The 72089-nt window shown below is 38.2% G+C and overlaps 3 protein-coding genes and 1 long non-coding RNA gene across 4 annotated transcripts in view; 2 read left to right on the top strand and 2 right to left on the bottom strand.

Moving 5' to 3' along the window:
* LOC129432013 (uncharacterized) overlaps positions 1-3590 on the top strand; it is a 3932-nt gene extending 342 nt beyond the window's left edge. The window contains exons 1-3 of the mRNA XM_073863908.1: positions 1-2014; positions 2147-2906; positions 3202-3590. The exon at positions 1-2014 is cut by the window's left edge and continues 342 nt beyond it. Of these exons, the coding sequence (XP_073720009.1) occupies positions 1466-2014; positions 2147-2906; positions 3202-3221 (1329 nt within the window). The 5' untranslated portion in view covers positions 1-1465 and the 3' untranslated portion in view covers positions 3222-3590. The remainder of the gene's footprint in view (positions 2015-2146; positions 2907-3201) is intronic.
* Positions 3591-22796: 19206 nt separating this feature from the next.
* Positions 22797-25172, top strand: LOC129426231 (uncharacterized). The gene is made up of 3 exons (XR_008638352.2): positions 22797-22876; positions 24603-24829; positions 25035-25172. It is a non-coding gene; the product is annotated as an uncharacterized lncRNA (long non-coding RNA).
* A 10214-nt stretch (positions 25173-35386) lies between these two features.
* Positions 35387-42028, bottom strand: cpb1 (carboxypeptidase B1 (tissue)). The gene is made up of 11 exons (XM_055182444.2): positions 41877-42028; positions 41698-41773; positions 39143-39267; positions 38908-39007; positions 38722-38823; positions 38421-38525; positions 38230-38340; positions 38052-38142; positions 37469-37671; positions 36949-37033; positions 35387-35633 (listed from the first exon to the last, which is right to left on the bottom strand). The coding sequence occupies exons 1-11, from the start codon at positions 41939-41941 to the stop codon at positions 35449-35451; spliced, it is 1248 nt and encodes a 415-aa protein (XP_055038419.2). The 5' UTR covers positions 41942-42028; the 3' UTR covers positions 35387-35448.
* Positions 42029-45288: 3260 nt separating this feature from the next.
* On the bottom strand, positions 45289-61990 carry agtr1b (angiotensin II receptor, type 1b). The gene is made up of 2 exons (XM_073864024.1): positions 61694-61990; positions 45289-47092 (listed from the first exon to the last, which is right to left on the bottom strand). Exon 2 carries the CDS (start codon positions 47014-47016, stop codon positions 46045-46047), a length of 972 nt encoding a protein of 323 aa, XP_073720125.1. The 5' UTR covers positions 47017-47092; positions 61694-61990; the 3' UTR covers positions 45289-46044.
* Positions 61991-72089: the final 10099 nt, after the last annotated feature.

Here is a 72089-nt window from a genome sequence, read left to right as displayed (position 1 = left end):
TAACTCTGCGGCACCGCCATCATCAAATAAAAAGAGAAGGTGTGGGTACAAGAAAGACTGGGAAAGTGAATATTTGTGGCTGAAAGGTGTTGAGGGGGATACAGAGAGGGCTTTTTGTGACCTTTGCAAAACGTCCTTCTCAATCGGACATGGAGGGGAATACGATGTCAAACGACACAGACTCACGGAGACTCACAAGAAACGCGTCCAACAGAAAGAGACATCCAAATCTATGGATGCTTTCCTCCGACCTAAAAACGACTTTCTAGCTGACAAAGTGACTGCTGCAGAGATGACGAGTGTGTATCACACTGTCCAGCACGCTACGTCATATCGAGCAGGAGATTGTGGCACAAAGCTAGCCCCAACGATTTATCCGGACTCGGACATTGCCAAGAGGATGGCCTGTGGTCGGACGAAGGCAGAAGCCATTGTCACGGATGTGCTTGCCCCTGCCTCCGTCGAAGATTGCTTGAAAGTCCTCAGAAGACCACTGAATGAGCAACGAGAGGCAACAACCAAAGGTAAAGTTAAAGTTGTTACTTCAGTTCACTGAAATTGCATCAGTAGCTAACGTTAGCTAACATAATAGTGCTCATCAGTGTTTTCGTGAAACCAAACCAGGCTCTGTGAATCCTTACATGATTCTGAGCAACATTTCACTATTCGTTATCTCCCAAACTAAACAAACAAAAGCAACTATATTTTTTGAAAAGGTATAAATATTTATATAGATAATATTTCTATTAAATCAATAATGATCAAAACAGTAAAGCAGTATCTTGTATTTTTTATAATAATCTGTTTTTAGAGAATGTCTTTTAAAGGGGTCATATTGTCAATTTTTTTTAAGATGTAAAATAAATCTTTGTTGTCCCCAGAGTGTGTATGTAAAGTTTTAGCTCAAAATACTCCACAGATACTTAATTATAGCATGTTAAAATTGCCACTTTGTAGGCCTGAGCAAAAGTGTGCTGTTTTTGGTTGTGTCCTTTAAAATGCAAATGAGCTGATGAAATGCAAACACTGATCCCAATGATGGTGGTTTGTTTAATTGAAACTCAATTGTGCTGTCAATTTTTTTTCTCTTTTTCTCTAAATGGCAGTGCTGTGGTTGGTAAGTGCATATTAAGGGGGCGGTATTATTGTATTTCACCTTGCTACCTACCTCACAAAACGGGGGAAATCTGAACAACCTAATTTTTCACATGCTTGCAGAAAATGGCTTACCCAAAAGTTACACATTTTCTAGGTTGATAGAAGCACTGGGGACCCAATTAGAGCACTTAAACATGGAAAAAGTCAGATTTTTATGTTAAGACCCCTTTAAGTTCATCCCATCTGTGTGTGTGTCTCCACAGCCCACACGCCATTCTTCTCAGTGGCTTCAGATGCCTCCAATCATGGGACCACCAAGCTCTTCCCACTGTCAGTGCGTTACTGGACACCAGACTTGGGAGTACAGATGAAGGTCCTTGATTTCTATGATGACAGTGATGAAACATCTGCTGCAATCCACAACCAGATAGTCACCAAGCTGGAGGAAAATGGACTGGGACTAGACATGATATCTGCGTATTCCGCTGACAATGCTAGTCTGAATTATGGGAGATACAACTCTGTCTTCCAGAAACTGAAAGAGAACAACAATTGCATTTTAAAGGCAAACTGTGTGGCCCACATCATTCACAACAGTGCAAAACACGCAGGAGATCGGCTAAATATTGACATTGAAAATGTTGTCAACAAGACCTTTAGCCACTTCTCCTCATCTGCCAAACGCATTGAGGAACTTAAGTCAATTCACAGCTTTGTGGAGATAGAGTACCAGTCCCTGCTTAGACATGTGCCCACAAGATGGCTGAGCTTGTGGCCTGCAGTGAAGAGGCTTCATGACAGCTGGGCTCCTATCAAGACCTACTTTCTCTCATTGGGAGAGGACAAGTGCCCAAAGTCACTATGGCGGCTGTTCAAGGATGACCAGGATGGTGAGGGCAACCCCCTTGATCTACAGGTAATTCATTTTGATTGCACTGAGCTTTTTTCGTCTAAATATTATTACATTAAAAAAACAGGTATTAGAGAAATGATGATAATGCAAACAGTGCAAGCACACAGAATAATTGACTCTCCTTTCTTCTTTTAGGTTTACCTGTCCTTCCTCAGCAATGCGCTGAAGATTTTCCATGACACTGTGCTGGTGCTAGAGCGAGAAGATGGGACTGTCTGTGAGCTCTACGATATGATGTTCACCCTAAAAACCAAGCTACAGCAACGACAGAGTGATGGGTTCTTTGGGGCCCAGACAGATGTGCTCCTCCAGCAGTTTCCAGACAGACAGGCAGCTGTGCTCAGAGAGGACATGTGCAACTTCTACCAGTCCTCTCTCACCTACCTGGAGCAGCGCTATGACTTCTCAGACTCCAACTACCAGAAGAAAGTGGCTAGCCTGGCACTAAAGAAGAGCCTATTCAACTTCTCCCATCTCTGTGAAGCTGTAGAGGTCCTGCAGCTAAGCAAGAAGTTGGACATGGATGCGCTATATGATGAGTATTGTGTCGTTCTGCCACGCCAACAGGCCATTGTGCAGTCTGGAGCTCCAGTCATGGAGAAGTGGGCCACCTTACTCAAGCACACACACACACCAAACATGACAGCATTTGCTTCTTTCCTCTTGAGTATACCAATCACCAATGCTTCAGTGGAGAGGGTCTTTTCACTGATGACAGGATGCTGGACAGACACAAGAAACAGATGTTCGGTAAACCTCATCAAGTCAGAAATTCAGGTGAAGAGCAACTTCACATTAAGTTGCAAGGACTTCTACACTTATGTACTGAAAGAGAAAGTTCTCCTCAATGCTGTACGCTCCAACAAGAAATACAAATTCAAGAAGAAACCTGAAGGTAAGAAACCTAGTTAAGTAAGACCCCATTTGTCTAAGATGAAGTATGATTGATTTTTAACATTGGTGGACTTTCCACAGGGGTGCAAATGTGTCACTTTTAGGAAACAGTAGCCTTTTAGGTCAAATATGTCATTGTTTTGCATAGGATTGTATCTTGGCACCTTTTTGTATTGTTGTAACCTTGTGATGGGTTTGCACCCCTCTGTCTATACTGGAAAACCATTTGGAAGCTTATCATAAAAATGAATGTTTCTTTAATTCTGTCTCTAACCATTTTTTCCTTTTTGATTCAGATGCTGGTGAAAAGGTTTGAGTCCTAAAGGTGTCCTCAAAGTTTTAAAGGTGTCCCCACCAGAACACTCAACAGTTTTTGTTCCTCCGCCTGCCTTTACTAATAATTAAGTTCACCATACTTCCTTCCCCCTTCTCGTTCCGTGAACCTCTGGAGTTGTGAGTTAAGTTTTTTATTTTTTACTGTTCCTGTGGTATTGAGCAACTACAATTCCTGTTAATTCTATAATTTTATATTATCATTTATTTAAAGTAAATAAATTGTAATGAAAAAGAAATAAAATTAAATAGCTAAAGTAAATCATAAGTGCATCTGTCATTTCATTGAATGTTCTGAATAAAATATTATGAATCTTTATTTAGAAAAATATACACATTAGTTGGCCTATTAATGAGCATACATCAGCAATTACAAATGTTTAGGGGAATAGGGCATTATTAATATACCATGTAAGGTGGTATGTGCTAGAAATGGGTAAACCACTATCAATGAGTCTGCCCGTGGGGTCGTGCACCGCCGCGCCAGGCAGTGTCCCACATTGTCCCTCAGAAACATACCCCTTGTCCCCCCTTGGGCTTGTTAGCAGGTGGTCACCCTAGATGGAGCCGCTAAGGGTTATTCGGGGATCCCCCCGTGGAGCGTGCGGTCGCGATGCAGTTGTGTCCGGCCACCGCTCCCTCCTGGAAGGACCGCCCAACCCTCCCCTCCTGTGCTTGCAGACAGTCCTCCGGTTTAACGGGTGCTGCCCACCAGGCATGTGGAGAGGCGGCTTCAGCCCTGCACGCAATGGCTTTGTTGCAGGTTCATCAAGCTAAGGCCTTGAGGGATCTGCACGAGGGAGGACACGACTCGCCTGTTTTATCGGCGCTCCGGGCCACTACGGATCTGGCTCTCCACGCTACCAAGGTTACAGCGCAGGCGATTGGTCGTGCTATGTCCACGATGGTGGTCCAGGAACGCCACTTATGGCTATGTTTGACGGACATGTCGGATGCGGAGAAGAACAAGTTCTTGGACGCTCCAGTGTCCCAGGCTGGCCTCTTCGGTGAGTCGGTGGAGTTTTTCGCCCAGCAGTTCTCCGCCGCCCAGCTGCAGACGGAGGCGATCGCTCAGATCATGCCCTGGCGCAAGCGACCTGCATCTCGCCCTCCAGCGCCGGCTGCCCCGTCTGCTCCTCGCCGAGGGCGCCCTCCGGCGGCTGCCTCCGCCCCCCCGCTAGAACATCTTCCAGGCCACGGAGGGGGAACAGCCGTCGGCAGCCCACCCCGCCCGTGGGTTTTACACACGATCCGCCTCGGTTACGAAATTCAATTCAACCGGCACACACCCAAATTCTCGGGCGTACGTTTCACCACGGTGAAAGCGTCCCATGCACATATACTGCGTGCAGAGGTCGAAGTCCTATTGGCGAAGGACCCGATCGAGCCGGTCCCTCTTACCGAGATGAGATCGGGGTTTTACAGCCCGTATTTCATAGTACCCAAGAAAAGCGGCGGGTTACGACCAATTTTGGATATGCGTGTCCTTAACAAATCTCTTCAGAAGAGGTCTTTAAGGATAATTACACCGAAACAAATATTCAGTTCAATATGCCCCCAAGATTGGTTTGCAGCAATAGACCTGAAAGACGCGTACTTTCATGTGTCCATTCTCCCTCGTCACAGACCGTTTCTCCGGTTTGCGTTTGAAGGTCGGGCATATCAGTACAAAGTTTTACCGTTCGGGCTGTCTGTCTCTCCCCGTGTGTTCACAAAAGTAGTGGAGGCAGCGTTAAAGCCCCTCAGAGAGAGCGGTGTTCGCATATTGGCTTACCTCGACGATTGGCTTATAGTAGCGCATTCTCGGCGGACGTTGTGCGAGCACAGAGATCTTGCCCGTTTGGGTCTTCGGGTCAACTGGGAAAAGAGCAAACTCTGCCTCACGCAGAGGATCTCTTTTCTAGGTATGGAACTGGACTCGATCGATTTATCGGCGCGTTTGACAGAAGAGCGCGTCCAGTCAATTCTGACTTGCCTTGGTTCATTCCGAGGGAAGAATGCGGTCCCGCTGAAACAATTTCAGAGACTCCTGGGGCGTATGGCAGCAGCAGCGGCCGTGACACCGCTCGGACTGCTCCATATGAGACCGCTTCAGCATTGGCTTCACGATCGAGTCCCGAGGAAAGCGTGGCGCGCTGGCATCCATCGTGTAACCATTACACCAGCGTGTCGCCTAACATTCCCCCCGTGGTCAGACCCCGCGTTTCTCAGGGCCGGCGTGTCCATGAGACAGGTCTCCCGGCATGCTGTTGTCCATACAGATGCCTCCGACACGGGCTGGGGAGCCACGTACGACGAGCTCACGGCTTCGGGAGTGTGGACAGCATCCCAGTTGCATTGGCATATCAATTGCCGTGAGTTATGGGCAGTATATCTGGGACTCATACGCTTCACTACGGAGCTGCGAGGGAAGGATGTACTAATACGCTCAGATAACACTGTGACTGTAGCGTATATCAACCGTCAAGGCAGTTTGCGCTCCCGTCACCTGTTGCATCTCGCTCGTCATCTCCTCCTTTGGAGTCAGAAGCATCTGAGGTCCCTTCGTGCCATGTACATCCCGGGCTCGCTCAATACAGCGGCAGACGCGCTTTCCCGAGCTGCGCGCCCCGGCGAATGGCGACTCCACCCCCAGACGGTCCAGCTGATTTGGAGGAAGTTCGGTTGTGCGCAGATAGACCTATTTGAGTCGCCGGACGATACCCACTGTCGCCTATTTTATTCACTAACCGAGGGCAGCCTCGGCGTGGAAGCATTGGCACACAGCTGGCCGCGGGGCATGCGCAAATACGCGTTCCCCCCAGTGAGCCTAATAGCACAGCCGCTGTGCAAAGTCAGGCAGGACGAGGAGAGCCTTTTAATGATCGCCCCATATTGGACGACCAGGAATTGGTTTCCGGAACTAATGCTCCTCGCGACAGCCCCTCCCTGGCGGATTCCCCTGAGGAAGGACCTTCTTTCTCAAGGAGGGGGCACATTATGGCACCCGCGCCCCGACCTGTGGAATCTCCACGTTTGGTTGTTGAGCGCGCACAAGGTTTAAGTGATTTACCCCAGGCGGTATCTAACACAATCGACGCGGCATGAGCTCCGTCTACGAGATGGGCTTACGCGTTTAAATGGAACCTTTTCGTCACTTGGTGCTCTTCGCAACGCGAGGACCCCAGAGAATGCCCTATTAACATCGTGCTTTTATATCTTCAACATAGGTTAGACGGTAGGCTGTCACCCTCCACTATTAAAGTTGATATCGCCGCTATATCTGCTCATCACTCACTTATTAACGGCAGATCAGTTGGCCAGCATGATTTGGTTATTAGATTCCTGTGAGGCGCTCGTAGGCTAAACCCCTCGCGCCCTCCTTCTATTCCTCCCTGAGACCTGTCCATGGTGCTGAAAGCACTCCAAGGACCGCCATTCGAGCCTTTGCAGTCTGCGAGTCTGAAGCTTTTATCAATGAAAGCTCTGACCCTGCTAGCATTAGCCTCAGTGAAAAGAGTAGGGGATTTACATGCATTCTCTGTTGACGATTCGTGCCTTCAGTTTGGTCCTGCTGTCTCGAGCGTAACATTGAGACCCAGACCAGGCTACATGCCCAAAGTTCCCACCACTCCCTTCAGAGATCAGGTGGTGAGCTTGCAAGCGCTGCCCTTGGAGGACGCAGACCCAACCATGGCTTTGTTGTGCCCCGTACGCGCACTGCGATTCTACGTGGACCGCACGCAAAGCCTCAGGACCTCAGACCAGCTCTTTGTTTGTTATGGTGGCCAGCAGAAAGGGAAAGCTGTCAATAAGCAGAGGATGTCTCATTGGATAGTTGATACTATTGCCCTGGCTTATTCCTTGCCCCTTTAATTTGAGAGCGCACTCCACACAGAGTGTTGCCTCATCTTGGGCTCTCGCTCGTGGTTCCTCGCTAACAGACATCTGTAGAGCTGCTGGTTGGGCAACACCTAATACATTCATTAGATTTTACAGTGTTCGTATCGAGCATGTATCCTCTCGTGTCCTTTCCTCTCCAGGGAGGGCACGGAGAGCACACTCGCAAGTCGGCTTGCAGCCTCCGACTGAGGCTCCAAATTGAGTTTTCAGTATGGAAGGTCATCAAAGCAAAAATGCGTAATGGTTTGAATTGCTCTTCCTCCACTGCCTTGGCAGCCTTTGTTGCGGAGCATTGGCTGTCAGCCTTTCACTAGCTGTATTCTTACGAACCTACGTGTTGGACCACGGCCCCACATTGTGTCCCATCGGGTTCCTTTGTGAGTATTAGTCCGTGGGGTTAATCCTACCAGCCCACGTTTCCCTTAGCAGAGCACTGCTTTGCGTACACAGCCACGGCTGTCCTTATTACTGTTTATTTAGTCCACCATCAGCCCTTAAGAGGGGCGGTGGCTTCCGCAGCGTTCCTATCCCGCTCTGGTAGGGCGCTTCCCAGTCGCTGGCACTACTGTGGGGTTAAAGGAACATCTAGTGCCCGGCCTTTCTGCCTTATCCTATACTCCATTCCATTAAGGGGATTTGGAGGGCTTTTTGCAGACACTGGAAGAGGTCAGCCCCTAGTGGCATTTTGGTAGGGATTCCCTGAAGGAGGGAACGGAGACGTCACGTCCCGTCGCCACAGGTGCTGCCACCTGCTGTTACGGCCGGTCACCTTTCCAGGCTTTCTCAGCGAACAGAAGCTGATTTCCCTATTTGCACGTGCTCCTTATATACACACCTGGCAGGGCGGCGCCAGCATTATGCAAATATCTCAATGCCAAGTTCATTGGCATTTTAGAAGTATTCGAAGCAGATTGGTCTCTCTAAGCGAGTTCCCAATTCGTCGGTCACGACGTGACGTCTCCGTTCCCTCCTTCAGGGAACGAGGGTTACATCCGTAACCGAGACGTTTTTTTTTACAGTGGTAAAATGGAAAAATAAAATATATCTATGAAATGAAATACATTTTATTTGTTATGCTTTTAGCTGTGAAGCAAATTTCAAAATGTGAATTGTTTTTCAGCAGTGTAAATAATTTATTGAGAATTGAAGATAGAAACAAGAAAGGGATTATGGATAAATGCGTCAGATTTGAACTCTGACCTCAAGACTTCAAAACTAGTGACATCAAGATTTCGCTCCTCGGAGTATCGGGAGAGTGACAGAAGAGGCTACTTGGGGAGTATAGCGAGTAACTTTTATCAAGTAACACTGTGGTAGTGTTACAGACCTACGACATGGGTGACCCGGGTTCGATTCCCCTTCAAGGCAATTAAAAAAAAACTAGGTTACAGTAAGGGTATAATACTGTAAAATGGAACTGCGGTAAAGGCGTCATACTGTAAAAAACATGTACAGTTATGGTACTGTAATGGGGCAGTTACAGTAACTCACTGGCAACACATTGCCAGTGAGTTACCGCATATACAATAAAAAAGTCTTATACAATAATATATACAGTAAAAAAACAGTGTACACTTTTTTTACCTAAAAGGTGAATATAGACCTTTTGCATGTTTGCAAACAGAGATGACGTTTTTTTGTGGGCGGAGCCCAACTGGTGGCAGAAAGTGACAGCCATGCAATAGCGGTGTGAAGTGTTTTAGCGTTAAACTGTGATTTTTATGGATCCGGTGTTCTGTTGAAGTCTGTTTCTCTTTAGTGTAATGTTTCTTATAGCTTTTTCATCACGTTAATTTTATTTTTAGATACATTTAAAATGTAAATGGCTTGGCTACTGATATGTGTGCATGTATGTAATGTATATGTATTTTCTTTATTGGTAAATCAATTATTTTTACAGTATGAATCGCTAAAGTACATAAACATCATAATTTTAGAACAAACAGAAAGAAGACATAGGCTAAGATATAAGGTAAAAAGAAGTAATAGAAAACGAAAAATAAAATAAAATATTGATATATATATTGATATTATTGATATTATGAACTCATTTAAATCTTTAATCCTTCTAAATAAATTATAAACTTACAAATTATAAACGCTATAAGAGACACATAAAAAGAACAGACTTCGACAGAACACCGGACATCATCTCTAATTATTTTTTTATTATAATCATTAAAAGATTTCCAAATGATTTCATCGCTCCAGTCTGTCCATTTAAGGGCTTATTGCAACCATAAACACCTACGTGTATCTTCAAATGGTGTCTTTGACGATGGTATTCTATAAAAAGAAGGCCATCTTTTTTTTGGCATTCCTATTCTGACACTCAACAGCACAAGAAGACATTTTCCAGTGAGTTATATTGTTCGTTTCACTTGTGTCTAATTCATTTCCACTGTTTTTCTGCCACCACATTGCACGCGCAGCTTACAGTGACGTAACTGTGAAGTCTACTCGCAAAAGGTCTATGGGTCCCTAAAAGGTACACATTGGTACCTTAGGGATACATACTGGCACCTTAAAGGTACATATCTGTACCAAATTTTTAAAAGGTACTGTCCCAGTAACAACTTTTGGACTTTTTTTCTGAGAGTGTATAACTTTATTTACACTCTGCAAGTAAGGAAGTCCTGAGAGGACCAATTGAACGTTAAGTAATTTTATTACCGTTATTTACCGTCCGCGTGCAGCCCAAAATTTGTGACCGCGCGGACAGTCCGCGTACAACAGCGCATGCGCATGAAAATATTTAGACAGGACAGCCCACTACAAACAATTATACAAAGGAAATAGAAAGCATTTGCACACATATCGTTTTTCTTCTTTAATTTTAACTTCTTTCAAGAACAGAAAGCTGTGGAGCAGGTTTGTTACTATAATGTTTGATTCCTGTTCTTTGTTGTCTTGTTGTTTGTTCTAAACTGTGTTTGCAATGTTGGATCGGTTACTTTTCTTCACCTATCCTAATGTTTTAAAGTACTGTAAATGTTGCCAAATCATGACGGCCTGTTAGACTAATAATTTGAATAAGAAATCATTTGTATTGGGTATAGTGGCGAATGTGGCCATCCGCGGGCACCATGTTGGAGACCACTGAATTAGATTATAAGACTTCAGCTTGGTTTTCACAGACAACGCCACAATTGGCAACATCTTAAAGTCGTTTCTATGGTCAGTTGTGATGAAATTAAAATGCCCTAATTTTTAAAAAATGTTGAGTTTAATATTTCAGCCAGTATAGTGACACACAGGAACGTGGAAATGCACTGGATAACATTAATGGCACTTCATGCTCTCCTCGCATGGCCAAATATCTGTCAGAGTGAATGCGTTTAGCGTATGGCGAGTCGAATGTTAAAAGTGGGAAAGGGAGAAAAATCCAAAAAATCAAAAGACAAAAAAGCGCAGTGTTGGGTACTAGTCAATCGGTTTCTCATGGAAAAGTTTCCTCCTGATGGATGGGTCTGGCGTGTTTCCAGAGAGGAAACAGTCACATTCTTCCTAAAGCTGAGCTAGCTGTGACTCTACCGGATGAACTTCTGAAATACAGCCCAATTGAGAGCCCCGCTTATAACTGAAAAACATTTACGAGACCCATCCGTCATGGTTTCAAACAGAAGCGTCGGCAGATGGAACCGGGAATGAGGGGGGTTTCTGTCTGCTGTGATGAAGTTGTTCTCTTGTCTCTTAGTTTTAAACAGGCCTCATGGCAGTACTATAATCCCTAATGCACCACATTTAAAGGTGATGTGTGTTGATTTTGTTAAAATGGTAAAATACTTTTCCTATCCTATAAAATACTTTTACTATCCTACAAGTAAGCCATACGAAAGTTAATTCCCCCTATTCAGCATGCTATCAAATCAGAGCCGCCGGTGTAGTGGGCACTCCAGGCATGTTTTTGGCACCCCAAGATTGAGTCCCGACTTAACATCATTTGCTGGTGCCATTCCCCTCTCTCCTACTTTTCTATCCTCTACTTATAATACTGTCTGTCAGTTAAAAGCCCCAAATTCAAATCTATATTAGCTAAACCAATTGCATGAGGTAGGAACAGACTACATCTGTTTAGCTGACTATTCCAATGTTTAAATGTTACTTATGTGTCTCTGCACTGAAAATAAAAGATTCATTCAATTTACTCATTTTTTTTAAGGTAAGTGGTTGGAATCAATTTATTTAAGCTACATTTAAAATAGTAAAATAAAATAAAATAAAAAAACTTTTGTTTAAATGTAGCTTAAATTAATTGCTTTGCAACCACTTACCTAAAAAAAAAATGTCTGTGTGTGTTTACTCTGGGTACTCTGGTTTCCTTCCACAATACAAAGACATGCAGATTAGGTAAATTGGAGATGCCAAATTGGCCTTCCCCTACTTGTGTGTAGATTAACCGGTTCTTGCCTTTAACTCTTTCCCCACCAGCATTTTTTTTTTAAGTTGCCAGCCAGTGCAAGCATTTTTCACAAAAGTTTAATGCGTTCCAGATAATGTTCTTCTTTAAATATGTAAACACACAATATATCAAATGAAAGAACAGACCCACTGCTTTCAAAAAAAAAAAAAAAAACTTTTTATCCTACCTTCATTAGTTATCTTTTTCTCACCTCTCAAATATTGGTAGGTTTCTTCAAAAACACCAAATTTTGAGCAAAAAGCTGATTTAATAAAAATTTTGCGAAGGACTTTTGATAGAGATCAGATGCAGAGCGATCTTTAAAACATACACAGAGTTCTCTCTCTTTCACGCTTGTGTTACTTCTGGGTTTTATAAGTTGCGGAAGTGTGACACCTGGTGGATAATAGCGTTATTGGCAGGGAAGCGTTTTCTCTTAATTGACGAGATAACTTGTCAATGGCGGGGAAAGAGTTAATAATGGGTTAGGGTAAATAAACAGTCATTATTTAGTTATTTTGCATATTTTCCTGTAAGTGTAGTTTGGTACAGTTAAATAGATATAATATAGGCCAGGTACTGCTAGTAGTAGCCTATTCTTTTTCCTACTATGGAAGTCAATGGGGCTCATGCCTGTTTTGGGTACAAACATTCCTCAATATATCTTATCTTGTGTTGATCAGAATAAAGAAATTTATAAATGTTTGTAACAACATGAAGGTGAGTAAATGATGACAGAATTTTAGTTTTTGGGTGAACTATCCCTTTAATTTAATCCATTATTATTGTGCCATCCCGTGAGTGGGACACCTGAGTTTACTTCAATATTTATCATGTACATTTTCATTTAATCATAACAAACTATATATCATTGGAAAGGTTTCAGAGTCCAGAATACTATTACTTTTTTTAACAGTGTGCCTCAAAACATTTATATTCTGACGTGAATTATTTTAATTTATATTTTATGTATACAATATGTACAGACACTTCAGTGAAAAACTTTAGGGACTGTTCATTATTTATTTGAGGGGCCGCCGGAGGACATTTGAGATCTGTTGACAAAAAAGACATGACCCTCCTTTAGCCTGCAATAAATTTTCCGTGACCCTTCAAAATGATTGTGAAAAAATGCATGAGCCTCCCCGACAATTTATTGATTTCTGTACTGGTTCGCACTTGGCAAAGATGTTTAGAAGCCATTGTTTTTTACAACTATAACAGACGACAAACCTCTGAGTACTTTATCACACTCCTATGGTGGCCATTTCAGTAACATTGTTGTGGAAACACAATATAAAGCCAAACTTCCTGCAGTTACTACTCATCTCACGTTAACTAGTGAGAATGAGACTATTCAACAAAGCACATTTAAAAAGTCTTTTGCAGCGCTGCGATTTAAACGCAGAATAGTGGACTAGTTCAGAAATTGCAGGTTTTCTTTCAGGCATCCTCGCATTTTGTGCTGCGCTTTAAAAAAAAATGCACAAGTGCTCTTACGTTTAAGACGTAAACACGCGGTCTTGCATCCACTCCTTCCTTCTCAAATGCCTTCCAAATGTTGTCGTTTGCAAAATTTCAAATCACCGGGACCGAAAAGATATTTAACCCTCTGGGGTCCGACCATTTTGGGACACTCTCAGAGGTTCTGACATGCTCTTACATTTGGTCTTTTTTCAGTTGCTTTAAAACATAATAATGGGAAGTGTCTCATACCACTGCGTTCAGCACAAACTGGGCTAAAATATTATATGAGCTACATGTATGTACATGTTTGTATTTTTGAGAGAAAAATGTTTATGCGTGGTTTTTAAAAAAGCAAACTTTTTAAGTCATTGATATAAGTCCACAAAACCCATACTAAACATGTTTTAACAAGACTTTCCTAAACATAATCTAGTAGTCTAGAGTTTTTTTCTTTAAAATGATGTGACAATCACCATGCCTACTTATTCACATAAAACAATGTATTCATTTAGAAATTGTAAGACACTTTTTGTTTAGACGGGCTGTATGCGAGAAGGATTGATTGACAGCAAGCAAACAAAGGCTTGCATAATGAGCTGCATAATAATGAGGCAGGAATGTGAGAATGAACTACAGTGAAGAATGTGAGGACAAATGTATACATGTTTGTTTGAGGTTTATTAAGTTAACAATATAATTAAAATAGAAATGATGGTTAGTAGGACATACCCTATTCCTAAAACTTTGTATAAACTAAGAAACTGATACACAACAGAGCTGTAAACTTCATGTGGCCCATGTTACCATATAACTTTGTCCAAAAAGTGTTTTTCCACTTCATAGTTTTGTACTGATGAGAGAGATGCATACCTCTAAGAGAGTTATAAACAGCTGTTAGCATAAATTGCCCACAGAAATACCCTTACTTATATAACTGATGGGTAAATGTCACTGATACTAAGTTACATTCATATACTATCTTGTACATAAACTTAATCTCAGATAAACATCTGCAGCAATAAATATAAAAAGCTGTTTTCAGATGACTGTTTTCAGATGCAAATCCCCTTATCGTCTAGCTTCTGTTTTAAACGCGTTTCTGTAAGCGAGTATGAACTTTAAAAACACATCGCAAATGGATGTGCGCGAGCTCGCGTCTCCGTGTAAACAACGCGGAGCTTATAATAAACGGTGTCGCGTGTAAAGCGCAATGTATGAAATTACCTTGCATGTAAACAATATGGAATCATTTTACAGCAAATCCCGCAGTGCAGCATTTACTCAAAGTTGCCATGACAGATACGAAAGTGAATAACTGTGTCTTAACACTGTACAACATGTAACAGATATCCGCCATTATGGGAGGTCACGCGGATTTGTTTGTAAATAAGCATGTAAACATGGAATCATATTACAGCACATACTTAAAAGATACAGCAGTTCAGGGTTACTGAAAGTTTCCATGAAGGATATAAGTGAATAACTGTGTTTAACACTGTTACAGCATGCAACAGTGAAATCCGCCATTACGCGAGATCGCGTCCGTTTGTAAACAATGCGAAACTTTTTCAATCCGAAGCGTGTAGTCTGCTAAGGTTAAGGTGACCAGATTTTTAAAATGAAAACCGGGGACATTTCCTAGTTAAATGGTCAAAATATCATTAAAATCTCATTTGTTGTTATCTATGAATTACAAAATGGGGACAAAATGTTTTTTGAAAGTTTTCTTCTTTTTATTGTTGTGGGTTCACCGCAAAAAATGACTTACTTCTTACTTAATAGTATTTTTGTCGTTTTTCAGCTCAAATATCTAAAAAATCTTAAATCAAGATGCATTTTCTTGATAAGCAAAATCCCCTATGAAAAATCTAGCTTTAAGAAAAAAAATTAAGTGAATTTGTGCTTAAAACATGCAAAAAAATAATTTCTTGAATTAAGTTGTGGCAGATTTTATTTTTTTAAGCACAAATTTGATATTTTGGTCTAAAAATTAGACTTATATTCTTAGGTCATTTTGCCCATCAAGAAAATGCATTTCATCTTAAGATTTTATTTATATTTGTACTGAAAACAAGAGAAAAATACTAATAAGAAAGGAATTTTTGCAGTGTTTCTAATTGAATAATTTCTGTATCCTAAAAATCTATTTTCCCCGTTTTTACAAGAGACATACCCCATCATCAAAAATGACTTCTAAGGTACTACTTCAGCTGATTTCATTACATTGTAAACGTGAAGAACAGAAGGAATAATGCAAAATGCAAACATATTTAGCCTACACAAAACAAATGCTCCGTAACATACTGTGATCAGTTCACTTCATTGGTTTATTATTTTAATTTAACATGAATAGTTAGTACCTTAAGCCCCCATAATTTAACTGTTTTCATATCTTATGATAACTTGATTGATGATAATGACGCTTTTTCATATGTCTCGTAGTAAATTCTTCATCGCAAAATCAGTGGCGTGCGCAACTAAGTAGCTCGCGGGCGCGGCCCCCTCTACTGGTGAAAATAATCATTACATGATTGCTCCGGTCTGGTACTACATGTTGATCGGGTTTTTCAGTGTATTTGCTGGTTGTTTTGGACATGCTGTAAAACGGGGACATTTCCGGGGACAGCTTCTGTCGGGGACAGAACACCAAAAAACGGGACTGTCCCCGGAAAACGGGGACGTCTGGTCACCTTAGCTAAGGTTGCTTAACGTTACTGTATGTAGGCTGAACTGCACAAGCCATGAGCATACTAAGTTACATGATAGCAAATATAAATGGTATAAATTAACTGTTAACGTTACTTACTTCTAATCCAGCAGTGCGTTCTCCATTGTTATTCTTAGGTAACGTTAAAGATAAATGCTTCTCTTCCTCAATGTCCAGACATAAATGAAGATATTCCTCACGTGTGTGAATAAAGTTTATAATCCAAACATGCGGTAAAGTTTTTAAATCTGATCAAACTTTACGCTTTGCTTGTTATGGTTGAACAGCTCGTGTCTTCATTACCATGTCAACAGCTGTGGGCGTGACCAAATTACAGATAATGAAGTCAGCCAGGAAAAACGGTACTCTCTTTACTTCAATGCAGATTACATAAACTGGCAATATTTGTTTTCGATTATATTTAGCTTGTTTAAAAGTAGAGATTTCAGGCTTTCTTTGGATGTGTGTATCATGCTTGTGTGACGAGTAATCGCGGAGTTTCAATTGATTTTTGTAACGTGTTTTGAGAGACAGCTGGCGGAGACAGAAATGTCTGGATGGACACCCTGTTTATTTTCTTTATTTGACAAAAACACAAAGATCTGTTGTTATTGTGAATGAACACATATTAAAGAAGACCCTTTACCGTTTCAAATTATGTCAAACACGTAAGTGTATGATTATTAATGATGGAGTATTTTAAGTTGATTCTGCCATGATAAGGAAAAAAACGTCAAAACGCGGCCCCGCGTTTTTGGACCCCAGGGGGTTAAAGAGTTGCCTACAAACATTTGCTATTTGTTGCTTCTCAATGGTTTTCAAACTTTTTCTAGAGCGACTTTTTTACTAGCTCATTCATTGTACGTGGGTCATGTGACATATGGAGTATTTATTTTGCATGTATTTAAAAGATTTTTCAGTGCATTTCTATTCAAAGATTAATAATTTTATCAATCATTTGTGCATCATGGGTTGGGGGATGGTGCGATTTTTGTTGGGTCAGACCCATTTGCTAGCGATGAAGGGGGGACTGAGGGAGCTACGTGGAGCTACATAGAAAATATGCACTGAACAAGCCACTTTGAAATTTTTATTTTTTATATAGACTAAAAAAAATGTTGGATGACCCTCCCCTCAGCAAAGAAAAAAAGACATGACCCTCCCCTATTTTCCTCCGGTGGCCCCTTTCATAAATACCGAATGGTCTCTTTGTTTCTTTTTAAAAAACAAGACCAAGATTAGGCTTCTAGACCAAAAATAATGCCAGAGTTGTATTTGAAGGTGAAGGTGTACATCACCCCCCACCCCAAACTCAAAAAGGGCTGCGCCAGGTAAGGGGTTAAAACAATTAATCCGGAAAATTCCTTTAACAAATGTCAAGTTAAATCTCAAGTTTTGTAAATCTAGGCATGTGTGCAGACTGTCAGCTGTTAACCGAAGGCAATTAGGTGCACTGTGTACAATATGATTTCATTAGGCTGTAACAGCTGTGCTGTTAGTGAGGCAAGTCTGGATTATCCGGCAAACAATGAAATGTTTGTGCCACTTCCGCCTGTTCAGAAACGTCAAGCACATCCAAACTGAGTTATTTCAATTGGAAATAACGCTCAGAAATGTCCTCTAAAAGTTGAAGCTTTGTGACAAATAAATAAGTGCATTAGGGAGTGTGAGAGAAAGTTATAAATAATAGACCGGAAAAGAATTTAAAATTTGTCAGGAGGGCGCATTTCCAAATGATGTTTTGGCCTCAGCAATGTTTTCCCCCAGCACCGGCTCCAAAATGTATGAAATCAACTTTCCTGTATGTTCTCATTAGCCAGGAGTAAGCCTGGCCCTCTGTTTGGAGCTCTGATGAAGTGGTGCTGGGAAGAGGTGAGCTTTTCTTCACCGTGTCTCTGGTCCTGACAGCTGGGGAGCTGACGCTGGCTTTGGCCCCCTCCTCTCAACCTCACTGCCACTGTAACAACACTAATGAGGCCCGTAATAGCTGTCATTGCCCTGAGCTGCTCGGGGAGCGGAGGAGAGAGTGGAGGGGGTCGGTAAAAGAGAAAGCGAGATCGAGCTAATCCTGGAACAGGAGTGTGTTGCTGTGCAAGAGAGCTTACTGATGGAAAGCCACAGCCAGGCCCACACGGAGCTCGGCAGATTTCGGCAGAATTGGATGTGTGTCATTCACAAAGTTCTTGCTCAATGCTTGTTCATTTATTAAAGTCACAATATGCAAGATTTTTTTCTCAGAGCCATGACTACATTTGCATTCCAAACTATGACAGCATCTTTAGCACGCAAACCCTGGACAGAGCTGATAAAATATTTTGTTACTTCGTCATTGTTTCACACGTGTAGGTCCAGAAAGCTGTTTTCGACAATGTAAAATTCCTAAAGCTGTTATATTTGTGTTGTGTTTCTGGTTTCAGGTGTTACAGTACTGATCCATCAACATGTCATTTAATGCTGTAACACATCCTGAAATTTGACTTCAAAATAAAACTAAATCGGGTTTAAATGTCAGGAGTTCCTGTTGGGACGAATGTAATCCTGCGTTTACACCAGCCGCGGTAGAGGCGGCAAGCACCGGTGATTTACATGTTAAGTCAATGTAAAGACTCGATTAGGTATCCTGCGGCGCCGTACACACGAATGGCGAATTGAGCGTTGCTGCGGGAAACGATCGAGTTGAAAAATCTGAACTTCGGTGGATTTCTGCTACGCGCTAACCTATCAGGACCTTGCTGTGGTAGTGACGTGATTATCACAAAGCAAGCGGAGTGAATGTCCCGAATGACTAGAATTTCACGCGCGGCCTTCACGCGCGAATGAAGTCAGTAAACTTAAATGTTCAAGCGTCCAACTACGCGCGAATAGCGCATTTTTGCCACCTCTACCGCGGATGGTATAAACGCAACACTTCTTGCTTTTGTCCCACTGCTAATACTGTTGCATTATGTTGATTATTTATACTAATCAACATTTGTGGATCAAAAACATTAATCAAAGTTGTCCTAAGACAAGAACGAGTATTGGGTGTTGGTTTAAAGGCAACTTTTAGGAAAAGGTTTGATCAACTAAACTTTGTTGACTAGTGTATATTATATTATTCTAATTTGATTTGATGTAATTTTATAGTGTTCATACTATTAAAATTTTATTTTATTTTCAACAATTCAGTGTTTGTTTTTGAAATATTTGATGAAACTTAAATTTAAAAAAAAAAGTAATTGCTTTTTGCAAAGATAAACTACAACATATGTTTGCAGTTACATATTAATAAGAATATTCATGTTTATTTACTAAAAACAAGTGTAACACAAAAATCTATCTTGTTCTGTTGCACTACTTATTTTAAAGTGAAATTATACTGAAGTCTTTTTACATTTGATTAAAATTCCACCTGCTATTGACCACACTTGTCACCACAGCAAAAATATATCTCTGTCTAAAAAATTATCTTTTAAAGTTACGTACTTTCGCCCCTGCTCTCCACTACTTATAGTGGTTATATTTAACAATCTGTGTTATTGTGTAATAGTGACCTCCAGTGGTGAAAATCTTACTTATTGTGCCTTTAAATATTTGGGTTAATTTTCTGGAGTTTCTATAGACGGTTTCAGCAGTAACAACATAAACACGCAGCTTTCGTGGTCATAATGTAACTTCCGGTAAACTCTGCGAACAATTAGTAACAACAAAGTCTTTTAAAGTAGTTTATTTATATAACAAGCAAAATAAACAACACATAGATTACATAGGAACCCGAAACATTTGTTATTTTCGACGAGGTATTTGTTTATGAGTTCTGTTTCAGCAACTAGTCAGACCATTAAACCAACAGAAACCGGAAGTTAGGTTCGGACCAGACGCTTGTTGCGTCACCGCACGTGCGCCCGATTAAACGGTCTATAGACGGATTCAGCTGTAACAACATAAACAAACGTAACTTTTGGAAAAATTCTGCAAAGAATCAATAACAACAGAGTCTTTTTAGAGTAGTTTTTTCTGATACCATAGCAGTGATCCATGTTCGCCTTCCCCCATCGTCTTTAGGAAGCCAAAACATTTGTTATTTTCGACAAGGTATTTGTTCGAAAATCTTACCTATTATATAATATATCCTCTATAGCAGGGGTCTCCAACCTTTTTGTGAACAAGGGCTACCACAATGAATAAAACAATCTGGAGGGCTACTTTTTGATATAGTCTACTCAAAACTTTCTGAAATGTTTTAGTATTGTTTAAAAATTTTAACATACGTAAACCAAACCAAGCCAAGCTACGCGGGCACCAGTTGGAGACCCTTGCTCTATAGAATCAGCTATGTCTGGCTCTCTCTCTCAAGGTTTTTTTTTGCACTCGACTTTTTTCTCCTGACTAAAAAAGTCAATTTTTTTCAACCCCTAGGGATTCAGCTGACATTGGCTTAACTTTGCACCCTCTTTTATACTCGCTAGTACGGTTTAATCTTAGCCGCTGTATTCTGCTGCTTATGTTGTCCATTGATTTTTCTGTGTTTTCTTCTGGATCTATTAATGTAAAGTTGTTTTGAAACAATTAAACAATTGTGAAAGTGCTATAAATAAAATTGAATTGTTTCAGAGTTTAGTTTAGCCACTAGTCAAACCAGTAAACAAACAAAGACCTGATGTTAGGTTCCACTCAGACGCATAACGCGCTTGCATCCGATGAAACCGTCTATAGCTCAATTGGTAGAGTAGGGCGTAAGCAATGCAAAGATCTTTGGTGTGATCCCAGTGAACACACATACTGATAGAGATACAACTTGTTATGCACTTTAAGTCACTATGGACGGAAGAATCTGCCAAATGCACAAACAGGAAGACAGGTGCACTGTAAAAAAAAATCCGTAAAAAAACGGTAAATCTCTGGCAGCAAAGTCGCCAGAGAAATTCTGTCAAATTACGGTAAAAAAAAATGTTTTTCAAAATTACATACAAAAACCGTAAAAATACAGAGAATCTTTTACAGTCCTAATTCATTAAATTACAGAATATTACTGTTAATAATTGTTATAAAACTGTAGAAAAACATTATGTGGAGGTATTATGTGAAAATACATGAAATACAACTACTTTTCAGGTCAATCCCTGTAAATATACGGCTTTTATTAGTTATTTTATTAAATTGCTCTGTATTTATACAGTAATATTATTTTAAAATACAGTTTATCTTTGTAAAATAACTAAAAACACTTGTATAAAAACGTATTAAGTATGTGAAAATACATGACTAACAACAGTAACAGCTTAATAGCAGCCAGTAACAAATACAGCTTTGCAAAATATTACTTTTACTGCATTATTGCAGTTATTATAGTAAAAGATGGTTTCATGCAGCTTTAACATATGCATTAATATTATCTATTTTTATTAACTGTCCTAAGCAGGATTACCTGAAAGAAGACATTTCATAGTGAGACCTTCCAGGTAAAAGAAAGTATTTTGTTAATATAAACAATAAAAATAGGTTAATAGTGTAAAGTACTGGACACTTTTAATCCGTATACAAACAACATACCACTGGTCAAATTTAATTTCTTGTTGTTGACTATAAGTTATACATTTACAAATTTTTCCTATTCATATAACTGCATATAACTGTGGTAATGAATATTCAGTGTGATATGTAGGTACCCTGAGAATTAAAAGGCTAAACTGGGCAAAATGAATACAGTTGAGTTGATCCAGGGTTTATAAACAGCTTGACCTCAGAAACCACCAAGGGCCGCTTTCACAGGCCAACAAAAGCAGCCAAAGTCTTATGCAAAGATCATTTAGCCCCAGTTTATTCACTAATCAGGGAGTGTGCTAGAAACCTCTGGTCAGAAAGAAAAGGGACCATTTACCCACATTAATAAGAAGAAAAGAGACCCACAAGTATTCCCATGAGAATGTCAAATTCATTTAGATACAATTTATGTTGTTTTGTTAGATGGCCTGGAACTGTGGAAATACTTTTGATATGTTACTTTTAATGTCAGTTGCACAATATGTGACCATGTTTTGTTGTTGTCTAGCATGTACTTTTAAACCTATTCATCTTGTGTTCTTTTTAAGCGTTTTATTTGAGATTGCTACAGATTTATACAAACAGAAAACAGAGCAAAGTGCAGGCCAGGCTCAAACAGATCTCAACTCTCTCCAAGTATTATAGACCTCATTTATTAAACAAATAATTATACTTTAATGTGTATAATGAGTGCATTATAGTGATTATTTAATATATAGTACAAAACTATATTTCACACTTCACAATGTACTATTGCAGGCTGGTGAGCATCTGCAAAACTTTTGCCATCGCTTGCATCAGCTGCTACACTGCTCTGTGTGGGCAATGCTCCTCGAAAAAGCCACAAATATCAAATTGATAGGCGTGTGCTTGAGAGTAGATATTCTTCCATGTGTTGGGTTGCTGTTCTGAGCCATTAATTTTTCAGAGGCATGGGGTAATTTTTAGATACCTATAATAATGATATAAATGCATCAACTGGAGTAGACAGACCAAAAATACAAGAATTGTGTAACATGACAATTATTTGTTGTGTTATTCTGCCATCTACTGGCCAGAGAGCAGTAGTGCTTGCACTCATTATGTATTTTGGACATCAATTATTGTCGTCCATTAATAAATTAATTTATTGCAGATTTTGTATTTTAGTATTTTGTAGTAGTTTAACTCAAATCTAATTTGTTTATTTTTGTTCAAACATAATCTACTAAAAGCAAACCAGAGCATGGTCCAAAAAATAAGTGTTTTCGGTAGGTAGGCTATATTTCCCCAAATGTCCAATTACAGTACAGTACAGATGTATTTTGCATTAAGACGATCACAGATGGTTAGCTACTATTGTAGTCAGAGTAGACCTATAAACAATAAACAATGTTATGATTTTTCTTTTTCCATCTATATAGGTTTTATGATACAATTATATGTATGTATTCAATTTTATTTGGTCTATGTAATGTTATAAAAAATAAAATATTTTGTTTTAATCTACTTACTGTATCAGTCTTGAAGCAGTGCAGTTCCGGCCTCTGCAGGAGAGGGGCGCTGCGGGTGATTAAGGTGATGCACTGCAGCAGGTGTTTTAGCCTCAAATGCTGAAAACGTTGTCTGAGGGCAGCCGTTGATGCTTCGCTGCGTTTCATTTTTCTTGATAATTCAGGTAAATAGTCACCAAAAGTGAATTTTTGATTTAAAACTTATATGAAAACATGCAAGTACATAATTTGCATAGGTTTGGCGTCGAATGACTCGTCCATAAGGGGGAGAAAATATTAAGTTAAACCGAGTGATAATGTGTGGGAATGATAACACGTTAAACAGTTTTCACAAACGTAATATAAAAATTAGTGACTAAAGAGTTTTAAATGTGCACTTCTGGCACAAGTATAACGTAAAAATGTTCATAATTTATACACAATTCTGTACTTATTAAGTAAATTGAGATAAAGCAAACAAGAAACAAGAAAAAGAGTGATGATAAGAGATGATAAACACGATAATTGTATGTGTGGTTGTGTAGGTTACAACAGTTGGTGAAACAGATCGTGGACTGTGAGGAAAAAGGTTGTATGTGGAAGAAATTAATAAGTAGGCAATATTGTGTTATTGTAGAGTGGAGTGTTTAGGCAAAAACGGCTTTCGTGGAACAAACGTAACTTCCGGTAAACTTGCACAAAGAATCAATAACAACAAAATCAAGTTTTACCTCCAAGTACAACAATTAAATAAATTAGAAAGTAGAACAAGACCTCAAGGTCAAACCAGCGAAAATTAACCATGTTTTTTTGGTGTATTGATTACTATCAGCAAAACTATGGTTGTACTACACTAACCATGGTTTTTTGGTTTTAACTGTAGTAAAACCATGGATAATTTTTGTAAGGTTGCACTGTAAGTCGCTTTGGATTAAAGCGTCTGCCAAATGCGTAAATGTAATATATTAACATAAACTAACCATGGTCCGTACACAACGATGTTCAGCACAGACGACCTTTTACTGCCAATAACTCAATAAATAATTTGAGGTCAGGGGCCGTTTTCCAGACAGCACTTATTCTAGACCCATTCTTGAGCAAGGCACCATACCAAAGCTTTTACGCCCGCAGCCAATGTTTTCGATTGTTTCCAATGGAAGCTCTGTGTTTTTCAAATAAGGCAGCAGCTAGTGGTTTTCTTCCGCGCTGAAAACTGGCACTCGGCGGTTTTTCCGTGCTGAGCGCAGAGAGTTGAAAAATATTTAACTTTGGTGAAAAGCTCCGCTCGTCAATGTCAGTTCTCACACGGCTGTTCAATCAAAGTGGAGGAGGGGCGGGACATTAACACAGCAACCAACTGGCTCACAGCTGAAGTATCACAGCTACCAAAGCGCTCCGCTGAAGAAAGCTGGCACTCAACTGGTGCGTTTAAAAGTCTTGGTGTGCACGCCCCATTAATTGTTTTTCGGGCGCTGGGATAGCTGCCCACTGCTCTGGGTGTGTTCACTGGGATGGGTTAAATGCAGAGGTCACATTTCGAGTATGCGTTGCATACTTGACAAGCTTGTCACTTTCACTTTTTTACTTTCGCAAAGGTTGACAATTTTAGAGATTTCAGTAAGTCATTTCTCAAAAACATTATTTTCTGAGAACTAAATTCATTTTTATCATTGACCTGGCCTTACTCAGGTCATATATATAAATATCAAGATGATAATTTACCCATGTTCTTTACTTTATATAGAATCATTTTATGTAACAACATAAACGACTGAAAGTGGCTTTAGCCAGGTTATCACAGGCACAGTCACAAATGTCTTGTGTTCAATGATTTTGATATGTTTTTGGTCAAAAAAAAAAAAAAATTTGTCTCAGATTTTTAACTTGCCAATATCAACACATTTGTTGTAGACCAAAGAACTAAAAGGGGCTTTCAGTGGGAGGTCACCATGGGAAGGCTGCTTGAACTACAAGCCATCAACCTGGATGTCCTCATGGTGCTAATCGGCCACTGCAGTCTGAATGTTGCCGTTGTCTCTCCTGAGGCAGAATAGCTGGGATGAAGGAGCTCCTCCAAATTCCCTGACCCCTATGCCCCTTCTGTCACCCCTGGCACTTAATCCCAAGTGATGGCACAGGTAAGTTACCATTAAGCTCTTTATGAGTCTGTGTTGTTTCCTCTGAGGCAGAAATGTAAAAAAAATATGTTTTGTTTTTCCTGTTACACATATCCAATATTTATATATACAATAGTCATCTCCTTCATTTCCAACCATACGTGAAGAATGTGGCTTCCTAAAGTTATCAGTATGCTACAAGTTAGGCTTTATTTGCATCATGCAGGACATCAAATTAAGCTGACGGTTTGCTTATCAGAACAAGTCAAAGTACTGGTGTCACAACCCCAGCAGCATTGGGAAGTCAAGGCAACAAGGTAGGTGTCAGATTATCACTAATTTCAGTGGTGTTGCTTACTTAAAGACCCCCTGTGCTGAAAATCTAATTATTTATGTTGAAAATATGACTGTGTTGTTTTTAATATAATTTAAGATAAAGTATAAAGTATTTACTCATTAAAGCTGCAGTTTATAAAAGACGGTCTTAAAAACGTGGTGTAAAACTGCCCGTTTTCTACATCACAAACCTGTATCACATCAGCACGCAGAGTGCATGTTTTCCTGTCTTTAGTTCCATTCACATTTCTTGTATTGACTGAAGCAAAGCAGCTTTACAGGAAGACACAATGTAAAATACACACAAAACACAATTCAGAACATTAAGAAAATTTGTATTGATTCGGATGCACTTTTGAAGGTAGCTTTATGAATCACTGTTGATCCATGATTCGTATTGAAAGGACCCATGTAAAGTGAAAGTGAGTTCAATATGAAAGCACAGATATCTGAACCTAAACTGAACTCCTGCAATAGACATGTTATACTAAAAAAGGTCTAATATCAAATTCTTCATTAAGACCTCTAGGGGGTTATGTGTTCAATGTGTATATCTGGAAAAGTTCTCTCATTAGAAGCATGTTATCAACATTACCTCCCCTACGTGGACACTTAAAGGGGCGGTGAATTTGTTGATTTTAATGTTTTATACTGTTGTCTAATGTCTACTTATGATGTTCGCATGGTTTTTACATTCAAAAACATCAAAAGCAATAAGTAATACGCTATTTTGTAACATGGATTAGTGGCTGTCTTGAGAAATGGTTCGTTTGAAGGGGCGGGCCGCATTGAAGACCTGAACGTAAACACCCACTGCTATGATTGGACAGCTTCATTCCCCGTCATTACATGTAGGGAAATGTTTTAAAAACATTAATGTGATAAAAATAGCAGCCGAACACAAATATGTTTGAGACACAAAAGATTCTGGGTGCTAAACATGATACACATAAATGACAATACGTATATTAAAGTAGAAACAAAACTCGACGTGACTAAATTACCGTATAAAACACAGTAAGCGTGCATCCGAATCTAAACTGTGGCTAATAAATCCTTATCAATAACTTTGTATATTTCTATTGTGCTTGTGAGGTTGCTTTTACATTCACGTAATGTTAAATACCACAGTTATATGATAAAAAATAAGCTTTGTTGAGTGTTTGACCTTTCAAACGCAACTTGCCTAAACTACCGTATACAACACAGTAAATGGGCATAAGAATCTAAACTGCGACTGATAAATCCTTCCTTATAACTAACTTTGTATATTTCTACCTTTAAATTACAGTCGTATTGTTAAGTGTTGTACCTTTATTAATCGTTTAATGTTTTTAGTAAATTAAAACAGTCAAACAAACGTGTTTAAGTTAGACACGGATGTTACAACAGGACATATCAAGCAATCTCTTTTAACAAAGCAATAGTGAAACGCAGTAACTTAAATAAAGTAAAATGTCTTACTGTGAATTATACTGCTGTGTCATTGTTGTCAGATCCAATATTAGTGGTGCTTCTGAGTCTCTCTGCAAATCCAGCATCGACTTCTTTACAAATGAATCCATGTACACAACGCTAACAACACTCCCCACACGAGCTGGAACTTCTTCAAAAGCAAACTTTATCCAAGCATATTGCTAATGTTATGTTTCAAGCCTCCGAATTGAAGTATTTAGCTTCTGTGTTGTTCCCACGCGGTTCTTCCACAACCGAAAAAGCGTTTCCATGGTATCATAACAGATCACCGTGTCAAAATAAAAGTCTCTCAGAAAAAATGTATTTAAAAGTCATTTTGGTTACATTTGTCAATCTTTAAAGACATGTTTACTCGTTAAGACACACGTGTGTCACGCAAAGCTGTGGGCGGGGCTACAAAAGTAGACTTGTCCTTTTGGTTATGGGGAGGTGTTTCAATTCTACTTTTTACGTCATAGATTTCCGAATTTTTCACTGGAGTGTTTAGCTGGCTTGGTGCCAAAGACGGTTATATTTCAGTAGCACGGACGTTTTCAGTTCTGAAACTTGCAGGATGTTAATTTAAGTATGATGACCTCTTATATAACAAATTATCAAGTTAAAATTGAGTTTTTGATTCACCGCTCCTTTAATGGACTCAATTCCCACATATTTCAGACTAGACACATTATGTTTAGCATTCATAAAATGTACAGCAACAGGGCTAGATGTAACACCATTTCTGATAGCACTGCGATGTTCTGAAATTCTGGTCTTTAATGTTCTAGTTCTAGCCTATATATGATAGTCCACAGGGGCGTGTCAACATATAAATCACGTTAGTAGTAGAGCAAGAAAACACCTCTTTTATCCTGTATCTGTTGCCATTATGTAGGTGGTTAAAAGCATTAGTTTTATAAGTAAATGGCATTGTTGGCATCTTCCACAAGGGTAATTCCCGGCAGGTATAGTGTTAAAAAAATTAGGGGTTTTAATAGAAGGTAGGTGCGCTTGCACTAGACTATTTCGTAAATTAGGTGTTTTTTTTAAACACCACTCGAGAGCGCAGATATCTTAACCTAAACTGCTGCAAAGGTGAGTCATTAAAGGTGCCCTTCCTATGTCATTTTTATTGTTTTATACTGTTGTCTGAGGTCTACTCATGACGTTTGCATGGTTTTTACATCCAAAAACATCAAAAGCAATAAGTAATAGGCCATTTTGTACCCTGATTTTGAGGCTGGTTAGAGAAATTATCAGTTTTAATGGGCGGGCTGCATTGACGACTTGGAAGTAAACGCCCACTGCTATGATTGGATAACAGTTTTTCGTTCAAACTAACTTTCGATTTAATCTCATGTGTAATCAGTTTAATGTTAAGTGAGTGTCTTAAGACACAGTGTCTTTCTTACACACGCATATTTTATCATAAACCCTTTTGACACACACATGCATGTCTTTTATCGTAAACCCACGCACAAAAACACACACAGAAGTGTCTTTTACATAAACCCTTCGACGCGCGTGTAACGAACGCACAAACACACACGTGTCTTTTATCACATTCGATGCGTGTGCGTGAATCGCGTCCCTCTGAAGAGAAGTCCCGGCCGCAACTGATAGTGACACATAGTACTAAAGTGTTTTACTCACACAAACACGCGTGTCTTTTATTATAAACCCTTTCAACGTGTGTGCAACATGAATTTGCGTCCCTCGGAAGAGAAAGCACCGGCCGCCACAGTGACACATAGTACTAAAGTGTTTTACTCGCATAAGCTACGCCATTCTGTCCGGATCCAATATTGATAGAGCAGCATTGCTTTTTAATCGCAGTCTCTTTTCAAATCCAGCGTTCTTCTGAACATCCAAACATGTAGCAACTGTTATGATTCCTTCGTTTAATAGGAATGGTGTCTCTCGACGAAAAACAATGGCCCGAATACGGTACGGTTGACGTTTAGCCATCCTTGCTGTAACTTGTTATGAAAACTAACTCAACTACATGTAATATGTAGTTACCCTGGTAACCCTGGTCTCAACCAGTCTCAAGTTGAAGAGCTCATGAATAGTAATGACCTCGATCAGTTCCATTTGTAATCCGTTTAAATGATCAATCTGAATAAAAATGCTCCATATAAACACCTCAATCGGACTAAAAAGTGCCAATCTGATTAAAAATCTAATCCGCTTGTTAGGGGTGATTTATACCGTTTGTAATCCGGTATAATGACATGTGACGCAAATAACTCGAGTTTGTTTTGTTGAAGGAAGTCAAAAGAAGTGATTGTCTTGTTAATCTTGTTCCTATTATCCTTTCAGTGCCCCATAAAGTGATACAAGACAGCGTTGTCCGGTCAGTCCATGATTTATTCTCCGAGCCACAAACGCGTGTGTTTGGACTCGCTCTCGTGAACGGTCTCTGCAGCACTGCGTGAAGTAAAATACTCTTTTTGGGCACACGTGAATGGGTGTTTTGCTGCTGCTTTATAATCAGTGAGGCACAAAGCAAATCTTGAAGCAGCGTGAAACTATATTTGTGCAATGTGCGCATGTCAAATGATCAAATCTGATTTAAATCTTGTGTCATATAAACACGCACATCAATCCGATCACATTATTAATTGTTCATGTAAACGCTGTGATAGGATTTATTAATCGGAAGGATTTTAATCCGATGGAGGCAAAATGTGTCCATGTAAACGTAGCTACTGATAAGCTTTTCAAACTTACCTTATTTCTTTTCAGTGGCTAGAGCTGACAGAGGAGGTGGAAGTTAATTTTCACATTCACGACACAACACAAACACATATGGACGTAACACATATAAAAAAAGCTCTTTAGAGGCTTATTGTATTGTTTGTAGGGGTGTCAACAATAATCGAGTCGGCGTTGCATCGCAATGCGCGCATGCACGATTCAGCATCGATGCAGCAAAGTGCTATAATCGATTATGTCACTGTTTATTTTCTGGCCTCGAGTGGACAATAAAGTTGTGAAGTTTCAATTACATCTGGGGGCATAACAACAACAATCAAGATGGCTGAGGCAGAGAGAGATGACCGCGATAAATGGGTAAATAAAAACGCACCATTTTCCATGGAAAGCACATTTCGGATTCTACAAAGTTAATGGGAAACTAGACAAGACTTACGCCATGTGTAAAATTCTCATCTCAGGTATATAATTGTCATTGTCTTAAAGCTGCTAAGCTTCTGTTTTAGTTGAGAATAGTTGCACTTGACTTTACTACTTGACTGATGAAAAATTTGTTGTGTACAGTAGAATTCTGATGCATCGCAATGCATCGTAGAATCGAATTGAATCGAATCGTTACCTGGTGAATCGTAAATTAATCGAATTGTGAGAGCAGTGCCAATGCACACCCCTAATTGTTTATATAATATATTATATAATATGGCCTACGTATAATCAACTTAAAATTGCCTTCACTTAAATGTGCTTTAGTGTATTGAGAGAAAGAGATGGAGAGAGAGAGTAAGAGAAAGAGAAAGAGAGATAGGTTACCAGGGTTACCATGCAGCCAAACAAAGCAGCAATGTGCGCTTATAAACAGCGCTTTATCAGGCATACTGAGATTAGATGAAAAGAAAATACCATCAAGACTTTTCTCAAGGCATTTCCCTTCAGAGGCGCATTCATATTACAGCTTTGTGTCCGTAATACAGATCGGCCAAAAATTAAACACAAATCCAGTTCCGATTTATGGTAGATTTTTATAATATATAGATTTTCTATAATAATATAGCTTTAAATTTAAACAGAAAACACTTTTATCTGCACAGAGGGACGTGTTCGCGAATATGGTAGCACATGTTCAGAGATGTATAAAGTACTAGGGACCCAGACTTGAGTAAAAGTACAAGTGCTCTATCAAAAAAGTGACTTGAGTAGAAGTTGAAGTGCTCTTTAAGCACAGCACTTGAGTGGAAGTACTAAAGTATTAAACATGTTTTGTACTTAAGTATTGCAAGTAGTTTTTTTTTAAATATACTACTCAAGTACTGAAAGTAAAAGTACGTGTAATGTAGTTATTAAAGAAAACAGTGAAAAGTTTGAATATAATATTGTTTATATTATTTCAAATGTTTAAGCTAAAGGACACTCACAATTCCTTTGGCTGTAGCAGGAGTACAAGGACATGAATGTTCAGATAATTCAGATTAATTTAACTGATATGGAGATAGAGAATCAGGGGCGGATCTAGAAAATTATTTATGGGGTGGCATGAGAACTACGAGGGGAGGCAATGAAGTAAGCATCCTTGCATGGTTGTTGTGGATTCAAGAAATTATATACTGTATATTCTACAGTATATTCGGTGTATACACTGGACCTCAAATTTTTATAACATAAAAAACGCAACAACAAATGTTCCTGTAAGTACCCAAGCAGCTACCTTTAGCATCTCTACTGTAGCACCCTTTGTCTTAATACTAAGTTAATACATAGATCTTACTAATATCTAAAAACAGTGACTGTAACCATGATGAGCAAGGTTGAACATAATGGTATAAAGACTGTTATATAAATAAAATAGGCTTGCCTAGTTTATATTAATGTAAAACATATTTGAAAGACACACATCTCTCTCTCTCATAACCCTCTTCTTTAATCCTTTCACTCACTTCATGATGGATTTCTGTCTTTTCACTTCTTTTTAGCTCTTTGTCATCCATATGTTTCTTTCTTTCATGACTTCATCTACTCCTTTCCCTTCCACAACATATTTTTCTCTTTTATTTGTACCTTCCATTCCCATAGTATTTGATTTTTCTATTCTTTTTGGTAAAAAAAAAATGGAAATCATCCTTTATTTTCATAGTATCCTGGAAAATGCAGAATTAAGTTGTCTTTCAAGCTTTCTATACATACACAACACTGAATAGTTTTGCACGTATGGAATATTTTGATTCCTGAAGTAGCTAACAAGACATGACGAGCTAACTCTAGAAAGAACTGCTTAAAAGATATTTACTGCTTACTCAAACCGGCAGTTCAGTTGTTTTAACTACCAAGCAATACCTCAGGCAATATTAAACAATCAACAGTTTAATTTTTGTATTTTTATCCTGATGCAACATTTATCTGTAAAATATGACCGTATTCAGTACTATGATTTGCTGATGTGATGCTCAACTTAAATACTTAAAGACACTAAAGAGAAACCAGCATTTTTTTGCCAGCATGTGATGATGTGAGGTGCTTTATTAGATCAGAATTAAAGTTTCTTAATCTAGCGACAAAGTCACTGCACGGACTTTTGTTTACACTGTAAAAGACTTTCTGCTCGGAGCCTCGGACTGACTGTTCGTGCTTGTGTATGAACTCTGCTGCCTCTGGTTGGCTAACAATGGAAATTAAGCCAATCATCATAAGCTATGTGGTTGTCCCACCCCCTCTAAGACACACACACCAATCATCATCAGATATGTGTCTCCCACCCCTAAACACACGCAGAGAAAAACTCATGTTTGTGAGTGAGAGGGAGGGAGGGGTCCGCCCTTCACTTTCTCCGATTGGTTTAGACCACGATCTGTGTGTGTTTCTAATGTATATCAGCGCTCCGGCAGTGATAATGTGGGTTTGGAATGATTCGTAACATTTGAGTGTAACGAGTAACTATGCAGCACATAAAAAATGTATTGGAGTAAAAGTATTAAACTCATCGAAAATATGTACTGAAGTAAAAGTGGAAGTAGGAGAAAAAATAATACTTCAGTAGAGTACAGATACTGTCTTTTAGTACTTAAGTACAGTAGTGAAGTAGTTCTACTTCGTTACTATACATCTCTGCACATGTTCAACTTATTTCCTTCTTTTGCAGCCACTCTTCGTTCACATTTCTTGCAAACTGGATATGCATCTTCAAGGACAACCCTACATTAGTTTTTTGGATACGCAAAGCATTCCTATACTGCAGATTTAACTTTTTCCGGCAGGGGATAGAGGTTAGAATTTGTAGTCGCTGACTCTGACATTTTCTTTGTGGTACATAAACGAGTAAAGTCTAGCAGTCACATGGAATGAAGTTGCATATGCGCAGCAGCGCAGGTCAGATCTCCTTTATTTTATTTTGTTTCCAAAACCATAGATAAGAAAAAATTCACGGTATGATAATGTGCTATTTTATGATATACCGCCATATCCGTATACTGTTACAACCCAAATGTGTTTGTCTGAAATATAATGGACATATTTATCTAAAAGTAGGGCTCGGCGGTATGAGCAAAAATTCATATCCCAGTATATTTTTGAGGGATGGCGGTATTCGATATATATCCGGTATTTTTTACAAAAAGGATAAAAATGTTACTTGAAAGTCAAAGCCTTTATTTAAAAAGTTTGCATAATCTTTGTGGCCGAAGTTGTACCATAAAGTTGTAAACACTCCCCAATAAACTATCTTTTCCACTTCAACTCAAAACAAAAATTAATGCTATACCATACAGTACCATATAAAAAAATCATCTTTGTTAGAGCCTTTATCTTACCCGAAATGACTGTATGCTCATGTTCTTGATGGGTGGTGAATGTTTGTCATACCAAAGTTGTTTAGCTGGGTTTAGTTGACTTTATATACAAACCAGTGAATTTCTTAATCATTTCTTTTTTAACCTTGCTTTGTGCACATCGGCATTATCATGTAATATGTTCTTTAATCTATAATATAATTATAATTATAGAAAAGTGTCCTGCCAATACTATTGAAATTATTAAATCCATAAAATTAGAAATGCACAATTCTCATTAATATACTGAACTGTCTGTAGCATTAAGATTTGTGTTCACAGAAATTACTAAAGTATTCAAAGCTCTTCATTAGAACGGTGTTACAGTCCTTTAGTCCTTACGATGTATTCCAGTCACAAACATTGACAAAACTTAAAAAACATATAATCCAAAATAATAAAGTTTAAACAACAGTTACGGTTCTGAAATCTGATTGGTTGAGTGCTACGTGCAAACTGAAACTAATGCACACACATTCAGCACTTTTAACCTGTCTCTGTTTCATTCACACACATCCGCCCTTATTATTTCTCACTAATAATCTCATTAATTCACACTTATAACAGCACAGTCATTCGTTACTTATTCTAAAGTGACGTTTTAAAATTAAATAACGGAGACTTGTTTGTGACTGTTATATTGGGCTTTGAATCTGAGGAAAAAGTTGCCCACAAAATAAAACTCCTCCGGAGTTTCTGTTTTATCTATGCACTTGTCCGGTCGAACTGATGTATAAACGCAGTATCACTCACCTGATATTGCTATAATAGTGATGAGGAATAACTGCAATAGCGTATTAGATAAATAGGTGTTGTGATGGAAAGTCAGACATGTTGTTGGGACGGAAGCACACATATGCAGCTGTAAATTAATTCCAATGATCTCTCTGTAAAAGCAGATTGAGGAGACATTTTATTATTCTCGAACTCAATTATTACAAGTCTCCAAGTGCAATGCAGTTTTTGAATGTCTACATTCATGAGGCGCATCCAAGGGCTCGCACAGTGTATGCGCATGTGAGTCGCATCAAACCATATCGATATGAATGGTATTGGCTAATTCCGCATTGCGTCGGGAACCCATATCGATACATCCCCTAAATCCCTATATACCGCCCAGCCCTATCTCAAAGTGCTTGAGGGTGAGTAAATCATGGGGTAATATTGATATTTGGCCGTAGTATCCCTTTAAGGTGTGCCCCCAATTCAAGGGCTGCAGTGCTCCTAGAGCTCTAGGTTTAACACAAATTGACTTAAAATATTTTTGTTAAACAATTGGGCAGACAAAATCAGATTCAATATAGGATGAAATCATTAAACCTAACACATGAACTGAGTTCCATAAAAGTAAAAACAGTAGATGCTCTAAGTAGTGCCATCTAGTGGCTATAATTTAAAATGAACGCTGTGCCACATTAGTTTATTTGATATTTCAGCCTGCTCATTTGCTTACTCATTTACCATGAATTATACTCTGTATCTAAAGCATTTTCGGCCTACCATCTTTCAACTGTGAATGATGAAACTTTAAATTTTGAAATGTTTAACCAGTTTATGTTTGGCATTCAGACCAAACTTGCACTGGCCTGCTTATGTTGTTTGCTTTGGGTGTGGAAGTGAGACATGCAGTGGTCAGATTTATATTCTGTTTTTTATTGTTTAATCTTTAGGTTTCAGAACTGATATTTATATTTAGATATTTTCGGCTTTCTTATACAGATTTTCAGAGAATTACAATGGTCCATGAGCACATTTGGTCAACTTAAACTTACTTTATGATGTCATTGGCATGTTTGATGATAAAGGTGGCAATACAAAACAGATCAGTGCATCATGTGCTTCAGTTGAGCAAAAACGCTCAAGAGTTATTGCTGTATGTAATAAATAATGCACAGTCGCAGTTATTTTGTGATGAATGACTGTCCAGCTATTTTGCACATAAGTAATTGGACACAATGTTTTGATTTAATAAGCTTATATATTTAATTAGTTATTGATTTATTTGATAAAAACACACTTCTGTAGGACTGATCTCTATTGAGGGGTATGAGACTGCTGTATGGCATTGACCAATCAGAACAGATTATTCCAGCTGCATTAAATAATGCAGTGATTGACCAATCAGAATTGAGTACTGTAGATTCCAGTAAAATAACAAACACTAAAGTTGGTAATGAAATGGACCTCCATTTGTTATCAATATCAGTCTTTTAAAGTAGAGATAAAAAAGAAATCAAAACACTGCACAGCAACATTGCATTTTCTAAGAACAAGCCCTCATTTATTTATAGAGCTTTCTGTCAGACACTTCTCTCACTACAGGTTTTTTAGCACATAGCTAGCAATGTATTTGACAGCCAGCGTGGTCTCCTCACAAGTGGGCTTGATCTGAGATTCAGGGAGCAGGAAACCGTAACGCCCGGTGTCACGCAGCTCAAAGGTGTATGAATACTTGATGCCCTGGTCATAGGCCCAGTCATCAGATCCACCAGCAGCAGGGTCTGCAACGAGAATACTCGTAAATAGACAGCATCTTATTACTTTTTATTCAATACTAAATGGTATTGATAAAACTAATTGAAATGTGATATTTTGCTCAATGTTTGTGTAGTAATTTAAAAAGTAAATACAGGAGAACATTATCAACATTAACAAACATGGCTTCTGGCCATGTACTAGGGATGTTAACAATTAATCGATCTTCGATTAATTGTCGATAAGAATTAAATTGATAATACTTAACGATTGTCGAAAAAGCAAGCACGTGTGTACAGCGCCTACGCAAAACACATACACAGCCGGTAAAAAAAAATAAAAAAGCTTGCAGAAGTTAAACTAGCCATGATCACAACGATGCTCGATGCCAAACACACACCTGGGCTTTTTAACCTCATTTGAGACTAGGCTGGCCGCTAACGCAACAAAATGGCATCCGCAGTGGATCTGAGAGGGCCAGATGCCGAAAATCCAAATACGGTTAGAATACTGAAAGCAAAGACCCTCTTCAGGGAAGCCTGCAAGATTAGCATATTAGCATAGCAACGCTGCTAACGCTGCTCTACACAGGGAAGGAGACCAGAAGTCGTTTTTAATGAACAGATTAAAATGTAATCTTAAATTTTGGCAAGAAACTAAAATGTAAACTGTAAATGACTGTTGTTACACTCTGAATGGCTGCAACATGTATCATTGATCATCATTATTGACTGGCTGAGGTGCTACACACTAAACACTGTTGGGGTTTTCTAATGGAAAGTTGAAGTCTTCATAATATAAGCATCTTTGCTGAAAGTACGCCACAGGTCTAAAGCTGAGGTGACAATGGGAAAAGTACCCTTCGTGTGCTCCTTGGATATAATTACAACAAGTGGTGTATCAATGACTCGGAAAGTGAGGTGAACAACTAGAAAAATAACACTTGATGATAATGAAACTTTTATTTTGTCATGAACGCACGGACTTTCATGCGACTGTGCAAAGTGCCCATATGAGGTGTAGTTATACTGTGTCATTATATTTCATTACGAGATTAAATTGATGATTTTTATCAAAAAACCAACTGAATTGACTCATTTTACAATCCCCCTAGCATGTTGTTTAGACAAAATAAAATCTTTTAATTTGCATGAGGAAGCTGGCGTTTTTACGCACACTTTTATGTCATTGGCTAAATGCCACTGCTCTAAAGGCTTATTGCACTATTACTGTTAACGATAATTCCATTAATTGATCGTTAATTTAAACAATCATCGAATATGAGAAATTGCATAAATTGACATCCCTACCATGTACATATATTGGATTCCTTATACTCACAAATGGTGACAGCGCCAGGTCCATATTCATATTTGGTGCCATACAGGCTAGTCAGGGCTGCAACAGCTCCCTTAGCCACACTGAGCTGCAAAAAACAGACATAAGTTACTGGTAATGTCAGTAAGCCATGCCACCTTCCCTGTTTACCATTTACATTTTCTCCATAGACTTTTTAGAATGGATTTTAATAAAAGATCATTAGCAGAAAACCAAACCAGCGAGTTTTAAAATAAAACACATCATTGAGAAAACTTTTATTTGAATCCAGGTGTATATGAAAATCTGGAAAAGACTGTCTAGATTAAATAGACATTATTACTTTCTTTAGCCTGTAGTTCAAAATTTTAATTGTGCGCATTCCGACTTATTTCGACAGCACGGGTCACATATGTATGTTAATAAAAATTTGATTATTACAAGTAGGTCTTTTTACAATGCTAAAATGAATTATCTCAGCGAAGATGCACTATTATAGTGTATGTGTGTGTGTGTGTGTGTGTGTGTGTGTGTGTACTGGTACCAGTTCTGAGTGGTGAGCAGCCAGTTCATATTTGTAGGAATAGGGGAAAAGGAGCAGTTGAGAATATGAATGGACGGTCAGGTAGGCCTTAATGATGGACTTGTTGCTGCGAATGAAGTTGGCCAGATTCTTGGACTCAATCTCAGACTCTGGACGGCTTCCGCAGTAGGTGTCACTGCAAGGGTTGCTGGAAGCTCCGGTGGCTTGAAAATGAAAAAGTAACAAATGTTTTCCTTTTTGTAATATGTCATGATAGTTTGTCATGACAAAACAACCTAATATAGGACTCCTATACCATTGCACATTATAAATAAACTTCAGCAAGGACCAGCATGAATTGTGAATGGTTATGTTGGTGAATGATGGTTTGGTGCAGGTCTAGACAAGGCAGTCATGTTTGAACAAAAAACTTGGCTTGTCAAGACTGGTTGACCAACATGGTGTTTCTGCTGGTGACCACTAAACTCCTAGTTGTTAAGATAGTGGCTACATACGCAGATAAGTCGACTTTAAGGAATAAATAAACTTGTTGCATAAGCAAAAATAGTATGCACTATGATATTTAAAGAAAGCATGTACTCACTGCACCATCCAGCATCAAAGTTTCTGTTGGGGTCAGTGCCCACACAACTGCTGCCACTATATAGGGAGCGGGTTTTTCTCCACATCCTGTTCTGAGGGCCGAAACAAGACCTTTCAGATCAGAAGTTTAACCATAGCAATTTAGAGTATGTCTTTTGGCACAAACAATATAAACATACATTGCTCCAGGTGTATGCATAGCCATCAATGTTGAAGATGGGAAGAACGAAAAAGTCCATCTTATCAAGAAGGTTGGTCATCTCAGCATCACTGCCATAGGTAGACAAAGCCTGAGAATGGAGTAAATACATATGAATGGATCTTCTGAAAGAAAAAGAAAGTAAGAAAGAAAGAAAAGTGGATTGTGTACCTCCTGGACAAACCACTGGCAGAAAGCAGGACTGATCCACTCTCTAGCATGAAAGCCACAGTCCATGAACACAGCTGGCTTACCAGAGCCTGTCTTCTTACCAACCTATGAAAGAAAACGTTTAACAAAATAATGCTTTTTTATTTTAGTAGTTAAAAGTTAGTGGCTTTCACGTGTTTTTAATAGTAAAATAACATAACACAACATTACATTACTCGACTCGTGCACATAAATGCTGCGCTCTTTAAATCATGCTTACTTGATCATAAACTTTAATCTAAGCATAAAGGCAGAAGTTTACCCTCAGAAGGTTCATGGGACGTCCTTCAAAAGTGTTTCCAATCACCTCCCTGGTGATCAGTTCGGGATTGGCAGCACTGATGGAAATGGCCCAGTCATTGACCTGAAGGTGCGAATTAATACATTATACATCCAAAATGAAACGAAAATGCTTATTGGTAATTACAAGTCCATTGTGAATTCTTACTGTGTCCCAGCTGTTGTATTTCATGTAGTCATGAGCCTTTGTGACCCTCTTGTTGTCCGTCTGAGCATCCACAGCCACCTGAAGATCTTCAATCAGGACCCTGAAATAAAAGTTTAATTAAAGTTAGCTGGTTACAAAGCACACTAGCAAACGTTTTTGGATACTTGCCATATTCTGATTCCTTTATTGGAATTATATTAATATCTGACACTTTGTGAGCTTGACACAAACTTACTCAACCTCCATGCCACTCTGGTGTAAAATGGTGGAGACCATGGAAAGTTGGGGTGCAGGAACCTGAATGTCAACATTCATGCCAACGGTCACAATTTCAGCACTGTCTGGTTTCCAGAAATCCACCTGCAGAGGGTGCAGTTTGATTTACTGAGATATGCATGTACACTCTAAAAACAGTGTGAGGTTAGGTTGTGTTATCCTTAACAAGACACATCTCTGTGTTATTATTGGAACAACACATTTTGTGTTGTTTTAACACATCTTGTTGTGTCCGTTTTATTTACTTGAACACAAAATCAATACAAAATGACACATAATGTGTTACATAACATAAAAAAAATAACAAATCCTTTCTGTGTAGAACTGTCTTAATACAACAATCCGGTATCTAATTTAATTGTGTTTGGTTATGAATTAGGTCTGGTACCCAATTTATTTACTAGTAACATTGTTAAGAGCAAATATTTTTTTGTTAACATTAAAGAAAATAAGGCTAGTTATGAGGAGGTAGTAAGTTAAGGGTTCAATAATGTATCTGTTCAGAGAGATTATGTTTGTTTTAAATGGATATTCAAAACAAAATATTTTTGGGGAATTGTTTTCTCCTAAACTAAAATCTTTCTAAACTATAGAGTTGTTTATTGTTGTTGGGTAAATATAAATGAAGATCAATATAAACCAAAAGAACAAACAGTAGGTTTGGATAGGATGTCACATGTCATTAAAATGTTACCAGTTGTTTAAATTAAACATGTTTAAAATAGGGATGTTCATTTCAGTTAATTTTCCCGACCGACAAACGCAGCTTGTTAACCGAACATTAACCGCTGCAACACATAAACTTCAGGATTTAATTTATAATTGGTTTTTAATTTAATTTGGAACAGGATTGATATCCGATTGATATATTTGTTTTTTAAACCATTGTCGCTTGGGTTTGGTGTTAGATTTGTGGTTAGATAGACTTCTCCGTGGTTTTTTTTTTCTATTTTTAAACCATGGTCGCTTGGAGTTTGTGTTAGAAAAGGGGTTTGGGTTATGATGTAATTTTATTTAAAAAAAAATTTTTCTAAACCCAAATACAAGCAACAATGGTAAAAAAAACAGAAAAAGAGAAACCAATACATAAAACGACATGAAAAGATGCGCCTTGTTAAGTTGACGGGAATGACTGGCGTATCATATGCATGCAAAATAGGAATTTGGCATATGTATTGCATGACTTTTCACACTGCCTGCTATTTATACGCAAATCTTGAGAATGGGCTGGCAGTACAAATTATTTCTCATAATAGTTACTTTACCAGACCGTCAGGGCAGCACTGATTCACATCATTTACAGGACATTCACAAATTAAAGGACAAGTTCGGTATTTTACACTTAAAGCCCTGCTTTCAGACTGTCCACGATGAAATAGAACGGTTTTGACTGAAATTTGAACATATGATGCTGGCCCGAGAATTTTCGTTTTTTTGTTGTATTACCTCCCACCTCCACAATGACTGCATAGGTGCACCGGAACAATCCCTCCCAAAATGCACCAAACCCTCGTTTACAGAGACGCAAAAGATGCTTTCCAACATGTTTTATCGTAGTTTTTGTCCAACTCCATTGACTTGTATTAGATATGCTATGAGGTACGGTATTACTCCGCGCCACGAACGTTGTTTGTATTCTTGCAATTGGCAAAGGTGGATTATCGCTACCAACTGGGCTGGAGTATCTTATTCAAGCTCTCAGTGGAAGAATGTACGGATGTGAGGCGTTTGGAAAAATAGGTCCACAAGTTTACAATGAATGGTAAAACAGCTGTTGGAAAGCATCTTTTGCAGCGATTTTTTTGTGAGCATATCAGTGAACACTCCTGACCACTCGGTGAGTTTCACGTCTTTGTAAACGAAAGTTTAATGCATTTTAGGAAGGATTGTTCCTGTGCACCTATACAGCCATTGTAGAGATGGGGGCTGATACAACAAACACCCGAAAAATCTTGGGCCAGCATCATATGTCCAAATTTCAGTCAAAACCGTTTTATTTCATCATAAACAATCTGAAAACAGGGCTTTAAGTGTAAAATACCAAACTTGTACTTTAAGTATAGAAAAGTGGAAATAATTCTATAGCACGTGTCGACACACATTGTGTGTTAACCTTTTTTTTTAACTGATAATATTAATCGGTCATAAATTCTTACCTTCGGTTAACAGTTAACCAGTCAATATGAGCATCCCTAGTTTAAAACTTAAAATGTATTGTGTTCTGTATCTGTATAAAAAAACATAGTTTAATGGGTTTACAGTTTTTCAAAACTTTGTTTGTTTCATAATTGTTTTACAGTGTAAATTCTCCAAAGGAATTTAAATTGTGTTTGTACAGAAAATGTTTTACTTAAGTAAAAAGTAATAACCTTAAAGGTGCATACTGGTACCTCAAAGGTACCGTCCCAGTGAAAACTTTTGTACCGTTTTTCTGAGAGTGTTTAGGCGACGTTTGCTATGTAAATGAGTGAATACTTTCTGTGATAATGTGTGTTGTGTGCATATTGAAATTACCTTAACATTGCGGCCCAGTTCCTTGATGATTGACACATGTTCATTAGTTTCAGGTTTCAAACGGAAGACTTTCTCTCTGTTAAGGTGTCAAAGTTAATGCCATCATAGATATTAGTTCCACATACTGACAGTTCTTTCCAAAAACGTTCCAATTAAGCATAAAGAGATCAAACTTTTACCCCACAAATCTGGTTTGCTCACAGAGAGCGACAGCCACCAATCCCAAGAGCAAAAGAACCTTCATCTTTTCTTGGTGAACATGTCCTTTACACAGATCTCACTTTATAATGCCTGGCCTTTAGGAACCACCCAATCACAAACAACCTGATTTTTTTTCATTTGCATAATTTACCCGTCATATATACTGTACAAGATCATTTTAGCTACTTTTGGTGACGGGGCTTTAAATGTAACTCTTTCAATCATTAACCTGTTAAGTTGGTTTCCAAACGTTCAAAGAGACTACAGGCTACCAGTTTAATACCTTGCTTTTATTTCAGCACTTTCTTCAACAAAGTCTCAAAAAAAAAAACTAGACTATTTATTTACAGCAGTTCATATGTTTACAAATTATTTCCATTAACTGTACAAAGAAAAAAAGGTTTTAACAGGCTAAAGTCAGGCCTTAAAACAAAACCTACACAATTAGTTAAAAAACAAACAAAATATTCATTATCTCTAAAGTAAGTAGTGTACAGTGTGTACAGGTTTTGCATTAATTCAGAACAGAAGTAGTTAATATCTTACGCTACAGCCTTCAATTTAATTTCCTTATCATACACTGTAAAAATTCCCTGTTGCACTTAATGTTTAAGTTTAAACAACTTGAATTTATTAGTCATTTTTTGACTAGTTCGAAGTTGCTATAAATTATAAAAATAAAGTTGAAATAACTTAAGCCCATTCAACTCCTCTTTTTTTACCAACTCCTTACCAGTCAAGAAAGTTGAAATGACTTGTAAATAAACTTAAAAATTTAAGAGCAACAAGGATTTTTTACGGTGTAGAAAAAGTCATTACAGTGAAACATTACAGTTTTACTAATGTAAATGTCAAGTATTTAAGTAATTCAGATTAAACTGTGTGTAAATGTGTGTAATGTTTGTACAATGTGTGTCTAAAATCTTACGTTGCTGTTCAACTGCAAAACAGATCTAGAATATGTAAAATATACATTCCTGATGTGGAAAACATAGTAAAAGGCATAAACTTTGCTCAGAGCAATAACAAAATATATATATATATATATATATATATATATATACAGAATCTCGAGTTTTGCAGCATTTGCTGAATTTCTGTAATTTTTCATACAGTACATATGGTCCATTGTTTCCTGTGTATCATTGCACAAATCCATGACTAATCTGTAGATACCAACAGCTGTTACATGCGCTTGGCAAGTCCATTTTATCAGTATGTGCATAGACTGGAAATCAAACTGCTGACCTTGGCACGGTTAGTGTCATGCTCTACCAGCTGAGCTTTAATTTGATATTATTGTTATTTTTTTAAACTAAATTTTCTTTTTGTTTCCACAACAATCTTTAAGACTTTGTTTTGGATGTTTTTAAGGGATCACAAATATATAATGCTTTTTCAATCACTCCTATCCAAGTAATTCCCAGATTACTTATAAATAAGATATAATAAAAAATGGTCTATATAATGAATACTAATATTGAGCTCTGCTCTGCTCTGATTGGCTGTTTCTTAGAGCAGCTCATTTTAGTAGCTCTCTGTGCGTTTAAACAGACCTTATGTTTAAGCTTATATCAGAAGGAGATACAGAATTTGAGGAATAATCAATTGTTTGGAGATTGTTAATGGACTTTTCTATTCATGAATATCAGCTGACGTCACTCACATCTCAAACTTGTCTTCCGCCATTTTGAGTCCCTGAAGTGGTCACAAAAGAACTAGAAGCTGTCTTCAATATGTTGTGAGCATCAAAATCGCTATTTTTACAACACTAAGAAGGCTCGACACAACATGATATTTTGCTCGAAGCATCACCTGTGTCTCTACACGTGAACCCGAGAACTGAGAACATCGCTTGTGTACACAGAGTTCACTAAAAAGAAGGCCCTAAAAAGGATTTTCTTTGTTGTGGCATCCACTCGCCGCCATCTTGCCAGTCAAGATGTATCAATCTCCGGATGCGACGTAAGGAGATAGGTGAGTAAAGATGGATAGCTCCTAAATCATAGTTCCATAAATGCACGGATAATTCATTGTTTTGTCGCAAGTGAAAAACAATATTGACCTTCTAGTTGAAAAAGTCTTATATGAGATTCATTCATTCACATTCGGGGATCGATTCTTTATGTCTGGCAAAAATGACGAGCGGACACCATAACAGACAAAGTCAGTTGTTCAAAATCTTCTTTTTAGTAAACTCTGTGTACACAAACAATGTTCTCAATGCTCGCGTTTATGTGTAGAGATCCAGGTGATACTTTGAGCAAAGTTTCATGTTGTGTCGCGTAGTGTTGTAGTTTAGGCTTGCCGCGATAGTCGGTGAAACGGTGATAACCGGTGCTTCAGCCTCTCACCGGTTAGAACACTTGCCCACCGCGACACCGTCTTTCACAGTCGTTTTGATATTTTCGTGTAATTAAATCATTTAGTTTCATTACTGAGAGCAAACACACTAACAACTGAATGTGTCTGCTGCCTGAATGAATGCGGAGCTGAACCCGCGTCACATCACAGATCAGCAGGTGTCAGATTTCATTTATTCCTGACTCCTGAGTGTGCGAGGCAGGCTGACTGACCAGACAATGGCAGAAGCCGCGTGCTTACTCGTTTTTGTTATAATATACATATATGATGTTTAATATAAGCAATATCGTTTTGTTGTTGTGTTTTTCATCAAGAAAAATAATAAACCCATCATTCAAGCAGTGTTTTATGGAGAAGTAGCCGGTTGCTCTGCTTGGGACTGGCGGGTTCTGTGAGAATTACATGCGCACATTGACTCAAGCACTTAATTAAACCAGCTGTTGGACTCGCATTGCACGCAAATTTATCCGCGATTTAACGCAGCTTACGCAAGCGCTGCATTTAAACAGTTGCGTAATTCAAAAGTGAAAGTAAAATGTGCACGTCTGCATGCGCATTTATAAGCCCTTCCCACCCGGTGATACCGGGATCACCGGGTTTGTGACGCGCCGATTAACCGGTGGGAAAATTCTGTCACCGCGGCAACCCTGTTGTAGTTCTTGAGACCGAGACCGGTCTCAAGACCACTTTTTAAAGGTCTTGGTCTTGTCTTGGAATCGACCCTTTAAAGTCTTGGTCTTGTCTTGGTCTCGGCGTGTCTTGGTCTTGGTCATGACTTGGTCTCGGTTTAGGTGGTCTTGACTACAACACTAGTTTCGCGCCTTCTTAGTGTTGTAAAAATAGTGGTAGTTTGGTAGCAGCGGACAGCGGGTGGAAGAACGCATCAGGGATCGAGTAGGCATCACACCCTAACCAAGAATTTTTTTTTAAAGTAGCGTTTCTTTTCATGACAGTCGAGGAGCGAAATGTTGTCTTTCATAGCCATTTCTCATATCTGTAAGAACCATAGAGAGTAAAAGATAAGAAATCCGTAAATTGTAGCAAGCTAGCCAGTGCTTGTCAGTAGCCTACTGGTACTCGGTAGGTACTCAAGATGGCGGCAGGCAACTGGAATGACATAAAAGGTCACATGACTGATATTCATGAATTAGTAAGTTTTTTTTCAGTATGCGCCTGCAAAACGTAACTGAAAGTCAATACTTCTTCAGCCTAAACGCTAGCATATAACAAGAAATAACATATAGAGGTCACTTAGAACTCAGCAGTCACAACTTTGTTTTTAGTATTGTAACAACATTGAATTAATTTAAAGTGTAATTTAATGTTGGGGCGTACATTATGACTGTAATGTCACAGTTGGTGTTATGTTGAGATTGGCCTGTTTTCCAGCGACCTTTTGCATGCACAAGGTTTGCATAAGGAGGAAATAATCGTGTTTCAGAACAGAACTCATGTACAGAACTCATACTATTCATAAGCTTCAGTTACTACTCTACATAACTACATGAGGCCCAATTTTGTGCATTCTTGTCATAGTTCAGACTGCAATTCAGAATGCATTGTACACTTTGCACTCTCAACATTGCCACATGAGGAGCTATAACAAACACCATTATGAACTAGTTTCTAACATGGTAAGTTTTACTAGCAATAACCACTATAGTATAACTATGAATATTTAAAGCTATATCCTGCACCAAAGACATCTTATCAGTATATTGAATCTTTCTTGCATCAGCCATTTTGGGCTGACCAGTCCGGAGATGCAGTGAGAATGTATATTCATCTTTGAGCTAATACTCCGCTTGCTGGACCAGAGCCACAGCCCAGCAACCTCAGTAAGTTCTTACGAAAGTTGTGTCCAACAAATCCATAGAGGATGGGGTTGACGCAACAGTTCAGGTAGGAAATGCAGATTGTACATGGAATAGCGGTGTCAATAATATCAAGAATTTGACACTTTGTCACCACATGAAGCATGGCCAGCAGTTCCATAAAGTGGAAAGCTTGGTGAGGAGCCCAACAAATAAAGAAAGCCAGCACGGCAGCGGCTAGCATGCGTAGAGTCTCGTCTTCCCGAGAGCGAACGTTCTTTCTCAGCAGTCCCTGAGAATCCAGCAGGGCCTGACCGATAAGGCAATAGCAGGTAATGATTATAAGGAAAGGCACAAGAAACCCTAGCACGCTCTTTAGCACGCTAAGGGTAACGAGCAAGTGGATTCGCTCACTGTGGTGCCAAATGGCGCACAACGTAGAGTTGTCAATGTCATACACATCCCTGCTTAGCGCTGTGGGCATGCAGAGAACTAAAGCGAAAACCCATATAAACACGCAAGTAAGGTTGGCATAGAGGAGGGTGCGCTGACGTCTAGAACGCACTGGGTGTACTATTGCGAGATATCGATCAATGCTAAGGGCTGTCAGGAAGAATATGCTAGTGTAGAGATTGAACATGACCAGACCGGCGCTTGCCTTGCACAAAAAGGTTCCAAAAGGCCAGTGGTAACCCATGGCCGTGTAGGCGGCCCACAATGGCAGCGTGATAAGGGAGGTGAGATCTGAAATAGCTAGATTTAGCACAAACACGTTGGCTACCGTCTTCAGCTTCATGTAGCGATAGATGACGGCCACCACCATGCTGTTTCCGATGATCCCAATGAAGAAATTGCATCCGTAGAGCACAGGGATGAACCTGAAGATAAAGTTGTGCCGTCCAGACATGCTGCAGTTCACAACCAGCGTCTTGTTGTCCATTTTTGTGACTGAAAGTAGGGATCCGTTGTGTCTGTAGGGACCAACCTCAGCCTTAGGGTAAAAGCCTCAATGGGACCTATAAAAGAGGGCAACAAAACTGTCAGACACAGTCCTGAGGAAGAGACATCATTACCATAGGCTCAGGCCATAAACACCGGCTGTGATGCACAAGCATGAAAGAGCTCATGCTACGGCCTCTCATTACGATGAGCACATTAAAACTGTCCTCACTGTTTATGCTATTTCTGTTAAACAAGACACCATTAAAAACAGATGCTTAATGTTACTCGGCATTCAAATACGACCTTTTGAAATAACGCAATTTACCACCTGGAACCGCTCAAAAATGCTTCCTTACTTAATTAGTGGCAACTATGAAACTGTACAGTGTTTATTACAGGTATCCCATGGTTGTGATTCAGAGAAGTGTAAAATTGTGATTTCTAGGTTTGAAAGCTGATGGAAATTAATACATTCTTAAAGGTCATGGACGAGTCATTACTACGGGAATTGCAGTAGTAATATAAACGTTTAGTTGCATTGTGTACTTAAAATTGCAGGACCCGTGGTTTTAATCAGTTGGGTTGCTACCTAAAAAGGAACACAGGTCTGTTTTGATAGGGTTGTGATCTAACCATATAATTGCAGTATTGGGGTTGCTTGGGGTCAAATAAATGCCTATAAGATCACAACCAATTTGAAATTAAAAATGGAAATGATTTTAATCATGAAAAATGGATACTGAATCACATTCAAATGTTATTTTTTTTTTAGAAATTGTTTACTAAGGATGGCATTGAGTGTGCATTAGCAACTACACCATAAACTGAGAAAGGATCTAGTGGAAAGTTTTACCAGACACTATACTGAAAAAGAGCTCGGCGTGAGAATTTCTAATCAGCAAACACCTAAATAAACGGGTCAGTTCAGGTGTAGGCAGTGGAAAGTATCTGTGAGAAAATCAAACCTGTTTTCTTGCTCCAACCAGAATAGAATGAGAAATGTTGTTTATTCCCAAAACTTTCCGATAATGTAACTTGTTCCAGCTATTTCTTTCAATTTAGTTAGTTTTACCTCAAACATCCACTAGATGGCGGACTATAATGGCTTTTATGCATGGTAGCAGCAATATTAGAATAAACTTCAAAACAGGAATAGACAATTAATAATTTTAGAATGACCTCCATTTTATGACAATTATTTTAAATTAAAATTGAATTGACCAAACCCTACACGATGTTGAATTAGAACGATAAGGACTAATGAAACCTAATTTCAGTCAAAACTAGCTTTAACCTCCTAAGACCTGGTGTGTCCACATACGTAGACATCACATTTTTTTTGTTGTTGTTTGCACCATAATACTTAATTCTGTGAAACTGGAACCTGTTGTACACAAACATGGACAATTACACTGGTGCATGTTCAATTAAATATATTTGGTTATTTATTTATTTATTGGTTCTTCCTAACACCAAAATAGCTGAAAAAAGAGACAAACCAATACCCAATCCCATTTATCTGTCTTCCCCCTACCCCAGCATTTCTCAAAGTGTGGGGGGGGGCCCACTGGTGGGGAATAGGAACATTACAAGTGGGGCGTGACAAACGGGAGGAAATTTGGTCACAAAGTTTTACTTCATGCAAAATGATAAAACATTTGCATGTTTATTTTTTCTTTTGCAGGTGTTTAATGCTGTAATGTTTTAAAATATGATGTGACTAATCCATTTCAACAGTTAAACTTGAAGCCTAGTTGATTACCATTTTGTTGGGGCGATTGGGGACAGGTGGGGCTCGGAACCCTTCCCTACCTCCAAAGTGGGGAATTGCAGAAAAAGTTTGAGAAACACTGCCCTACCCCTTGGTTTTGCATGTTCATGTGAGAGTAAGGACCAATCGGGATAGCCCTTTCGCTCTCGTGAACATGCAAAACTAAGGGGTAGGGGTAAGGGGAAGGGGTAAGACAGAAACATGGGATTGGGCCCAAAGCTTGGGTCTTCTAAAATTTACATTCTAAACAATCTAAAATCTACATCCTTGATTATAACTATTCCTTGATTTCCAAGAAATTGCAAAAAAAAAAATCCTTAGGGGTTAAGGTAAAGTTTTGCATCTTATTTCACTCCATTTTGAAGACATACAAATTAGCATTTTGTGAAATAAATTGTTCTTTCATTATTGTTCATAAAATCAAAATTATTTATGCACTGTAAAAAATTCTTTGCTCCCTTAAAATTTTTTGTTAAATCAATTCAGATTTACAAGTCATGTCAACAGAGATGAGTTGTCACAACTTATAAAATATAGTTGAGAAAAGTCAACTTTATTTTATAAGTTATAACAACTTACCTGTAGTTATAACAACTCATCTCTAGTCAAGATAAATAATAGTAAGTTGAAATGACTTGAAATGAATAAGTAAGTTGAAATGAATCTGTTGATTCAACAAAAAAAATTAAGGCAGCAAAGTTTATTTTACAGTGTTATTAAATAAATTCTTAAACTTTCTAAATGTTAATTTTTGAACATTAACAAACAGTAATCGACGTCCAAACGCACACACAAATAACTTACCTCATATTTGACGCGCTTTGTGGTATCATTATAAGATATGCGATTGTAAAAATCACATCTACTTGTTTACTCGCGCCTAAAGTTATCTCCAAACAGACGCGAGTGCGTGTGCTTCGTCAGTGACGCAATGTCCAAACGCACACACAAACACGATGCCTCATATTTGACGCGCTTTGTGGTATTCTTATAAAAGGTGCCATTGCAAACATCACATCTACTTGTTTACTTGCGCATAAAGTTATCTCCAAAAAGACACGAGTGTGTGCTTCATCAGTGTGACGGGATCGAGGTCCAAACGCACACAAAAACACAAGATGCCTCATATTTGACGCGCTTTGTGGTAAAATTATAAAGTATGCTCTCTCGCCTGTAAATCTCCAGGCGCTTATGTTTTCTTTGTGCTTCCGTCAGACGCGGTTGACGGCCAAACGCACACACAAACACACAATGCCTCATATTTGACGCACTTTTGTATTAAGACGGATCTAAACACATCTAAAACCCTGTTTGTTCGCGTATATCTCTATACGGTAAGTTTATTTAACGCAGGATCACGCATGGGAAGGCATTTCTTTTGTGTTGCTTTCACAAACAAACACGTAACAAGGCGTCATCTTACTGCCTAAAGGCTCATTATGCAGCTCATTATGCAAGTGTTTTGTTCTTCAGCTGTCAATCACAGATTATTCAAGAGCTTCCAGCTTCCTTGCATATTGCCTTCCTAACCAAAAAGTGACTTTGAAATTGTAAATCAATATTATTGTCTTATGTAAATGAGTAAGCAGTAGAGCCCGACCGATATGCGTTTTTTCGGGCCGATGCCGATACAGATATTAGGGAGTAAAAAAAGACAGATAACGATATATCGGCCGATATTCTTTATGTGTACATTATAGTTCAGTATATACTACAGTATATTATACTAAAGTACTGTACATAGAATACACTACAGTGGATATAAAAAGTCTACACACCCCTGTTAAAATTGCAGGTTTTTGTGATTTAAAAAATGAAAAAAAGATGAATCATTTTGGAACCTGTTCCAACTTGGTTCCGTACTTCCAACCTATATATTAAAGCTAATAACAACAAGAAAACTTTGGTGGTGGGAGAATGGCAAGTAAAGTTGTACAACAACCAGGTTGCATAAGTGTGCACACCCTTAAACTAAAACTTAGTTTAAGCACCTTTAGATTTTATCACAGCATTCAATCTTAATGGGAATGTGTCAATCAATTTCACACTTTTGAATTTGCAATATTTTGCCATTTCTCCTTTCAAAAGCATTTTAAATCTGTCAAATTGGTTGGGTGTCTCCTGTGCACAGCCCTCTTCAGATCACCCCATAGATTTTGGATGGGATTTAGATCCGGACTCTTGCTGGGCCATTCCAAAACCTTGATCTTGTTTTGGTGAAGTAATTTCTTTGTTGATTAGAGGTGTGCTTTCTGTCATTGTCATGCTGTGAGGTGAAATTTCTCTTCATCTTAAGTGTTTTGGCAGAAGCCTTTAGGTTTTGGGCCAAAATTGACGGGTATTTGGAGCTATTCATTATTCTATCCACCCTGATTAAAACCCCAGTTCCAGCTGAAGAAAAGCAGCCACAAAGTATGATGCTGTCACCTTCATGCTTTACTTTAGGCATGGTGTTCATTTGGTGATGTGATGTGGGTTTTATTGCACCAAATATATATTTTGGTATAACGGCCCAAGTTCAACTTTGGTCTCAATGGACTATAATACATTATTCCACATGGATTGGGATATAGAAATATTTGTTTTTACAAACTTTAGATGGACTTGATAATATTTTTGGTTAAAAAATGCTAATAGCCCAAACATGAAGAATTCAGGAGATTTTTGTCACATGTAGGGAGCAAAAAGTACTTGCCAGATATTGTTACAATTCTTTTAATGTTGCTGTAGGCCTTTCGGCAGCCTTCCTTACCATTTTTTTCCTGGTTTTCTCATAAATTTTAGGTGGATGCCTGGTCTTAGTAATGTCAATGTTGTGCCATATTTTCTCCACTTGTGGATTATTGTTTTTACAGTACTCCATGGTATATTCAGTGTCTTGGAAATGTTTTTAACCCTCTGTTGATTGATATTTTTCAACAATGGGATCATGTACCTGCTGAGTAAGCTCTACACAGACAATGTCTTTTTCAGTGGGATGATACACAAAAAAAATCCTTTAGGACCAGGCACACTTCATTAATAGTTAAAAAGTAATTTAATTATTGACAGGTATGTACTACTTCATATTTAACTTAAGTCTAAATGTGATTGGTTGCTTTTGAACACTGCCACAATCACTATTGTAAAAGGGTGTGCACACTTATGCAACCTGGTTATTGTACAACTTTACTTGCCATTTTTTCACCACAAAATTATTCTTAATGTTAATTACTTTAATATATAGGTTTGAAGTAGGGAATTAAGTTGGAACAGGTTCCAAAATGATTAATCTTGGTTTCATTTTATAAATCACAAAAACATGCAATTTAAACAGGGGTGTGTAGACTTTTTATATCCACTGTATATACTTTAACATAATATACCATGAATAAATACAATGCAATGCAATGATCACTCACAAATGTGGTGATCACTCACAAATGTGGTGATCCAACACTTATATTGATGTGACAAAGATATGTACTATAGGCAAGAAGTTAACAATAAACTTTATTATCCAAAATTAGTTGGATATCAGTGCACTAAACAGTAAACTTGACTTATTATAAATAACTTTAAAACACAAAGAGAACAAAATACATAAAACTTGCATCATTTGCAGTTTTGACGAGAATAACGTTATAAAGAGAAACTTATGAAGTCATTGATTAATATTAGCTTTACAGTAAGTTGTGTACTTCACAAATTAGTTAGCCACTCACAGTTACGAAGACAATGCTTGACTGAGCACATACTAATGTACGCTATGTTTAATGTTGTGCTTGTGCACAACGTTTTTATAACACAAACCCAGGGTTCCGTGCAAACTTTAGACTTTAATAAAACTAATGCGTCTTCGCTCCGTCTCTTTTATTTAGCAAGGGTGTAGAGTTGCGCGAGCTTATTGAATCAATTGCTCTGAAATGAGCGTGTTAACTAACAACACAAGCAGCAGTAATCTCATATAGTGTTATATAAGTGCACGGCTGCGTGTAGTTTAAACGTGTCATTTCTCCGTCTCGCGTCATTTCTCCCGCTTGCGTTTTAACTCGCAAGTCGACAAAGAGACGGATTAAAAACACCAAATGTAAGCGGGAATGCGTCTCTCTTGTCCATTTATAATCCAATCGATCAAAGCGCGTCTTAATACCAGGTGTAAAAATGTTGTGAAGAAGACACTGCGTGACTGCAGCCACCTGAACTGAGAGACTGACTGACTGAAGTGAAGTGAAGCGGGTGGGGGATTGGCTGGTGTAACTACAGTGAGTGATCTGGGTCGCCATTAGCAACCAGTATGGCGCACTCTGCTGGACAAACAAGTACTTACATCTTTCAAATGCATTTAATGTGTTCTGTAACAAACGTTCATATCGGCGCATATCTGCGGCTTATACGCCGATACAGATATATCTGCGACATGCTCATATCGGCCGATAAAATCGGCAAAACGATAAATCGGTCGGGCTCTAGTAAGCAGAATGATTTTCACATCATTTTAAAGAAAAAACTCTAGACTACTAGATCCTGTATTGAAAAGTCTTGGGAAAACATGTTTAGTATGAGTTTTTTTTACTTATATCAGTCACTTAAAAATTTAGCTTTTTCAAAAACCACGCATAAACATTTTTCTCTCAAAAATACAAACATGTACATACATGTTGATCATATAATATAGTAGCCCAGTTTGTGCTGAACGCATTGTTATAAGACTTTTGCCATTATTATGTTTTTAAGCAACTGAAAAAAGCACAAATGTCAGTGCATGTCAAAACTTCTCCAGGGCCCTAAAAACCCCTTAGACCCCAGAGGGTTAAACAAATGGTGCATAACCTGTCGCATAACATATGTTAAATGTGATCCTGTTTGTGAAGCCTGGTTAAAGTTTTATAATCTTATTTTCACTTTAATTTCAATTTGAGCCCGACAGATAAAGGATTTTGAAGGCAGATACCGATACAAATGTTTGTTGATTTTAAAATCCGATATATCAGCTTTTTTTTTATCTTTTTTTTTCAGAAACACGCAACAAAGATTTCCCTAACATTAGTTATTTGTAGTTATTTATGAGTTTTAACTAAAATAATATGATGATGCATTTTAAAAAGAAACTTGTTTCTTGTATTGTCACAACAGAACAGAGGAACATCAAAATATATTAAAGTTCTGTTAAATAAAATGTATAAAAATACAAACTTAAGATATGAAACATAAAGGCCTTTGAACAAAAACACAAAAACAACAACAACCAAATCAAAGTTGCCAGTTTTAAAAGACTTGGTTCATAAATATAACTTTGAATAGGACTGGAGACAAATTCTGTGAAGTTCTGATAAATAACAAAATGGTTGAAGGCTGTTTTGTCCGTTTTTTTAAAAAAATATTCATTTATCGGCCATTATGAATGCCGATACCGATAGTTTGGAAAATGCCTAATATCGGGGCTCTACTTTCAATCCTTGACATGACTTTACTCAGTCAGTATTAAAGATATCAAGGTTGGATTTTCACAGAATGTTCTTTACATTATGTATGATGATTTAATGTAGAAAACAATAAATCACAAAAAAAAGACCTCAGGTAGATTTTCACAGACTGCGTCACAAATATAAAAAAATGTGTAGTATAAAAATCATCCTGTGACCATACAAACAAAGTATGTACAGTATCGAACTGTTTCTTTTGTATGTCAAGCAACCCTTGAGTTTCTTTGGTTTCACAGCCATTCTTGTGTAAAAGCAACAGCCATATCGGTTGCAGATGTGCTGCTTGTTGCGAGGGGAGAACAGCGTCAGTTTGCCGAGAGAAACAGGATAATGAAATATCAGTGAAGCATTTCTGCTCCTTAGGTCTGTCACAGTGGACTACTTCTACAAGTGTCAGCGATTGATTTAGCCCTGTTTTCTTTCTGAAATGAGTGTAACAGGAGGCGGCTGTAAATTTGACTGTACAGGATCACAAAAGAGACTATCTCTTTTAAAGTTATCCACATGTTATTATGCCATTTCTATACATATGGTTTAATAACATTGCAGATATTTCAATTAATATGCTGAATTTCTTCAAGTGTATTTGCCTGAATTACAATTAATGACATACTGTAAACTGAGAAAATGATCTTATTGGGCAGTGACAGGCAGTATATTCTTATTTTTAATTCTGGGCCTGTTTTTCCTTTTGACAAGTAGGCAGGAAGTAATGCAGGTCACACTGACCGTGAACACACACAAAACTCCAAAAAACTATCAAGTCAGATATAACCAAAATAAACTATTGTAAAAATGTTTTTTTTTTTAATAGTGATGTAGTATATAACATAACTGATAAAACATGGTTAAATTGGTTAAATTATGTTGTATAGAAGCATCTGCTAAATGACTGTTTGCCCTAACAACACAACTATCTGGTAGAAACTGTAATAGGGCAGAAGTGTAGCATGAGCACCACCATCTGGCAGACTGGCCACTTAAAGTCCTCAGTGATCTAGCTAATGATTTATCCAATCTCCTACCCTCCCACTTTGGAGAGGTGCTGCCTGGTAATCCACCTTATCAGCACATTTGTGGCCACTAAAAAACAATTATCTTCTTTTGTCTCCTGCTGGGACAGCAGAGACAAAGTTTGTCTATTTCTGTTGACTGGGCTTTTAAAGTAAACGGCTGTTTGGATGAACAGCAGATGGAATGACATAGACATCTGTCGGACATTTTGTTTAGCTGAGCTCAAGTGTAAAGCTCAACACAGCTATTTAGCTTCTGTTGTGGTGTTTGGATTCTCATCAGTAAAATGTAGACTGCTGCTGTGGGGAATGTGGACTACAAATATTAGTCATTCTTGAGTCTACTGCTCATGCTTATTTGTGGTAAATCTCTCTTAATGCTTTTTTAACAAGATATGTCACAATCTGTGTGGGAGTTGTTTTCGTTTGAGGAAAAATATTCATAATTAATGTGGGGCTGCCACTAAGAACATTTTTTGTTGCATTTATTAATTTGTATGTATTTACATTTACATGTCTGGATTTGGCACTTTTATTCAAAGCGACTTGCAGTGTATTACAAGGTATAAATTGTATTTATATTTATTTTCTTGCAAGTTAAACTGCAAACTAGGTTTTTTTTTGAAGGGAGGGGGGGGTTAAAATAAACAAAACAAGTAACAAGTTAATGAACATATAAAGGACATTGCAAATCATTGTTCAAAACTGTTTCCTTAGCTCACAAGAATATTATAATAAAGCATTATGAAATTTGAAAATCATTTGACTCATTTAAGCTAGCATGAAACCTCAATATTGAGCTGTGTTTGGCACCCTCTGTTCACACACTCTAAAAAGAATGTGTTGATTTTTTTTTTTTTACACATTTTTGGTGTTATGCCATTATGTGTCATTTTGTGTTAAAGTAAATAAAAGTGACAACACACGTTCTGTTTACAGTAACACAAAATGTGTTGTTCCAATAATAACTACACAGATGTGTCCAGTTTATGACAACGCATTTAGCATGTTGTCCCAAAAATAACCCTGTTGTTTTTAACACATCTGTTTATAGAGTGTAGGTGGAACAGGTTTGTTCTCACTCCTACAGCTCCCCTGGGGCTGGACACTACAGGTGTGGTGAAGGCGCCATCAAAATTATGCCTTTCCCCCGATAGCTCTGCTAGCAGCAGTTCTGGTGAGTGTTCACCAAGATCAAGTGTGCCTTTCGTCTCTGTTTTGGACAGCTTGAGTCTGGTTCTTGGATATGGTGTCTCTAGAGCAGTGGTTTTCAATCTTGTCCCATGGGACCCACTGCTCTGCATTTTTTGTATGTCTCCCTTAACTGACACACCCAGTTCCGTTCATGGGATCACTCCTTATGGCGCTTTTCCATTACATAAGTACCCCACGGTTTAGGTCAGCTTGCTTTTGGGAGCTTTTCCACTGGGTGCAGTACGTAGTACTCAATACTTTTTTAGTACCACCTCGGTAGGGGTTCCAAGCGACCCGAGCTGATACCAAAACGTGACGCGAAAACACATACGATCACTGATTGGTCTGAGAAAATAGTCACTACCAGCATTATCACTATAATGTAAAAGATTAGCTTTATGCTAGCTTGCGCTGTCTCGAGTAAACCTGTTGTCATATGTGCTTTGCTGTAAGTTCCCAAACTCCCTTTTAGCGATGAAAAACATCCACAGATTGTGAATCAGGAACACCATAATAGATTTTTCCAGACTTGCAGTTTTTGGCGGCACATTCGTGACGCACAAGTCCACATTTATGCTTAAATATGACTTAAATCAGGCACAGCGGAGCGTGTCGCCTGACACCACAGGTGTTTGAACAGAAACTGTCATGTAAGACAGTAGGGCTGTCAAAATTGCTCAAAAATGACGTTCGAATATTCTCCCTAAAAAACCCCAAATATTCGAACTATTCGAATATCTGGTTGCCCATTTTTTCAATGACGTTAACGATGTTTAACGACACATTTCGTCAATAACAGGACAAATTAATATAAAGAGACATAACTACTTGTATAGGTAGTCTATTTAAGTTTTAACATATTTGACAACGTATGTTACATACACAAAGCAAGTAAATCAAGAGACATCAAAGTGATATGGTACCTTGGTTACATTGCTTGACAAAACTCCCTGAAGCCTGCTCCATCCATGACACTGATCGGTCTCATGTCCTTACAAATAAACAAAATTAATTTCTCTGTTATGACCTCTTTTCGTGTTGCAGACAAAGAGCTTGTGGCGGGCGATGCAAATTAAGTGTTAGGGCCGATTCACACCTACTGTGTGGCGTGTCCGTTTTTATTTATGCTCCCATGTTAGCAGGTTTGACAGTTCACACCGCCTGCATGACACGCACGTCTCAGGCACGGCTCGAGCCGTGCTGAAAACGCGTGCATGCTAGGAATAGGACAGACGCCTATTTTTCACGCCACACGCAAGCGTCTTGGAAGCGTTTCCAGGCAAAATATATGTCACCTATAGCAACAGCAGCGCGTTAGCGCTGCGTCAGGCACGCTTCTGGTATGTACAGACACAGAAAATGCGACGCAGCCGCCACGCAACTGATACGCCACGCAGCCGGTGTGAATCGGCCCTTAACCGTTTATGGCTTTTGGCTCATGAAGCGATCAAGTTTTGGTGTTGTTAAAATGTGAAGGTGTCAGTCCCAATATTTTGATCTTTGAGGTAAAGCGTTTGGATTTATTTCGGTTTATTATTGGAATTTTCTTGTTCGCTGTTTTTTTTAGTACAAGATCTGGCAACACTGAGCAGCAATCGCTTGTGCCTCTGTCATTCTCTGTACCACGCATACAGAAGACTTTTCCCCTCTTCTTCAGAAGGGAGACCTGTCATGTCCATAATGTACGTTTAAACACTTTATTAACTACTAGTTGTTCAGTTCGGTTATGAAGGCTACACACTATGCAAAGTTTCTGTAAACGCGGTTGTCACTGCAGTTTGCGGGAGTTGATGCTAACAACTTTATCTCGCGGCTCAACAATTTTACCTCCTACCGACCAAAATCCAAAGTACTTCCAGACATAGCTTTTTAGATTTTTTTGGGTTAAAATCGCTATCTCTGCTGCGGTCGACTTTCTGCAATCTTCCATGCAAGACGCCTCAACTTTTAACAGTGACAGACAGTGTGACTACTGTGACCTGTCCCTGAACCAGGCGCACTAGTGCGCCCACTCACAAAGCAGACAGCCACGTCTACTACCACGGGCTTTAAAAAAATAATAATTTATTCAAATATTAATTTCATATTCGAAATTGTTTTTTTTTAACTATTCGAATATATATTCAAATTTAGAATATTCGTTGACAGCCCTATAAGACAGAGGTAGTGATAAACGCGATGTGCAAACATCTATTTGTGGTGGTCAATTTTAATTTTTTGGCAAGCTGAGAAATAAATGAATGTATGGGAATGTACAACGACGCTCTCACTTGTATGATGTCACAACTTAAGGCAGCGTAAATATAACGACACGCCTATTATCCCTCCCACTCTGAAGTCTTACCAAACTCAAGGGAAAAGCTAACCAAGCCAAAGTGCGGTGAACTGACTCGACCTGACGCAAACCAAACCATGGGGTACTATGCAATTAAAAAGCACCATTAATGAGCTGATGATCTGAATCAGGTGTGTTAGATAAGGGAGACATGCAAAATGAGCAGGGAACGCTTTAAAAATTACTGCTCTAAAGAACACTCCTTTGGACCTCCCTCTCTAGAGGCGCATTCTATTTTTCATGATCTTTTACTACTATTGGAAACTATTGGAGTTTGGTCCCTGATGGGTCCTGGCTCATAGAGTCTGGTCTCTCAAACAAGGTTGTTGAGACTAGTATGACTTAGAGATCCCTTCACTAAGAGATTTGAACCCAGTCCACTTCCAAGTGAGTAAAGTACTGACGTTCCTTCAAGAGCTTTTTATCATGGGTTTAACCCATGGTTCTGTGTACTGTAGCTGCAACCTTCACCAACCTCATATCTAATAATGGAGCCTCAGTAGGGAGGGAACCACTTGGTCTCTCAGTATGCACAACCAGACGTCTGAAACCCATGTGTTGGGAGTGAGTGCTTTCCTGAGATCTCTTTGTGGTCCTAAAAGGCTTATTAGAAGCTCCTTGCTCCTGTGCCTTCTCAAACAGCCGACGCTACCTTTGTTAGTTCCATTATGATGTATTTTAATTAGTAACAAAGACATACCTGTATGCTGCATGCTAATTCATCAATATATCCCCTAAAATGATGCACTGTTGTTTATGGGAAAGTGTATACATATTAGTACCTAGCAAAATGTATGCGAGTATCGAGACACACTAACACAATTGAAGGGGACCATTGATGTCTGTAGGTGAGATCATTAACAATCAGACATTTCAAAATAGAACTCATCCTTGCATTTCAGCTTTTCTTTATTTTGAGCTCAGATGCAAAAGCTGCTAAATGCCACCTTCGTCAAAAATGAGATAATGGTATTACCCGGAGGCATCTATAGGGCCCTATAAAATCCGTTTTATTTTTTCCCAAATTCCGTTTTATTTTTTCCCAAATTCCGTTTTCTCCGTTTTAATTTTTGCAAATTCCGTTTTATCCGTTTTAATTTTTGGCAATTATATTTTTTACCCTTTACTTTTATTTTAATCATAAAAAGAGTGTGCCTTTAATGTTAATGATTAAAATGTAAATGATTTGGGGAAAAACTGGATAACAGGATTACTTGGGTGACTATAAACAGGATGACTATAAAAGATGCATTTACACACGCACACGCGCACACACAACTCAATTCAATGCATTGTTTAGTATTGTTGCAGGAGGCTACAACAAGGTGTCAAAGCAGTGGTGCCTTCAGAAGTGCCTTAAACACATCAATCCAGCGGAACGCGATCCATATTTTATACACAATCGCTTGAAATGCATATAACTTTACAAACATACACAGAATAGTGATCTGACTTAGGACAGCATGAGCATGCAGCTCATTGCACGTGCGAGCGAAAGAGAGACAGAGAGCGGCGCCATGATGCAGATGATTATATTTTAAATGCGAGGGATAGTTAGTTTGCCTCAGCTCGCTTGAAATGCATAAAACTGAACAAATAAATGAGGATTTGTGTTCGCACTTCAGACAGATGCGTGAGCGCGTGCACGTGAGAGAGGTACAGTGAGACAGACGTGGATGAGAGAGTGCATGTATCTTTGCGCTCACCGTGAACAGAGTGTTGACAAAACTTCCAAAATAACAGTTCTCCGGTCACATAAAAGTCATGTGAGACCTGCTCGGAACTGAGTGCTTAGCGTTGAATTTCTTAATATTTTCGCTGACGAAAGCAGAGTCGTGGAGAGCCGCTTCGCCATGGTTTCAGTGTTTTGGAGGGGGTCTGAAACGACGGGAGGGGGCGTGTCGCCCAGATTTACTTCCCCCGGTCTGCATTTCCCCCAGACATACGTTCGTCTCCCACACAAAAACATAATTTTATTCAAAATATGTAAAATTCCGCAAAATTCCGCGTTAATACTAGATTCCGTGTTAATTAGCCAATTACGCGATTCCGTCCGCGATTCCGTGATTGCGGAAATTATAGGGCCCTACATCTATTATATGTTCATCAAATCTGCTTATATGTTAATCAGTGTATTGTATTTAGTTTATCTTGATCATAGTCAGATAAATGAAATAAGCATCACATATGTTTTATTCTCTGGTTATGTTTAGCTATTAGACATTTTAGTACTATATCAAATCAAGTCTGTGATATGGTATTTTGAAGGTGTGAGTGTGTCTCAGTAAATTGTCACTCTTAAATATTTACTGAACTTCATAACAATTTCTGAAAAAAATATTCAGATGGGATTAAAGCATTTGACTAAAATAAAAATCATACAATGAAAACATGAAGAATATCATATAGTATAACACTTCTGAATAACTTGGTTTATGTTGAACAACAAAGAAACTTGATTAGTGATTATCAGTCAAGCATTTTCTTGTGCTTTCTCTCATCAGATCTTCGCTAAAGTAACTGGATTTTAAGAGACTTTTAGTACAGGTAATAATCAGGTTATTATTTTTCTCTCTTTATTGTACAGTTGTTCTATATGTACATTTAACAACATAAACACGATGTATGTTAGACCACAATAAAAACGTCCCTAGCACAAGTACACAGCACTGCACATTCTCTCACTTATCCTTCATGAAGCTGTCTAATAATGAGCTTTTTTATGAATCAGGTATGCTTAACAAGAAAGATATCCAGATCTGCGCCACAAACATTCATACATCTGTTGTACTAGCTTTAACTTTTAGCGAATCCTCATTTATAATGCTACGATATGACTCCTAAATCATGATTAACATTCTTCATACAATTACACAAATAAAGCAGTAGAGTCCTACCTGAGGCAGCAGATAAGAAAATCAAAGTCTGAGCCAAAGAGTGTGAAGTGCAGACATGTGCCTTGATACTGGACCAGACAAACACGATGTAAAACATCATGATACAAGCGCGCGCACACACGTCAAAACTCGGAAACACACTCCATCCCCCCACTGATGAAAACATCTTGTCTGTGTTTCCACAATACTGTATCTGACTGTTAAGACCACCCCCTTCAGCATAAACCCACAACATTAGGACCCTTCACATTTGAGTGGCACTACCTTTGCTCGGTCTCACGCTCTGTGGTCGGTTATCTCAAGCTGTCCTACGTTCCCTGAATTTTGCTAAGGCAAACTATGGTCACTATTTGCCCTCCCCATATTATTAATAGCAACATCAGATATTGTGAATGAAGAGGAAATGAGTTGTCTCTTTTTGAGTTGTGCATTTCCCCCAGACATACGTTCGTCTCCCACACAAAAACATAATTTTATTCAAAATATGTAAAATTCCGCAAAATTCCGCGTTAATACTAGATTCCGTGTTAATTAGCCAATTACGCGATTCCGTCCGCGATTCCGTGATTGCGGAAATTATAGGGCCCTACATCTATTATATGTTCATCAAATCTGCTTAATCCTGATCATTCATAAAATATTTTGAACCATTTAAATTCACACTGATTTTAGATTTTTTAAAGTGCATGAAAGATAGAAATAAAATGACCGTGGATCAGATTCAGGCTTGGGATCACTTGTCTGTACTTGGACCTGGATACAGCACGAATGTGGCAGACACAAACATCACATAATGTGGTGTTTAATTTCTTAATTTCTACATTTTGAATTTGGACTCTTTGATTGTTTCTAGTTACATCTTTAGTGACATGGCAATTGTACATTTATGTCCATAAATATTGGGACAGAGGCACATTTTGTGTTATTTTAGCTGTTCATCAAAATGTATTCCAGTTACAGTCATATTATGAATATTGGCTTAAAGTGAACACTCTCAGCTTTATTTAGAGGGTATTCACATCCAAATTGGCTGAAGGATTTAGGAATTACAGCCATTTAATATGTAGCTTCCCCCCTTTTAAAGGGGTCAAAAGTAATGGGACAGTTGACTTAAAAGCTGTTATATGGACATTTTAAGCCAATATTCATAATATGACTGTAATTGAAATACATTTTGGTAAACAGCTAAAATAACAAAAATTGTGCATATGTCCCAATATTTATGGACCTAACTGTATATGTCATGTCAAAAGAAGTGGATATTTAAGAAGTGGAGGTTTTGTGAAATTACTGAACCTAAACATGATGATTTTGCATCAAAGCTCATCTTCATTTCTTATGTAATGTTCACCATACTGTATAACTTAATTCAGTGTAGCATCAGTACTAGGGATGCTCATATCAGTTAATTTTCCCGCCTGACAACCGTAGCTTCTAAACCGAACATTAACCGTTAACTTATAAGATTTTAATATGAAATTGTCATTGAGTAAAAATACAGTTGACGGTTGTCTGTGAACTAGTAAAAACAAAAGATTAAATTTGAACGTGCAAACAGCAGCGACAGATCAACAACAGAACCAAGATTCATACATTATCAGATATTCAGGCAACATTACCTTATTAAAAAGCACGCGATCAGTCCAGAGGATTAATATCCAAAAAGGGCAGATTGTCTCCGTTTCATCTACCACAGTGGTCATTTCTAAAGCAGGATGCTTTTCAGAAAGTTTTGCTTTTGCGTCGTCTTTCTCAGTTTGTGCAAAAAGAGGGATGTTTATGGACGTTATAGCGAACGTCTGTCCGGATGTGCGCGAGACGGACCGCGTCATCTTGCGCGGACACGCGCGCGTCTCCGTTCAGCTTCCAAACACGCATACAAATGATTTCTCATAGAAATGATTACTTTATCAGACCGTCAGGGCGGCAATAATTTGTGTCATTTACAGGACATTCACAAATTAAAGATAGAAAAAGTGTCGAAATGTCTGTCGGCTCATGACGACACGCACCATGTATTAACACATTTTTTTTATTTTAACTGATAATTAGGGCTGGGACAACGCGTCGACGTAAAAAATACATTGACGCAAAATATGCGCGTTGATTCGTCAGACCCAAAAAGGCGGCGCCGTAGAATAGTAGCAACGCGAGTGGCTTCAGTCCACGCCGGTTTCACAGTACGTGCGGCGCGTGTTTTTTTCAGTGCCCATGTTAACAAGGATGCACCCTGCCGCATGAGAAGAGCGAGCTCGCGGCTCTGTAGCAACAGTGCTGCAATCGTTTCTGTGTCGTTTCTGCTGCGCTGCTCATGCTCAATTAAAGTGAAAGTGCTTTGTTTATGGTTTAAATGCTCATGGATTGATGCGAAAAAGTGTCATTTTACCATACAATCATGAATGTGAAGTGTGTTTTAAACAGTCATGACTTTGAGCAATTTAACAAAAAGCAATGAAATATATCACTGTTTGCCAGAAGACTGCGCTTTCATTCACCCTCTTTCCAGCAGTAAATGAGTCCTAATCTATCTTAACAAACTTAAGAGAAAGAGATTTAATAATATATGTGCTTCTTAAGTCTATAATTGTGTTTATATCTGTCATTAATTGGACAAGATAGAACAGCACAAAAACAATGTGGATTAAACAAATCAAGTTATAAAAGTTACACTGACCATCAAAAGGCACATTGAAGAGGTTTTGCTCATAAATGCATGTAAAATAAAGTAATTTGAACTTGAGATTTTTATACTGTTACTAAACTGCACAGTATGAGCTGCAAACGCTTTATTGAATGCTACTTCTGACTAAGAATGCATTATTTTGCACTTGTATAGTCTTTTTATTTTGAAATTTTAAGTGCAATGAACATTTCAATGTTTACATTCAGATATGTAAATCAACATGTGTAAATTGCTATTAGTTAATTAATGGGGAGATAATCGAGAATCGAATCGAAGTCGAATCGGACTGATAAAATGAATCGTTAGATTAATCGATGCATCGAAAAAATAATCGCTAGATTAATCGTTTAAAAAATAATCGTTTATCGTTTACCAGCCCTACTGATAATGTTAATCGGTCATAAATTCTTACCTTCGGTTAACTGTTAAACGGTCAATGTGAGCATCCCTAATCAGTACACTTCTCCCTCTCACGATAACTTGTGAGTAATATAAGCCATTAGCATGGATCTGCACTTCAAATATTCCTTTGGAAATAGTAGACCATTCGGGTCTGATAATGCACAGTCAGGCTGTTATAGCCATATGAATGTGCTGAGATCATGTGATAATGCTATATATAAAGCAACATATGCAATCTAATCAGTGTATTGTATTTAGTTTATCTTGATCATAGTCAGATAAATGAAATAAGCATCACATATGTTTTATTCTCTTGTTATGTTTAGCTATTAGACATTTTAGTACTATATCAAATCAAGTCTGTGATATGGTATTTTGAAGGTGTGAGTGTGTCTCAGTAAATTGTCACTCTTAAATATTTACTGAACTTCATAACAATTTCGGGAAAAAAAAATTCAGATGGGATTAAAGCATTTGACTAAAATAAAAAAATCATACAATGAAAACATGAAGAATATCATATAGTATAACACTTCTGAATAACAGATTCTTGGTCTATGTTGAACAACAAAGAAACTTGATTAGTGATTATCAGTCAAGCATTTTCTTGTGCTTTCTCTCATCAGATCTTCGCTAAAGTAACTGGATTTTAGAGACGTTTAGTACAGGTAATAATCAGGTTATTATTTTTTTCTCTTTATTGTACAGTTGTTCTATATGTACATTTAACAACATAAACACGATGTATGTTAGACCACAATAAAAACGTCCCTAGCACAAGTACACAGCACTGCACATTCTCTCACTTATCCTTCATGAAGCTGTCTAATAATGAGCTTTTTTATGAATCAGGTATGCTTAACAAGAAAGATATCCAGATCTGCGCCACAAACATTCATACATCTGTTGTACTAGCTTTAACTTTTAGCGAATCCTCATTTATAATGCTACGATATGACTCCTAAATCATGATTAACATTCTTCATACAATTACACAAATAAAGCAGTAGAGTCCTACCTGAGGCAGCAGATAAGAAAATCAAAGTCTGAGCCAAAGAGTGTGAAGTGCAGACATGTGCCTTGATACTGGACCAGACAAACACGATGTAAAACATCATGATACAAGCGCGCGCACACACGTCAAAACTCGGAAACACACTCCATCCCCCCACTGATGAAAACATCTTGTCTGTGTTTCCACAATACTGTATCTGACTGTTAAGACCACCCCTTTCAGCATAAACCCACAACATTAGGACCCTTCACATTTGAGTGGCACTACCTTTGCTCGGTCTCACGCTCTGTGGTCGGTTATCTCAAGCTGTCCTACGTTCCCTGAATTTTGCTAAGGCAAACTATGGTCACTATTTGCCCTCCCCGTATATTATTAATAGCAACATCAGATATTGTGAATGAAGAGGAAATGAGTTGTCTCATTTTTTCTCATCCATCCTGCTAAGTTCAAATATAACTTTTTTGTCATTGCTGACCCCCACACATTTTTTTTTGTCACATAAAAGTATGTGTGCTTGAATGTAGGTCCCTGTACTGCGTTGCCAGTGAAAACTGGTTTAGTTTAAGCCCATTTAACATACTGTGTGTCCAAACTAGAGAAGTTGATACTTACTGTAGAGATCTGATATTTGAGACAGAGAAAACAAAAAAATGAAAGCAGAGCTTTGGTTTGGTAGGACAGACATGTGAAAGGACTGCATGTAGACATGAGAAAGAACATGGCGAACTTGTTTCTGAGAAAGTACATGAACTGACCCAATAGGTCAGGTTACTTGATCCGTTGCTACAGTCAGTGGATGTTCATTCATTATGGTCCAGATGTAGTTTAACACTGTTTTTACTGTTCATTGTTTTTAAAGCATATATATATATATATATATATCTCTTTAAATGCTTAGTTATCTTCTAATAAGGAACAATTAAAGAAGAAAAGCACATAGTGATAAATAACATAGATACATTTATTTTAAGATGCAAAAAATGCTGCCATTTATTTTTCATTTCATATCAAGTTTACAATAGTACAGTGTCATTTATGCACAGGGTACCTATTGATTCTGTTTAATTGAAATTAAAGCAACACCATGTAGTTTTTCAACCTTCATAATAAAATTTCAAGACCCTTGCGATAGTACATCGACTTTAAATAGGTTGAATGACATGTCTACCATAGCCTGACGGGGTCTGTATCACTTTTACTCGTACTTTAAAACTTAAGGTTTCTGGTAGTAACCAGAGCACAAAAAACTACAAAATTGACTGCTTTACGACATACGTCACTTACTCCATACAATTTTTTTTAACGTGCATTTTGCTGGAGGCTACTTAAGGAATGTCGAGAGCACTTTCTATTATGTGGCTCTGTGGCACCGTGTTGGTGTCACGGACCTATGGCATGGGCGTCCCGGGTTCGATTCCCCTTTAAGGCAATTTTTTTTATATAAACTCACAATCTTGATTCATACATAAATGCGATCTTCTTTATAAATGACGGCGATTATCTTGCATATAGTTCCCTGTATTCAGATGCTGCATTCACGTGTTCACGTATTTACCTTTCTTTTACTGTGTCTATGGTATTTACATTACAATCCAGGATGCTATAGCAGTCAAACTTGCTCAAACTCACACAGTGTAAAACCAAACCCTATTCATTCACCAATCAGATCCAAGCGTTTCTCTCTTCTCTCTTCCTCATTTGCTGCGTTCCGCTGTCCCTCGCGTGACTTATTACAAAGCAGCAGACCTAAACACATCGGTTTACTTGGATTTGGAGCGACAATTTTCACACAAAAGAGAGGAAAAACGAGCGCTATTGCGGAAAATCCTGGTGGCGAGGGAGAGAGGGACGATGCAACAATATTTGTTTCGAAAAAGGCAAGGAAATACTTCTAGTCGTTTCTCAATTGGAAGGCTGCATACGTCATCAAACCTGGTTTATTAAGGTAAACTTAGCATTACATTCGCAAGTCATAAGCATACTGCAACAATTTACGATTAACTAAGTATAATAGTCAACTTTGTCTTATTTCAGAATATTAACAATTATAGTCTTGATGACGTATGCAGCTTAGAAATACGACATCCGGAGGATGCAACCTTCAGATTGAGAAATGGCTTCTGCCACGAGTTCCTCATCAGAAAGTTGTAACATGACTGCGTTTCTCTCTGATGCCTCAAAATGTTGATCGTTTAGTGTTTTAAAGGTTTAGTTTTTAGTTTAGTTTTATGTTTTAAAGTTGACCAGTTCTTTTTTTGCGACAGTGCTGTGGCGCTTGTGGCCTCTAGGGGCGCTAGGCGTGAAAATGCATGTCTAACGCCCCCTAGTGGCCAAAAAGTTCCGCGGTGTGCCTTTAAAAAAACATTAAAATAAAAAAGAAATTGTGTTAATTTTCTCCTTTATTTAGAACAATTTAAAATAGTGTTTACAACCAATTTTTCTCAGAAAAACAAGTTCAATAAAAGATCCAGGATGGATTTTATAAATACAGAATTTTTTAAATTGTAAAAACATGTGTTACATAGTGAAACAGAAGTGTGGTAGCAGTCTAATTCATCTTAAGGTGATTTAAAGGAATAGTTTACTCATTTTCAATATTAAAATATGTTATTACCTTAACTAAGAATTGTTGATACATCCCAACGTACAAATAAAACGTAGCGCTTTTCTAAGCGGATTTAAAAGAGGAACTATATTTTATGGCGTAATAGCACTTTTGGGAGTACTTGGACTCGCCTGAAAAGTCCGCTCCCCTTCTCACTCTCATAATGGGAGAGGGAGAGGGAGGGTGTTACTGCGCCGAGTCGAAGTACTCCCAAAAGTGCTATTACGCCATAAAATATAGTTCCTCTTTTAAATCCGCTTAGAAAAGCGCTACGTTTTATTTTGTACCACCAAACTTGCTCGTATAACTAGCCTACTCGTCTTAAATAGGAAAAACGTTGATGTGTTTGGTCACTTCTAACTTTATCTCTGATTGGTACCATTGAATGAATGGGGCTAAGCTAAATGCTATCGAAGCGTCGCAGCGCGCTCCAGCGCTTACGTGCACGCACACAGATGATAGAGGGATGTATCAACAATTCTTAGTTAAGGTAATAACATATTTTAATATTGAAAATGAGTAGACTATTCCTTTAAGTACTTTGGACATGACATGGTTGATTGAAGCCAGACATGCTGGTCTGAGTGTTTTAGAAACTGCTGATCTACTGGGATTTACATGCACTACCATCTTTAAGGTTTATAGAGGGAATATTTTCTTGGAACGCTTTGGCCCCTAAGTACCAAATGAGCACCGTTTAAATGCCACAGCCTACCTGAGTATTGTTCCTGACCACGTTTATCCCTTAATGGCAACAGTGTATCCATCTTCTGATAGCTACTTTCAACCGCATAATGTGGTGGAACAGGAGATTTGCAAGACTGTATGATGTTATCATTTAAAAAAAATCACTGGATTCACTGGAAAGTAAGAAACTGATCATCCAGCAATAGGAAAGGTCTTTGTTAAATCATTACTTATCAAAGCAAAGGATTTTAACATAATCTTATGCTGGGTACCTAGCCACTGAGGAATTGCTGGCAATGAGAAAGCGGACATGCAACCAAAGAAGCACTATCTACAGAACTCGTAAGTGCTTTATACCTTTCACGGATGATACATTAATACATCAGAAATAAATGGCAATTAGAATAGGAACAATGTCTTAATAATAACTTACATGAATTAAATCCTGATGTTGGGATAAAGCATATTTTTTTTTAGAATCATTGTGATCAAGTTATCTATGCAGGATGCAGAATAGAACATTCAAAAATCACACATCAATTTTTACTCTCAGAAGAAAATCATCCAAAATGTTGAATCTTTTCAGAATTCAGTCCCTGTAAGAAACCTTTTTGTCTGTTGATACTTTTGGAAAAAAATAATCAAGTTAATCCAAACATAGTTCTACAATTTTTAGATAAAACTAATTTTAAACATCTTTTCTAGTTTTACTTTATATAAGAAGAAGTCAATCTCAAAATGAATATAGCCATAGAAGCTGGTGCTTAAAAGAAAATACATTATTTTTAGAGTGTAGGATCAGTTTTAATTTTATGTAGACTTTAAACCTTCTACTTGGAAGGTTCTACCAGGTAGTTAATTTCAGGTCTGTGTAGAGTATTCTGGCTCCTAAATGTCAAACTAGATTCTCCTCATGTTGTAAGACATCATTAGCCGCTGCTACTTTTCCACAACACAACAAAAGAACAGATTACACATGGGAGTGTGATTTTCTGAAATCAAAATCTCACCAATGCATTCCCACAAGACACTTCTAGGTGTATTCACAGTGAAAATGCAAAATCTTGAGAAAAGGCAGATGGTTGTTCGAACAACTGCATAATGGGGGATTAGTACAGTGCATTGCATTAAACCCAGCCAAAAGCAATTCTGCTAGGATGTGATGTTTGACTCACCTTATCACCTTTACAAACATTTTTCACATTCCCTCATTTATAAAGCTGAATACAAACATTCATTCTTAGCTTTTGTGTGAGGTGTGGATTAAGTTGATAAAGTATATAAAGAAAACAAGAAGCTAAAGGAAACAATGAGCACTAGTTTGCTTAACACACAAAGATTTGATAAGACGTATGAAAATATTTTCCTAGTGAGGTGATATGTTTTGTTTTATCATTGTTTGTACTTACTGTGCACCTTGCACTAAGTTTAAGAAAGAACATATACAGTTGTTTGAAAAAGTTTGGGCCCCCTTCCTGATGTTTTATTTGTGTTATAAAACATGCAGTTTTTAAATTATGTTTTTTATTATAAAGGGAAATCTAAATCCAAACCCACATGGCCCTGTGAGAAAAAGTGTTTGCACCCTAAATGTAATAACTGGTCGGGCCACCCTTAGCAGCAACAACTGCAGTCATTTGTGTCCGATAACTTTCAATGAGTCTGTTACAGCGCTGTGGAGGAATTTTGGCCCACTCATCTTTGCAGAATTGCTGTAATTGAGCCACATTGAAGGGGTTTTGAGCATGGACCACCCTTTTAAGGTCATGCCGCACCAGGATTGAGGTCAGGACTTTGACTAGGTCACTCCAAAGTCGTCTTTTTCTTCAGCCATTCAGAGGTGGACTTGCTGGTGTGTTTTGGATCATTTTCCTGCTGCAGAACCAAAGTTCGCTTCAGTTTAAGGTCACAAACAGATGACTGGACATTGGCCTTCAGGATTTTTTGGTAGACAGTAGAATTCGTGCTTCCATTTATCACTGCAAGTCTTCTGGGTCCTGAAGAAGCAAAACAGCCTCAGACCATCACACTACAACCACCATATTTTACTGTTGGTATGGTGTTCTTTCTCTGAAATGCAGTGTTATTTTTTACGCCAGACATATTGGGATACCTTCCAAAAGTTAAACTTTTGTTTCGTCAAGCAGCTCAGCAGCTGTTTTCGTCTTGAAACATTTTTGCCCAATCTCTTTTTATGGTGGAGTCATGAACACTGATTTTAACTGAGGCAGGTGAGGCCTGCAGTTCTTTGGATGTTGTTGTGGGGTCTTTTGTGACCTCTTGGATGAGTCGTCGCTGCACTTTTGGGGTTATTTTGTTTGGCCGGTCACTCCTGGGAACATCACCACTGTTTCATGTTTTGCCCTTTGTGGATAATGACTCTCACTGTAGTTCGCTGGAGTCCCAAAGTCATTATAAAAGGACTTTGTAACCTTTTCCAGACTGATAGATCTCAATTACTTAATTTATCATTTGTTTCTAAATTTCTTTGGCTCTCAACATGATGTGTAGCTTTTGATGATTTTTTGGTCTACTTCACTTTGTCAGGCCGGTTCTATTTAAGTGATTTCTTGATTGCGAACAGGTGTGGCAGTTATCAGGCCTGGGTGTGGCTTAGTGCTGGGCAAAGATTAATCGCGATTAATCGCCTACAAAATAAAAGTGATTTTTTGCATAATATATGTGCGTGTACTGTGTCTAATTATTATGTATATTTAACCACACACACATACATATATTCATTTCAGAATTGTTTTATTTATATATCATTCTTTTTCATTTATATTTAATATAGATGATATAAAAATATAAATAAATATATATAAACATGTAAATGTTTCTTAAATACATACATGAATGTGTGTGTATATATTTATACATAATAATTAGACACAGCACACACTCATATATTATACCAATAATCACTTTTATTTTGTATGCGATTAATCTTTGCCCAGCACTAGTGTGGCTAAAAAAAACGATAAATCACAGTTAAGTTATGTTA

The sequence above is a fragment of the Misgurnus anguillicaudatus genome, chromosome 25, assembly GCF_027580225.2.
Source record: "Misgurnus anguillicaudatus chromosome 25, ASM2758022v2, whole genome shotgun sequence".
Lineage (NCBI taxonomy): Eukaryota > Metazoa > Chordata > Actinopteri > Cypriniformes > Cobitidae > Misgurnus > Misgurnus anguillicaudatus.
This window is presented reverse-complemented; position numbering and strand designations above follow the sequence as displayed.

What these genes read in the sequence shown, in the direction of transcription:
- cpb1 (XM_055182444.2), bottom strand. Translation starts at nt 41,941, where the DNA reads ATGAAGGTTCTTTTGCTCTTGGGATTGGTGGCTGTCGCTCTCTGTGAG. An exon ending in CTTTGATGCTGGATGGTGCA is followed by an intron (nt 37,672 to 38,051) that starts GTGAGTACATGC and finishes TTCATTTTCAAG; the next exon opens with CCACCGGAGCTTCCAGCAAC. An exon ending in ACCTGGCGCTGTCACCATTT is followed by an intron (nt 35,634 to 36,948) that starts GTGAGTATAAGG and finishes TTCTCGTTGCAG; the next exon opens with ACCCTGCTGCTGGTGGATCT.
- agtr1b (XM_073864024.1), bottom strand. Translation starts at nt 47,016, where the DNA reads ATGGACAACAAGACGCTGGTTGTGAACTGCAGCATGTCTGGACGGCAC.